The sequence below is a fragment of the Drosophila persimilis genome, unplaced genomic scaffold (assembly GCF_003286085.1).
Source record: "Drosophila persimilis strain 14011-0111.01,24,50 unplaced genomic scaffold, DperRS2 tig00002035-arrow-arrow-pilon, whole genome shotgun sequence".
In the NCBI taxonomy this organism is placed as follows: domain Eukaryota; kingdom Metazoa; phylum Arthropoda; class Insecta; order Diptera; family Drosophilidae; genus Drosophila; species Drosophila persimilis.
Window position 1 is genome coordinate 1 of NW_020825618.1, and position 51,994 is coordinate 51,994.

At 43.5% G+C, this 51,994-nt stretch overlaps 1 protein-coding gene, 2 non-coding genes and 3 pseudogenes across 3 annotated transcripts; all 6 read left to right on the plus strand.

The window, feature by feature from the left end:
- The first annotated feature begins 9,546 nt into the window (after positions 1-9,546).
- Positions 9,547-11,178, plus strand: LOC113567163 (NADH dehydrogenase [ubiquinone] 1 alpha subcomplex subunit 9, mitochondrial-like). The gene is made up of 4 exons (XM_026994338.1): positions 9,547-9,663; positions 9,762-10,203; positions 10,260-10,625; positions 10,679-11,178. The coding sequence occupies exons 1-4, from the start codon at positions 9,624-9,626 to the stop codon at positions 11,070-11,072; spliced, it is 1,242 nt and encodes a 413-aa protein (XP_026850139.1). The 5' UTR covers positions 9,547-9,623; the 3' UTR covers positions 11,073-11,178.
- A 2,934-nt stretch (positions 11,179-14,112) lies between these two features.
- On the plus strand, positions 14,113-15,520 carry LOC6601811 (annotated as a pseudogene).
- LOC6604505 lies at positions 15,419-17,000 on the plus strand (annotated as a pseudogene).
- A 9,148-nt stretch (positions 17,001-26,148) lies between these two features.
- On the plus strand, positions 26,149-28,143 carry LOC6603699. The gene has a single exon (XR_048216.2). It is a non-coding gene; the product is annotated as a small subunit ribosomal RNA (ribosomal RNA).
- A 596-nt stretch (positions 28,144-28,739) lies between these two features.
- On the plus strand, positions 28,740-28,918 carry LOC113567164. The gene has a single exon (XR_003409363.1). It is a non-coding gene; the product is annotated as a 5.8S ribosomal RNA (ribosomal RNA).
- A 417-nt stretch (positions 28,919-29,335) lies between these two features.
- Positions 29,336-34,222, plus strand: LOC113567165 (annotated as a pseudogene).
- The last annotated feature ends 17,772 nt before the right edge of the window (positions 34,223-51,994 follow it).

Consider the following 51,994-nt stretch of genomic DNA (forward strand, 5'->3'; position numbering starts at 1 on the left):
AAGCCTAGGGATACCTGGTCTGCTCTAATAAGAGCAAAAACCGGAGGAGACCAGCAAGGAGCTTGTGGAGAGAGTTAAGAAGACCGTGGTGCCGACTCTTGGAGTCCGCGTCCACGAGGTTCGCGAGCTGAAGAGCGGAGGAGCGATTATTCGCACCCCTTCAGTGAGCGAACTGAGGAAGGTAGTGGCCAGCAGCAAATTCACCGAAGCAGGATTGGAGGTCAAGAAGAGGCCGGAGACCAAGCCTCAGGTCGTGGTGTACGACGTGGACACGTCCATAACACCGGAAGAGTTCATGGAGGAGCTCTTCACAAAGAACCTGGAGGAGACCATGACTGCCGCGGAGTTCAAAAGTCGGTTCACCTGGGCAGTAAACCCTGGTCGGTCACCGACGGCGCCACGATCAACGTGACGCTAGAGGTCGACGCAAAGGCACAGGAGGCGTTGCGCGAATGCGCATACATCAAGTGGTTTAGATGCCGCTGCCGCTCCTTGGTCAGAACATACGCCTGCCACAGATGTGGCAGGCTTCGACCACAAGGTGTCGCAATGTCGCCTAAAGGAGAACGTGGTGCCACCGGTGTGGACAGAACGGCCACAACGTTGCACGGTTGTCCCAACCCCCGTGGACTGCCGCAACTGCCGCTTCAAGGGGTACCCTGCAGCACATTCCATGCTGTCAGCGGCGTGCCCGATCTACGGAGCGGTACTGGCGAGGGTGCAAGCTAGACATTAATGTTTAGCTTCATCCAAGCTAATTGTGGCCGTGGCCGAGCGGCTGTGATGGAACTCGGAGCCATCATGCGCAGCTCTGGCCGTCAGTTCGCACTGGTCCAGGAGCCGTACGTCGATGGAGCAGGGCGGATTACCGGCCTTCCTTCTGGAATGCGAGGTTTTCCAGGACCGCCGAGGAAAAGCTGCTATCATCGTCGACGAACCGGACGCCATCTGCATGCCAATGGAGACCCTTACCACGGATTTTGGAGTATGCGTCAGAGTTACGGGAAGATTCGGCTCAATCTTCCTATGCTCCGTGTACTGCCAATTCGACACCGACTTGGCGCCGTACCTCAGGTACTTAGATGCGGTGCTGCTGCTGGGCAGCCGCACTCCTGTCATCTTTGGGCTCGACGCGAACGCAGTATCCCCAGCGTGGTTTAGCAAGCTCTCCGAACACAATCGGGGGCAAGCTAACTATGCACGGGGTGAGCTGCTGTCTGAGTGGATAACCGAGATGAGAGCCGGCGTGCTCAATGAAGCCAGTCGGGTGTTTACATTCGATAACCGTAGAGGCCAAAGCGATATCGATGTGACAATCGTCAACCAAGCTGCGACTATGTGGGCCACATACGATTGGGAAGTGAAGGAATGGGACACCAGCGATCACAACATGATCCATGTTGTGGTGACGACTGACCCGAACGACACAGTTGAGCCCATTGCTCCTGTGCCGTCATGGAAGCTTTCCAATGCGCGCTGGCGATTGTTCGAGGAGGAAGTGGTAAGGGAGATTGCCGAATTACCGGAAGACATCGCCGAATCGCCGTTGGACAACCAAGTGTCTGCACTGCGCTCTGTAGTGCACAGTGTGTGCGACAGAGTGCTGGGACGCAGCACACCGAGAGCCGCGAGAAAAGTAGTTTGGTGGACTGCCGAACTACACTCCAAACGCCGAGAGGTCAGGAGACTGAGGCGAAGGCTCCAGGACGCTCGTCGGCATGAAACCGACGCAGCAGAGGAACTTGTGCTCGCGTTGAGGATCTCCTCAGCGCAGTACAAGAAGCTCATCCTGAGATCGAAGGAAGACAACTGGCGACGCTTCGTGGGAGAGAACAGAGATGATCCATGGGGGCACGTCTACAGGATTTGCCGAGGCCGCAAAAAGAGCACGGAGATTGGATGCCTTCGAACGGATGGTAGGCTGGTCGCAACATGGCGCGACTGTGCGGGTGTGCTCCTTCGCAACTTCTTTCCTGTTGCGGAGACGAATGCACACATTGCCATCCCGATCGAGGCTCCACCGGCCCTCGAAGCTTTCGAGGTTGATGCATGCGTCGCCAGGTTGAAGAGCAGACGCTCTCCCGGCATGGACGGCATCACAGGTGCCATTTGCAAGGCATTGTGGCGTGCCATCCCTCAGCACATGACAGCGATGTATTCCCGCTGCCTGGAGACAGGGTATTTCCCAACGGAATGGAAGCATACCAGGGTGGTTCCACTCCTGAAGGGACCCAATAAGGACCGGACCGATCCTACCTCATATCGGGGTATCTGTCTGTTGCCAGTGCTGGCAAAGTGCTTGAGGGCATCATGGTGAATCGTCTGAAGGACACCATTCCGGATGGCTGCAGATGGCAATTTGGATTTCGCCAATTACGTTGTGTGGAGGATGCTTGGAAACACGTCGTGAGTACTGTTTCGGCCAGCCGGTCGAAATACGTGCTCGGAGTCTTCGTGGATTTCAAGGGAGCCTTCGACAACGTTGAGTGGAATGCTGCACTACGCCGCCTCCTTGAGCTGGGATGCCGAGAAGCAAGCTTGTGGCGAAGTTTCTTCTCCGGCCGGAGTGCGAGCATCGTCAGTAGGCATGGAGTAGCCACTGTTCCGGTGACAAGAGGTTGCCCGCAGGGGTCCATAAGTGGTCCATTTATATGGAACATCTTAATGGACGTGTTGCTCCAGCGCTTAGAGCCCCTTGGTGCGCTCAGCGCGTATGCTGACGACTTGCTCCTCCTCATCGAAGGGAATGCCCGATCAGAGCTCGAACAAAAAGGAGGTGAGTTAATGTCCATCGTAGGCGCTTGGGGAGTTGAAGTCGGCGTTGCCGTTTCAACTAGCAAGACGGCGATCATGCTGCTCAAAGGCATACTTAGACGGCCGCCAGTGGTACGGTTTGCTGGAGCAAACCTGCCATATAAGTGCAAGTATCGGTACCTAGGCATCACGGTCGGCGAGCGGTTGAGTTTTCTCCCGCACATCACGGGCTTGCGTGATAAGCTGACCGGAGTCTTAGGGGCATTGTCGCGCGTACTGCGGGTCGACTGGGGACTCAGTCCCCGCGCAAAGCGGACAATATATGCCGGACTCATGGTGCCCTGTGCACTATTTGGTGCCTCGGTTTGGTCTGTCGTGACGACGACGCAAGTGGTTGCCAGGAGGCATCTGCTTGCGTGCCAAAGGATCGTCCTGATTGGATGCCTACCGGTATGCCGAACAGTGTCCACCATGGCGCTGCAAGTACTAGCTGGAGCCCCCCCGTTTGATCTGGTTGCCAGACGCCTGGCAATCAGCTTCAAACTAAAGCGTGACTACCCGCTGGAGGAGAGCGATTGGCTGTACGGCGAAGATTTGGCAAATCTTAGCTGGAAGCAGAAGATGGCGCGACTAGACGAAGACCTGTTGTGCGAGTGGCAACGCAGATGGGATGATGGTGACTCCCCAGGACGGGTGACGCACCGCTTCATCCCGAACGCAGGCTTCGTCTACAGCGAACAAAGGTTTGGCTTCACGCTGCGCGCTGGGTTCCTGCTGACGGGCCACGGATCGCTCAATGCATTTCTGCATGGAAGAAGCCTTAGCGACACGCCAGCATGTCTATGCGGCGCAGAACGCGAGGATTGGCAGCACTTCCTATGTGCTTGTCCCCTCTATACAGACTTGCGAGACCTCGATGGACTTGGAGTGCAGTACACGGATGGCGACTGGACCTTCTCCGATGTGACGGCTTCTCAGGAGAGAATGCGGACTCTCGACAGGTTCGCCGGACTGGCGTTCTCCAGGCGACAACAGCTGCTGAATGCGCAAGCGGCGCACGGGCTGGGTGGATTCCCTATCCAGGCCGGTCGGGGCTAAAAGGGAGGATCGAGCTGAGTCCTTAAGATCGGTACCACGGGTTGTGCAGTTCCAAGGCTGCACATTGAGGTCGGCCCCCTAGTGGGAGTATCGTGGTGGCTGTGGTTGATACCCAAACGTTACGCGGGGAGAGCCGCTAGGCTCCTCGTGGAGTTGCGCTCTCAACCGGGTGCCGAGACCCATAGATCGGAAGACGTGTTAGATACACCTCGCCCCTCACCAAGGGGGATTGTATGCCCGACCAGGATACTTTCAATTGGTACCAGAAGAGTCGCTATGTACATAGCTATAGCTTCTTTTAGGGGCGCTAACTGGCGCATTGTACCAGGTTCCTGCGTATGTAGCGGTGGTGCGTGATGGCGTGATATATGTAAATATATCGCACTAATCGAGGCTAAGCTGCAAATAAACATTAGACGCCGTGGTTGAAATCCCTCCCTGAGGAACCGCCACGTAAAATAAAGCTGAGAGATCAGATTCATTCTGTCCCTATCTACTATCTAGCGAAACTACAGCCAAGGGAACGGGCTTGGAATAATTAGCGGGGAAAGAAGACCCTTTTGAGCTTGACTCTAATCTGGCAGTGTAAGGAGACATAAGAGGTGTAGCATAAGTGGGAGATATTAGATTTCGGTTTGGTATCGACAATGAAATACCACTACTCTTATTGTTTCCTTACTTACTTGATTAAATGGAACGTGTATCATTTCCTAGCCATTATACGGATATATTTATTATATCTTATGGTATTGGGTTTTGATGCAAGCTTCTTGATCAAAGTATCACGAGTTTGTTATATAATCGCAAACAAATTCTTTAATGAGAAAATGCATTTATGTATTTTCAATTTGAAAATTTGGTATAACTCCAATAACTCCAACTCCAAATAACTCAGGTATGATCCAATTCAAGGACATTGCCAGGTAGGGAGTTTGACTGGGGCGGTACATCTCTCAAATAATAACGGAGGTGTCCCAAGGCCAGCTCAGTGCGGACAGAAACCACACATAGAGCAAAAGGGCAAATGCTGACTTGATCTCGGTGTTCAGTACACACAGGGACAGCAAAAGCTCGGCCTATCGATCCTTTTGGTTTAAAGAGTTTTTAACAAGAGGTGTCAGAAAAGTTACCAAGTTACCGGCCAAGCGTTCATAGCGACGTCGCTTTTTGATCCTTCGATGTCGGCTCTTCCTATCATTGTGAAGCAAAATTCACCAAGCGTTGGATTGTTCACCCATGCAAGGGAACGTGAGCTGGGTTTAGACCGTCGTGAGACAGGTTAGTTTTACCCTACTAATGACAAAACGTTGTTGCGACAGCATTCCTGCGTAGTACGAGAGGAACCGCAGGTACGGACCAATGGCACAATACTTGTTCGAGCGAACAGTGGTATGACGCTACGTCCGTTGGATTATGCCTGAACGCCTCTAAGGTCGTATCCGTGCTGGACTGCAATGATAAATAAGGGGCAATTTGCATTGTATGGCTTCTAAACCATTAAAAGTTTATAATTTATTTTATAAACGACAATGGATGTGATGCCAATGTAATTTGTAACATAGTAAATTGGGAGGATCATCGATCACCTGATGCCGCGCTAGTTGCATATAAAAACATTATTTAATACAATGACAAAGCCTAGAATCAATTGTAAACGACTTTTGTAACAGGCAAGGTGTTGTAAGTGGTTGAGCAGCTGCCATACTGCGATCCACTGAAGCTTATCCTTTGCTTGATGATTCGATATATATAAATTTATTCTTTATATATGAAAATTATTTTTATATATTTATATGAATATATACCTATAAATGGTAATATATATATATATATATATTAAAAGAATATATTTTATATAAATATGGATAAATTATTTATCCTATATAAATTACGTTGGCTTGAATATGAATATAATGTTATATTATAAGTTTGTTATACTTAATTACATATGAAAATTGTATTATGTGAACACACGAAACATAGTGTATATGCATATGTGCAAATGTGAATGTATATATGAAATAATATGAATGCAAAAAGCATGGAGTGATCGTATGTGGAACTTGGAAGTATTTCTAATATTGGAATTTAATGATATGTGATATGAATGCAAGAATTAAATACTTTGGTATATAAAATGTGATAATATTATATGTTATATTATAACATGAGCATGATTTGATTATGAATACAGAAAATATAAAGATATATTTTATATACATATGTACAAATATATGTATATTTGGAGTGATCGTATGTGGAACTTGGAAGTATTTCTAATATTGGAATTCAATGATATGTGATATAAATGCAAGAATTAAATAGTTTTGTATATAAAATGACAATATTATGGATATGGGGAAACATTCACCATATCCTAAAAATTATAACATGAGCATGATTTGATTTTGAATAGAGAAAATATAATGATATATTTTATATACATATTTACAAAAATATATGTATATTTTTGAAATTGTGTTATAATGAATAAAAATAACAAATAACGCCGAGGTGTGCTATAAAATATCAATATTAGGTTTTATATGGATATGGATATGGATATGGATATGGGAATGTTTCTCATATATAATATAACATTATAGCATAATCATAATGCGATTATAAATATAGAAAATATAAAAATGTATTTAATATAAATAGATATATTACGTGTATATGTGAAATTAAAGCAAAGATACCAGCTGATATGATATCTTTCATGTAAATGAATGATGAATGTAATGAAAAATAATTAATTTAATTTCTAATCTTAATATGATATGGGGAACATACTAAGTCGGCAATGTCTGTTTATTTTATATGCGTATATATATTTTTCTTAATATATATGAATAATTTTGAAGTGATAGTATAATATTTTGTATTAAAATACGAAAAGAAACTATTTTTAAAAGGTACTCTCAAGTAAAAATACCTGATTTGCGGAAAGCGTGTCAGAAAACCTATTTAGGGAGTGGTAGTCTCGTGCATGGTATATTTCATATGAAAATTTTATAATGAAAAATTATTAATTTATTTCATATGATATGGGGAATATACTTAGCCGGCAATGTCTGTGTATTTTATATGAATATATATATATTTCTTAATATATATGAATAATTTTGAAGTGATAGTATTGTATTTTTTATTAAAATACGAAAAGAAACTATTGTTAAGAGGCACTCTCAAGTAAAAATAACCGATTTGCGGAAAGCGTGGCAGAAAACCTATATAGGGAGTGGTAGTCTCGTGCATGGTATATTTCATATGAAAATTTTATAATGAAAAATTATTAATTTATTTCATATGATATGGGGAATATACTTAGCCGGCAATGTCTGTGTATTTTATATGAATATATATATATTTCTTAGTATATATGAATAATTTTGAAGTGATAGTATTGTATTTTTTATTAAAATACGAAAAGAAACTATTGTTAAGAGGCACTCTCAAGTAAAAATACCCGATTTGCGGAAAGCGTGGCAGAAAAACGTATATAGGGAGTGGTAGTCTCGTGCATGGTATATTTCATATGAAAATTTTATAATGAAAAATTATTAATTTATTTCATATGATATGGGGAATATACTTAGCCGGCAATGTCTGTGTATTTTATATGAATATATATATATTTCTTAGTATATATGAATAATTTTGAAGTGATAGTATTGTATTTTTTATTAAAATACGAAAAGAAACTATTGTTAAGAGGCACTCTCAAGTAAAAATACCCGATTTGCGGAAAGCGTGGCAGAAAACCTATATAGGGAGTGGTAGTCTCGTGCATGGTATATTTCATATGAAAATTTTATAATGAAAAATTATTAATTTATTTCATATGATATGGGGAATATACTTAGCCGGCAATGTCTGTGTATTTTATATGAATATATATATATTTCTTAATATATATGAATAATTTTGAAGTGATAGTATTGTATTTTTTATTAAAATACGAAAAGAAACTATTGTTAAGAGGCACTCTAAAGCAAAAATACCCGATTTGCGGAAAGCGTGGCAGAAAACCTATACATGATGGACAGTTGATGTCCATCGGTATTGTATACAATATTTGGTACAGTATTGTATATAATATTATTATATGTTGTCATTATACTCAAAGTAGTGTTTAATAGGAGATATTTGTTTTCAAATTGATCTTAATAAAGATAATATAGTGAAACTAACCAAGATATATACTATTTAGTATATATCATTTCTGTTTCGAATTATTATCGTGAATTTTTGGAAATGGTCTTATATGATTAAATATTGTATGAGTGCCATTTCAACAATGTACCAGCATATATAATCAAAGCGATTTATATGCAAATTCAAATATTGCCAAAATATATAAATTCCATTCCACATGAACTCATGTGTTTAAGATTAAAATATTTTCAACCAGAATCCGTTTGATGTTTGCAGAAATATAGTTCAAAGGCAACTGCCAGCTGCTCTGCAGGAGAAGTTGGCAAAAGGGCATATACTATTCATTGGTCTTAGAATTCTCTCCGAGACGAACCAATGTTGGCATGGTAATTGCAATTTCAGCACGTACTGGAGATAAAAGTCAACGGGGTTGACTTTTGGCTTTAGTTGGAAAAGTGGGACACGCCTGGCACCACCGGTGATGCAAGAAATATTCATAAATTAAGACGTAAGCTGCAGAGTAATTTACGAATTGTTGACACTAAGCTGTACAAGAGTAATGTAATTAAAGTTGTGTTGATAAACACATAAACCATGCCAAGGCCATTGGTGGAATTTGATGAGATTTTAATTTGAAAATGTGCGCCAAATTTGTGACATTCACAGCGAACGGTCATACAATTAACTTATCGATAAGTTAGTTCATGTTACCATCAACAGACGGCGCTCTTCGTAGAGCTGCGCGCCAAAGCGAAATGGCGTTGACTATAATTATTTCTTCAGATTAAATCCCCGAGGCGATCCTTTTGCTCCTTATACTCACTCGCTTCCCACACACTTTGGGTGTGGCACCAATTGGTGTGAGCGTGGAATGCGCTTAATTGAGAATCGGGGAATCAAGCATCGAGAGAGAGAGATAGAGAGCAATACTCAAATGGTTAGGACCATCCTTCCAATGGTTCCTCTGGACTCGTGTCACCTCCGACACCATCACGTGTGACTGTCCTTTTACCATTAAGCTGTTTTCAAGGAATATTCGAATTTTTTTAATTTTCGCTATCTCAAATCGTGCTTCCGTGCATCATTTATTCCAATGGATTGCATTTAATCCTTTTTGCTCAGTCACTTTCAAACAATTTCTATTTGGCGCTCAAGTTTGGTGGGTCTTTTTTTGGGATTTTCTCTGCTTAGTATATTTCTGAGGGTCAAGCCAGCATTTTTCAGCGGAATATCAAAATTGATCAATTTTTTAGACAAAATCCAATAAAAGCAAGTATTTAAATCAAAGCAGTCAAGTAGGAAATTAATTCATTAATAGGATACAATTGTGTGGGCAAGACTGAGAGGTCTATCTAGCTAGTAATATTCGACGGAATATCAAAAACGAGGACTGTGTACAAAAGAACTAGAGTTCGTCAGTATATTTACGGTATATCTTTTAAATGAGACGGTATATTTCGGTACATTTCTGGGGGGTCGGACCGTATATTTATAAATCCGCGGTCACACTGCAGGCCGTACTTGTCAAGAAAAAATTTAACAATAAAAATCTGCCTTAAAACTAGGAAATTGGGAATTACTTGCTCTAGTTTGGTAAAGTGCGGTGCAATATGGCCGCCATAGTACTAACCCGGAACATGCAGGTGGCCAGTAAGTGAAACGGCTAGCCAGTAGAAAAGTGTCTGGCGAAAATTATGTAATGGTGGAGTGCAGTTCCTTTTGCTAACGTTGTTTATTCCCGATTGTAGAACACCATGGCAGTGGTGTCGTGGGCGTGCTCTGCCTGCGGGGCTATGCCGCCGCCGCTGAGGATGCTCCACGCCCCCTGAAGACCATCAATCCGGCTGCCATGAAGCGCGGCACGGGCGGACGCAGCAGCTTCAACGGAATCGTGGCCACCGTCTTTGGAGCCACCGGTTTTGTGGGTCGCTATGTGTGCAACAAGCTGGGAAAGTCCGGCACGCAAATGATCCTGCCCTATCGCGGTGAGGACTCTGAGGTTATCCGGCTGAAAGTCACCGGCGATCTGGGCCAGGTGCTGTTCCACTTTTACAATCTGGAGGATGCCGCTTCCATTCGCAATGCTGTCAAGCACTCGAACGTGGTCATCAACTTGGTTGGCCGCGACTTCGAGACCAAGAACTTCAAGTTCAAGGATGTCAATGTTACTGGTGCTGAGCGGATCGCCAGGTGGGTGTCGCAAGGAGAATTGAAACCCTTCAATGATGAATTTTTCCCTCTTAAAGGATCTGCCGCGAGGTTGGCGTGGAGAGATTCATTCACCTCTCGTCTCTAAACGTGGAGGCCAATCCCAAGCCCCTGTACGTTAAGGGCGGCAGTGAGTGGCTGAGGAGCAAATACGAGGGAGAGCTCCGCGTGCGTGATGCCTTCCCCAATGCCACAATCATTCGGCCAGCCGACATCTACGGCTCGGAGGACCGCTTTTTGCGCTACTATGCACACATCTGGCGACGCCAGTTCCGCTCGATGCCGCTCTGGCACAAGGGAGAGCGCACCGTGAAGCAGCCCGTGTACGTGACGGATGTGGCTCAGGCCATCATTAACGCTGCCAAGGAGCCGGATTCCGCTGGACGCATCTACCAGGCTGTGGGGTAGGTATCCGAAGTACTTCAATGCGAACCGCTGTAATCTGTGTGTTCTTCAGGCCCAAGAGGTATCAACTGAGCGAGCTGGTTGATTGGTTCCATCGCCTGATGCGCAAGGATCAGAAACGCTGGGGCTATCAGCGTTACGACATGCGCTGGGACCCCACCTTCCTGATGAAGGCCAAGCTCACCAGCTTCATCTGCCCCGGTGCGCCCATTGGTGGTCTTCACCCGGAACGCATTGAGCGCGAAGGGATCACCGACAAGGTCCTGCCCGATGTGCCCACTCTGGAGGATCTGGGCGTTCAGCTGACCACCATGGAGCAGCAGGTGCCCTGGGAGCTGCGTCCATATCGCGCTGCCCTCTACTATGATGCCGAGTTGGGCGAATTCGAAACACCAGAGCCACCAAAGACCATTGAGGCGCGTGAGGAGCTGCGCTTGTTTGCCTAATTGATGTTGGTCTGTGTGTTGGTTGGAAATTCTTAGTTAAAACTTGTTTAAGGCGATGCGTCAATAAAGGAAGTCTACATTTAAAGCGAATCGGAATCGAAAAGTACTCCTATTCTGAATAGTTTTAGTTTTTGAACAACATTTCTGCGCGCTTTCAGGTTAAAACGGAGGGCGGATTTGAATTTTCGCTCTCAAATCGTACTTAAGTGTATCGTGTATATTGAATTTAAATACTTTTCACTCACTCACTTTCAAACAATTTCTACTTGGCGCTCAAGTTAGGTGGGACTTTTTTGGGATTTTCCTTGATGTTTTTTTCCTCGCCACAATGTCCCTTTTCAGCTCAACAATGTCCCAACATTCCCAACTTACTTACGCTTTCTTACGTCTTATGTTGCTGGCAACATTCAATTTGCATACCCTGGGTAAAAGGATGTTGTAGAATTGAGAAAATGTTTGTCATTTCAGGCTCCAATTAATGCAAAAAACAATGTAGTCTCTGTTTTAAACCTATTTCAACGATATTTTGCAGCTCATTGTCTTTCTACAGAGACCAAGAATGAGTGTCGGGATCGAGATATATTTAAAAGACCCTAATCATATTCATCAATATGTCTAAAACGTATCAATTTGAGAAAAAATGTTTTTTAATTACGTTTAAAAAACAGTTTGGAAAACAGAATCTTCATATGAAATTAACGAAATAGGGTACACAAAAGCCTATACTCGCATCATGTCTTCAAATACCGGCAACACTGCGACTGTTTTTTTTTTGCTAACCTATTTTGTTTAAGTTTTGTTTTAGCCAAAATACAATAAAAGCAAAGATTAAAAACTAACCAATCTTGAAGAAAATTTATTCATAAACGGCCTAAAATTATGTGGGCAGAACTAAGGGTTTTAGGTAGCCAGAATTATTCAACGGAATCTCTAAATTGAGCAATATGAGCGGCTATCCTCTTCGTTTTTTTTGTTGCCCATTTTCGCTATAACCGTTTTTACGCAACATCCAATAAAGGCAAGTATTAACATTAAGCCAGTAAAGTAGAAAATAGTTTCATTAATTGGATAAAATTATGTGGGCATGGCTAAGTGTTCTATCTAGCTAATAATATTCGATGGAATATCAAAAACGACTAATTTGTACAAAAGAACTTGAGTTCGTCAGTATATTTACGGTATATTTTTTAAATTTGGTATATTTCTGGCGGTCAGACCGTATATTTTATCGACAAGTCCGCGATAGCAGATATATGGCAGGAGAGCTATTGGTATAATATAATTTATATTATTAATTTATTCGAGTGGTCGGTCCAATTGTGTGCAAACATAGTTGCAAGGAAATTTTTCAGTGCTAAGTTAACCGTGCGGCTTGATTTTTGTTTGTGTTTGTCAGTGAGAGAGTGCAGCGTTTGCCAGTGTGCGGCGTGTGTGTGTGCGGGGCACTAAAATGGCAAGTGCATAAATAATTATGCTAACGGACTATGCGCTGAATGTGTATGTGAAAAGCCAGGAACCGAAAAAAAGTGCAGCAGCATTAGCTGAGAAACAGCAGAAGTCCCACCGATCGCCGCTGGCGCATCTAGGAGTCGAAAAGAGCTGCATCCATTTCATAACCGACAAATCGATCTGGGCGAAGGGCTGGTCCTACTCCCACCCATCGGGCATTACAGCGAAAATCGTTTGCTCTGGCAAGGGTGAGGGTGAGGGTGAGAAGCCCGAAACAGCAGGCAGCGTCAGCATCATCAGCTGTGACGCCTGCACCGCCGCCCACATCAGGGGCAGTGGCAGAGACGGGAACAGCGACAAAAAGCTCTGCGCAGGAAAACGCAGAAATCAGAAGCAAAGGTCAAGTCAACAGCAGCGGCAGCATCATCCCCATCGGCAGCATACCAATACTAATACATGCACCACCAATAAATTACGGTACAGCGTACGGAGCAAGAGCCTTGCCTTATTTTTAGACTATCTGCGCGAGTGTCCCTCTATTCAAATTGTCGCTGCCGGCAGTGACGTCAGCGACCACGCCTACGATCATCCTCTCGGCAGCGGTACAGCAGCAGCAGGAAGAGCACCACTTGGCCAGACACGTCTTTCCGTGCCGGCGCCACTGTTGCGTAAATACGCCGCCAACTACGTCAACGGTTGCAATTTCGAGCATAAAACCAAAATTTATGCTTTATATCGTCACCTCGAGATCGGTGCCCCGTTCGAACAAGTGCAACAGCAACAGCAGCTGAGAGTCGGTAAGATTCAATTGCGTATCAAGATGCTCTTTGCCGAGGCGGCGCCACCCAGCACTGCCCCCAGCGTCATTTCTGCTGTTGCTGTTGCTGTTGCTGCTGCTGCTGCTGCTGCTGAGCCGCCGCCAGCGCCCCCGCCGACCGCTCTGCTGCAGGATCAGCCGGGAGAGCTCATTGCAGGTGAGTAATGCACGCAGAATGTGCCCCCTCTCTGGGTGTATTTTTAACGAGTGCAATATAACGGAAGTTGAAGGCACAGTGTTGGACACTGCACAGCCGAAATGACGGAAATTGAGCCACTACAGCCGTCTCTTTTTCTCCTATAGTGCTCTAGCGTCTCAGGAAGTGAGCAAACGAGTCAGCATTTCACCCGTTGTATGGGTGCTATGATTCAGCTCAAAGATGAAAAATTTTGCACTGCAAGCATTTTAGGCCGTCAAATATTTGTTTTCTATCCCCAAGTTGATCGAGTGTGGCATCAGAATTCGATCTGCAGCAGCAGAGTCAGCATTCTGTCCTGTCCCAATAATATCCGGTCCGTATAGAAGAGGGCTATTGTATGTACATATATTTGTTTACTCTCTGGTGTGTGATTCAGGCATTTCCTTCTTTGCAAAGGTTATAATTTCATTTCACCTTTTATGAATAACTATAATGGGTGGAATTCGAAAGATTTCTCAGCCACGAACTTGCTTAAAACCGCACTCTCTCTCTCTCTCTCAGACGGAAATATGCCCCAAACCCGTATTTATTAGCCCGTCTAAATCGCCAGCACTGCCATATTTATGGGTTAACACACAAGCAAATGTGGGCGTGAAAATTGCATTTACGACTAGATCTGTAAAGTTTTCCCTACGCCATTTTTCTCGCTACTCGTTGGCAATGTTTCGATCCAATTGGAAGAAACGCCTGATCGGTGCGATACCGCAATCGGGTATTGGGAAGCCGCGTCTGAGCCATGCCCTGATCGTGACATTCGTTCATTACTTCTCCTGGGGTCTGTTGACCGTGCCCTCGATGGTGAAGCTGAACGAGAGGTTTGCGGATCGAGCCTTCCTCATCGACGGCGTGATCTATGGGACCAGGGGAACGTTTGCCTTCATCGCGGTCCCGCTGATGGGCGCCCTCTCGGACATTTGGGGACGCAAGCCGCTGATGCTGATAGCCGTGGTGACCACCTACTCGCCCATTCCGATGATGATCATCAAGGATTGGTGGTTCTTTGCCATGATAATGTTCAGCGGTCTCTTTGGCACAGTTTATTCGACGGTCCTGGCCTATGTGGCCGATGTTACCTCGCAGGAGGAGCGTTCGAAGGCCTATGGGCTGACCTCGGCCACATATGCTGCATCCATGGTGCTCTCACCGGCACTGGGCAGCCTCCTAATGGACAAGTATGGACTCCCTGTGGCCGTGTCTGTGGCTGCAGCTACTGGCCTGATGAACATCCTGTTTATATGGGTCGCATTGCCGGAAAGTCTGCCCAAGCTGAAGGAGCAGGAGCATGCCATGGACATTGCATGGGTTGGAGAAAGTCCATTTTATGCTCTGCGAATGTTGGGCAAAAACAAGACTCTGCTCCGCATCTGCCTGATTGTTGTGCTCTCCTCCTGGCCCGAGGCGGGCGAGGAGTCCTGTGTCCCACTCTACCTTACGCTCAATATGGGCTTTGGAAATGTGGAAGTGTCCGTGCTGGTTGGCCTTGTGGCGGTGCTCGGCATTGCGGCGAATGTCACGCTGGGACTCCTAATAAACGTCCTGGGAGCGAAGGGTACCATCATCTCGGGCCTGGTCCTGGAAATGTGCCAGCTACTACTCTACGGGCTCGGTAGCCAAAAATGGATGATGTGGATGGCCGGAATAATGGCGGCCACCGGCACCATCAGGGCCTCCGCCTGCACCGTCTTCTCATCCATGTACTCCCATCCCCAGAATCATGGCGCTGTTCAGGGCATCATGGCTGGCATGATGGAGCTCTCCGAGGGCCTGGGACCAGCCGTCTTTGGGATCCTCTTCTATGCGTTCAACAGGGATCTGAATGGGAAGCACAGCAGCCAAAATGGGTTACCCTTTGTTGCTGGGGCCATAAGCGTCCTACTGGCCATTATTTTAGCCAAATTACTAGTGGAGGATGTGGACAAGCAAAAGGTATACAAGTCCTCTGGAATAGTTGACGAGATGAAACCATTAACGGGAACGGAGTAAAGAGGAAACTCCAGAATCTGTTAAGCAAATAAAATGTAATCTTGGCCGGAAAAAGTTGTAATCTGTGTATTTGCCACACCCTGCAAACCATATAAGCCACGGTTTCAAATGTACAGAGCATGCAAATTGATCTTGGATGGACCCCGGACGCCATTTAGTCGAGACCATGCCGCCCCAGAGATGCCATTTCGGGTTGAAAAAGGGTCCAACCGTTGGCCACGGGATCGGAAAGGCAAGTGTTACTCACACTCTGATTGTGATATTACTGGAATACTCGGCCTGGGGCCTCCTGACGATGCCTATGATAGCCACGCTGAAGGAAACCTTTCCGGACGAGCCGTTCCTCATGAACGGTCTGGTCATGGGGATCAAGGGTACACTCTCGTTCCTCTCGGCCCCGCTGATCGGAGCCCTCTCGGAGATCTGGGGACGCAAGCTGCTGCTGCTGGTGACGGTGACATTCAGCTGCCTGCCCATTCCGTTGATGTTCGTCCACAACTGGTGGTTTTTCGTGATAGCCTCGCTCAGCGGCGTCTTTGGGGTGACCTTCTCGGTGGTGTTTGCCTATATAACGGATGTGACAACGCCAGAGGAGCGTTCGCGGTCGCACGGGATGTTGTCCGCCACCTTTGCCGCCAGCCTGGTCGTATCTCCGGCCTTGGGTAACATACTAATGAGTATGTACGGAATCAATACGGTGGTATTCTTCGCCACGACCATCGCAGTGGTGGATGTGCTGTTTGTTTGGCTGGCCGTCCCCGAGAGTCTGCCCAGGAAGCTGCGCACCAGGATCAGTTGGAGGCAACTGGATCCCTTCGGGAGCCTGCGGATGATGGGGTCCGACAAGAACATCCAGCTGCTGTGCCTCATCCTATTTCTGTTATTGCTGCCCGCGGCCGGCGAGTACTCCTGTATGCTCGCCTACCTCAAGCTCAGGATTGGCTTTGACTTTGAGGAGCTCTCGGTTCTGATCGCCTTCATTGCCATCCTTAGCATCGCGATGAACCTGGCTCTGGGCTCCCTGATTCGAGCCCTCGGAGCCAAGCGAGTGATCCTCGTGGGCTTGGGCATGAATATGCTGCAGCTGCTTCTGTACTCTTTCGGCACTGAGAAATGGATTATGTGGACGGCGGGCCTTGTGGCCGCCCTGGGGTCCATGAGCTTTCCCGCGTTGAGTGCCTATGCATGTATCTACTACGACTCCGAGAGCCAAGGGGTGGTCCAGGACATGATCAATGCGATGTCCAGCCTGTGCAATAGCCTTGGACCGGGAGTGTTCGGCATTATATTTTATCTCGCCGACATGGATCAGGAGCATCCTGTAGCAGCTCCCTTTCTGTTCGGGGCCATCTGTCTGCTCATAGCCATCCTGGTGGCCATCTTCATGCCCCTCAGCCAAGAGCCGATGGGGAAAAAAGCCGATTTCTCCGAGATGCCGTATGTGATTGAAATGGTTATTGAAGTCCCTACATCCGTATAGAAATAAACGATGATTCGGCTTAGTTTTAGAAGTTGATCCTTTCGTCATCGACAGATGGGCTTCAGTGGGCTAAGATTTAGTCGGTGTCGTCACCAAATCAGCCAGTCGCGGGTCTCCTGCCTCTCAGTCGACGACCGCTTCTGTTTGTTTTGCTTTTTATTTGTGTTTTTGTTTTTCCCTTTCCGACATTTTCATTTTATTTATTTATAAATTGTGCCTCTGCTCTTTTTCGCTATTTCAAAACAGAAAATTCACGACAGTTTGTTGACTCTTACGTAAGAGCGGCGGGGTCGCGGGTTCGTCTCGGTTCGTGTCTCCGCTGAGACGTTGGTTCGAGTCTCCACTAAGTGCCGATTAGTTGAGTCACGCCAATAGAGGTAGCCACAACCCGCCGGGCTATGGAAATAGAGACGGAGGCCGACGCCAGCGACACTAGCGTGGCTAGTGTAGGGGCGAGCTCGTCATCGAGCGTTCCCGCCCGCAGGCGGGGTCGGCCGAAGTCCTCAGCCGCCAAACAGGGAGCCAAAAAGATCGGGCTTGGGATTGGGCTAGCTGGAGAGCGGCCGATCCCAGCCGAGAGATCGCCGCCAACGTCGCTCCCCTTTGAGCAGGCTCCATCCACCTCTGCCGCTGCCGCTGCCACCACCGCTGCCAGTACTTCTGCCGCCGCTGCCACCACCGCTGCCGCCACCGCTGCCGCCACCGCTGCCGCCACCGCTGCCGCCACCGCTGCCACCACCGCTGCCACATGCCCGGCAACTGACATTGTCGCGGCAGGCTACTCCGCCATCATCGCAGAAATGTCTGCGATAAGGATGGCGGTGAGCAAGGCTGTCCTTAAGGGGCTGATGCCGCCCGAGGCCTCAATGGAAATCCTCGTCGCGACCAACCGGTATGACGAGTTGGTCATGGCCCTGGCTGGGGAAAAAGTGCGCCTGGAGGAGAGGGCAAGGATGCCGCCTCCACCGAGACCCGCTGCTGCTGCCCACACGGGCACCACTGCCGTCACAACCGCTGCGTATGCGACAGCCTTCCCAGGCCTGCCCGCACCGAGCGCCGTCGCTGCACCGATCCCTAAGCCTAGGGATACCTGGTCTGCTCTAATAAAGAGCAAAAACCCGGAGGAGACCAGCAAGGAGCTTGTGGAGAGAGTTAAGAAGACCGTGGTGCCGACTCTTGGAGTCCGCGTCCACGAGGTTCGCGAGCTGAAGAGCGGAGGAGCGATTATTCGCACCCCTTCAGTGAGAGAACTGAGGAAGGTAGTGGCCAGCAGCAAATTCACCGAATCAGGATTGGAGGTCAAGAAGAGGCCGGAGACCAAGCCTCAGGTCGTGGTGTACGACGTGGACACGTCCATAACACCGGAAGAGTTCATGGAGGAGCTCTTCACAAAGAACCTGGAGGAGACCATGACTGCCGCGGAGTTCAAAAAGTCGGTTCACCTGGGCAGTAAACCCTGGTCGGTCACCGACGGCGCCACGATCAACGTGACGCTAGAGGTCGACGCAAAGGCACAGGAGGCGTTGCGCGAATGTGTATACATCAAGTGGTTTAGATGCCGCTGCCGCTCCTTGGTCAGAACATACGCCTGCCACAGATGTGCAGTCTTCGACCACAAGGTGTCGCAATGTCGCCTAAAGGAGAACGTGTGCCACCGGTGTGGACAGAACGGCCACAACGTTGCACGGTGTCCCAACCCCGTGGACTGCCGCAACTGCCGCTTCAAGGGGTACCCTGCAGCACATTCCATGCTGTCAGCGGCGTGCCCGATCTACGGAGCGGTACTGGCGAGGGTGCAAGCTAGACATTAATGTTTAGCTTCATCCAAGCTAATTGTGGCCGTGGCCGAGCGGCTGTGATGGAACTCGGAGCCATCATGCGCAGCTCTGGCCGTCAGTTCGCACTGGTCCAGGAGCCGTACGTCGATGGAGCAGGGCGGATTACCGGCCTTCCTTCTGGAATGCGAGTTTTCCAGGACCGCCGAGGAAAAGCTGCTATCATCGTCGACGAACCGGACGCCATCTGCATGCCAATGGAGACCCTTACCACGGATTTTGGAGTATGCGTCAGAGTTACGGGAAGATTCGGCTCAATCTTCCTATGCTCCGTGTACTGCCAATTCGACACCGACTTGGCGCCGTACCTCAGGTACTTAGATGCGGTGCTGCTGCTGGGCAGCCGCACTCCTGTCATCTTTGGGCTCGACGCGAACGCAGTATCCCCAGCGTGGTTTAGCAAGCTCTCCGAACACAATCGGGGGCAAGCTAACTATGCACGGGGTGAGCTGCTGTCTGAGTGGATAACCGAGATGAGAGCCGGCGTGCTCAATGAAGCCAGTCGGGTGTTTACATTCGATAACCGTAGAGGTCAAAGCGATATCGATGTAACAATCGTCAACCAAGCTGCGACTATGTGGGCCACATACGATTGGGAAGTGAAGGAATGGGACACCAGCGATCACAACATGATCCATGTTGTGGTGACGACTGACCCGAACGACACAGTTGAGCCCATTGCTCCTGTGCCGTCATGGAAGCTTTCCAATGCGCGCTGGCGATTGTTCGAGGAGGAAGTGGTAAGGGAGATTGCCGAATTACCGGAAGACATCACCGAATCGCCGTTGGACAACCAAGTGTCTGCACTGCGCTCTGTAGTGCACAGTGTGTGCGACAGAGTGCTGGGACGCAGCACACCGAGAGCCGCGAGAAAAGTAGTTTGGTGGACTGCCGAACTACACTCCAAACGCCGAGAGGTCAGGAGACTGAGGCGAAGGCTCCAGGACGCTCGTCGGCATGAGACCGACGCAGCAGAGGAACTTGTGCTCGCGTTGAGGATCTCCTCAGCGCAGTACAAGAAGCTCATCCTGAGATCGAAGGAAGACAACTGGCGACGCTTCGTGGGAGAGAACAGAGATGATCCATGGGGGCACGTCTACAGGATTTGCCGAGGCCGCAAAAAGAGCACGGAGATTGGATGCCTTCGAACGGATGGTAGGCTGGTCGCAACATGGCGCGACTGTGCGGGTGTGCTCCTTCGCAACTTCTTTCCTGTTGCGGAGACGAATGCACACATTGCTATCCCGATCGAGGCTCCACCGGCCCTCGAAGCTTTCGAGGTTGATGCATGCGTCGCCAGGTTGAAGAGCAGACGCTCTCCCGGCATGGACGGCATCACAGGTGCCATTTGCAAGGCATTGTGGCGTGCCATCCCTCAGCACATGACAGCGATGTATTCCCGCTGCCTGGAGACAGGGTATTTCCCAACGGAATGGAAGCATCCCAGGGTGGTTCCACTCCTGAAGGGACCCAATAAGGACCGGACCGATCCTACCTCATATCGGGGTATCTGTCTGTTGCCAGTGCTGGGCAAAGTGCTTGAGGGCATCATGGTGAATCGTCTGAAGGACACCATTCCGGATGGCTGCAGATGGCAATTTGGCTTTCGCCAAGGACGTTGTGTGGAGGATGCTTGGAAACACGTCGTGAGTACTGTTTCGGCCAGCCGGTCGAAATACGTGCTCGGAGTCTTCGTGGATTTCAAGGGAGCCTTCGACAACGTTGAGTGGAATGCTGCACTACGCCGCCTCCTTGAGCTGGGATGCCGAGAAGCAAGCTTGTGGCGAAGTTTCTTCTCCGGCCGGAGTGCGAGCATCGTCAGTAGGCATGGAGTAGCCACTGTTCCGGTGACAAGAGGTTGCCCGCAGGGGTCCATAAGTGGTCCATTTATATGGAACATCTTAATGGACGTGTTGCTCCAGCGCTTAGAGCCCCTTGGTGCGCTCAGCGCGTATGCTGACGACTTGCTCCTCCTCATCGAAGGGAATGCCCGATCAGAGCTCGAACAAAAAGGAGGTGAGTTAATGTCCATCGTAGGCGCTTGGGGAGTTGAAGTCGGCGTTGCCGTTTCAACTAGCAAGACGGCGATCATGCTGCTCAAAGGCATACTTAGACGGCCGCCAGTGGTACGGTTTGCTGGAGCAAACCTGCCATATAAGTGCAAGTATCGGTACCTAGGCATCACGGTCGGCGAGCGGTTGAGTTTTCTCCCGCACACCACGGGCTTGCGTGATAAGCTGACCGGAGTCGTAGGGGCATTGTCGCGCGTACTGCGGGTCGACTGGGGACTCAGTCCCCGCGCAAAGCGGACAATATATGCCGGACTCATGGTGCCCTGTGCACTATTTGGTGCCTCGGTTTGGTCTGTCGTGACGACGACGCAAGTGGTTGCCAGGAGGCATCTGCTTGCGTGCCAAAGGATCGTCCTGATTGGATGCCTACCGGTATGCCGAACAGTGTCCACCATGGCGCTGCAAGTACTAGCTGGAGCCCCCCCGTTTGATCTGGTTGCCAGACGCCTGGCAATCAGCTTCAAACTAAAGCGTGACTACCCGCTGGAGGAGAGCGATTGGCTGTACGGCGAAGATTTGGCAAATCTTAGCTGGAAGCAGAAGATGGCGCGACTAGACGAAGACCTGTTGTGCGAGTGGCAACGCAGATGGGATGATGGTGACTCCCCAGGACGGGTGACGCACCGCTTCATCCCGAACGCAGGCTTCGTCTTCAGCGAACGAAGGTTTGGCTTCACGCTGCGCGCTGGGTTCCTGCTGACGGGCCACGGATCGCTCAATGCATTTCTGCATGGAAGAAGCCTTAGCGACACGCCAGCATGTCTATGCGGCGCAGAACGCGAGGATTGGCAGCACTTCCTATGTGCTTGTCCCCTCTATACAGACTTGCGAGACCTCGATGGACTTGGAGTGCAGTACACGGAGGGCGACTGGACCTTCTCCGATGTGACGGCTTCTCAGGAGAGAATGCGGACTCTCGACAGGTTCGCCGGACTGGCGTTCTCCAGGCGACAACAGCTGCTGAATGCGCAAGCGGCGCACGGGCTGGGTGGATTCCCTATCCAGGCCGGTCGGGGCTAAAAGGGAGGATCGAGCTGAGTCCTTAAGATCGGTACCACGGGTTGTGCAGTTCCAAGGCTGCACATTGAGGTCGGCCCCCTAGTGGGAGTATCGTGGTGGCTGTGGTTGATACCCAAACGTTACGCGGGGAGAGCCGCTAGGCTCCTCGTGGAGTTGCGCTCTCAACCGGGTGCCGAGACCCATAGATCGGAAGACGTGTTAGATACACCTCGCCCCTCACCAAGGGGGATTGTATGCCCGACCAGGATACTTTCAATTGGTACCAGAAGAGTCGCTATGTACATAGCTATAGCTACTTTTTAGGGGCGCTAACTGGCGCATTGTACCAGGTACCTGCGTATGTAGCGGTGGTGCGTGATGGCGTGATATATGTAAATATATCGCACTAATCGAGGCTAAGCTGCAAATAAACATTAGACGCCGTGGTTGAAATCCCTCCCTGAGGAACCGCCACGTAAAATAAAGCTGAGAGATCAGATTCATTCTGTCCCTATCTACTATCTAGCGAAACCACAGCCAAGGGAACGGGCTTGGAATAATTAGCGGGGAAAGAAGACCCTTTTGAGCTTGACTCTAATCTGGCAGTGTAAGGAGACATAAGAGGTGTAGCATAAGTGGGAGATATTAGATTTCGGTTTGGTATCGACAATGAAATACCACTACTCTTATTGTTTCCTTACTTACTTGATTAAATGGAACGTGTATCATTTCCTAGCCATTATACGGATATATTTATTATATCTTATGGTATTGGGTTTTGATGCAAGCTTCTTGATCAAAGTATCACGAGTTTGTTATATAATCGCAAACAAATTCTTTAATGAGAAAATGCATTTATGTATTTTCAATTTGAAAATTTGGTATAACTCCAATTACTCAGGTATGATCCAATTCAAGGACATTGCCAGGTAGGGAGTTTGACTGGGGCGGTACATCTCTCAAATAATAACGGAGGTGTCCCAAGGCCAGCTCAGTGCGGACAGAAACCACACATAGAGCAAAAGGGCAAATGCTGACTTGATCTCGGTGTTCAGTACACACAGGGACAGCAAAAGCTCGGCCTATCGATCCTTTTGGTTTAAAGAGTTTTTAACAAGAGGTGTCAGAAAAGTTACCATAGGGATAACTGGCTTGTGGCGGCCAAGCGTTCATAGCGACGTCGCTTTTTGATCCTTCGATGTCGGCTCTTCCTATCATTGTGAAGCAAAATTCACCAAGCGTTGGATTGTTCACCCATGCAAGGGAACGTGAGCTGGGTTTAGACCGTCGTGAGACAGGTTAGTTTTACCCTACTAATGACAAAACGTTGTTGCGCAAGCATTCCTGCGTAGTACGAGAGGAACCGCAGGTACGGACCAATGGCACAATACTTGTTCGAGCGAACAGTGGTATGACGCTACGTCCGTTGGATTATGCCTGAACGCCTCTAAGGTCGTATCCGTGCTGGACTGCAATGATAAATAAGGGGCAATTTGCATTGTATGGCTTCTAAACCATTAAAAGTTTATAATTTATTTTATAAACGACAATGGATGTGATGCCAATGTAATTTGTAACATAGTAAATTGGGAGGATCATCGATCACCTGATGCCGCGCTAGTTGCATATAAAAACATTATTTAATACAATGACAAAGCCTAGAATCAATTGTAAACGACTTTTGTAACAGGCAAGGTGTTGTAAGTGGTTGAGCAGCTGCCATACTGCGATCCACTGAAGCTTATCCTTTGCTTGATGATTCGATATATATAAATTTATTCTTTATATATGAAAACTATTTTTATATATTTATATGAATATATACCTATAAATGGTAATATATATATATATATATATATTAAAAAGAATATATTTTATATAAATATGGATAAATTATTTATCCTATATAAATTACGTTGGCTTGAATATGAATATAATGTTATATTATAAGTTTGTTATACTTAATTACATATGAAATGATACTTATAAAAATTGTATTATGTGAACACACGAAACATAGTGTATATGCATATGTGCAAATGTGAATGTATATATGAAATAATATGAATGCAAAAAGCATGGAGTGATCGTATGTGGAACTTGGAAGTATTTCTAATATTGGAATTTAATGATATGTGATATGAATGCAAGAATTAAATAGTTTGGTATATAAAATGTGATAATATTATATGTTATATTATAACATGAGCATGATTTGATTATGAATACAGAAAATATAAAGATATATTTTATATACATATGTACAAATATATGTATATTTGGAGTGATCGTATGTGGAACTTGGAAGTATTTCTAATATTGGAATTCAATGATATGTGATATAAATGCAAGAATTAAATAGTTTTGTATATAAAATGACAATATTATGGATATGGGGAAACATTCACCATATCCTAAAAATTATAACATGAGCATGATTTGATTTTGAATAGAGAAAATATAATGATATATTTTATATACATATTTACAAAAATATATGTATATTTTTGAAATTGTGTTATAATGAATAAAAATAACAAATAACGCCGAGGTGTGCTATAAAATATCAATATTAGGTTTTATATGGATATGGATATGGATATGGGAATGTTTCTCATATATAATATAACATTATAGCATAATCATAATGCGATTATAAATATAGAAAATATAAAAATGTATTTAATATAAATAGATATATTACGTGTATATGTGAAATTAAAGCAAAGATACCAGCTGATATGATATCTTTCATGTAAATGAATGATGAATGTAATGAAAAATTATTAATTTATTTCATATGATATGGGGAATATACTTAGCCGGCAATGTCTGTGTATTTTATATGAATATATATATATTTCTTAGTATATATGAATAATTTTGAAGTGATAGTATTGTATTTTTTATTAAAATACGAAAAGAAACTATTGTTAAGAGGCACTCTCAAGTAAAAATACCCGATTTGCGGAAAGCGTGCCAGAAAACCTATATAGGGAGTGGTAGTCTCGTGCATGGTATATTTCATATGAAAATTTTATAATGAAAAATTATTAATTTATTTCATATGATATGGGGAATATACTTAGCCGGTAATGTCTGTGTATTTTATATGAATATATATATATTTCTTAATATATATGAATAATTTTGAAGTGATAGTATTGTATTTTTTATTAAAATACGAAAAGAAACTATTGTTAAGAGGCACTCTAAAGTAAAAATACCCGATTTGCGGAAAGCGTGGCAGAAAACCTATATAGGGAGTGGTAGTCTCGTGCATGGTATATTTCATATGAAAATTTTATAATGAAAAATTATTAATTTATTTCATATGATATGGGGAATATACTTAGCCGGCAATGTCTGTGTATTTTATATGAATATATATATATTTCTTAATATATATGAATAATTTTGAAGTGATAGTATTGTATTTTTTATTAAAATACGAAAAGAAACTATTGTTAAGAGGCACTCTAAAGCAAAAATACCCGATTTGCGGAAAGCGTGGCAGAAAACCTATACATGATGGACAGTTGATGTCCATCGGTATTGTATACAATATTTGGTACAGTATTGTATATAATATTATTATATGTTGTCATTATACTCAAAGTAGTGTTTAATAGGAGATATTTGTTTTCAAATTGATCTTAATAAAGATAATATAGTGAAACTAACCAAGATATATACTATTTAGTATATATCATTTCTGTTTCGAATTATTATCGTGAATTTTTGGAAATGGTCTTATATGATTAAATATTGTATGAGTGCCATTTCAACAATGTACCAGCATATATAATCAAAGCGATTTATATGCAAATTCAAATATTGCCAAAATATATAAATTCCATTCCACATGAACTCATGTGTTTGGTTTTATTTAATGTATATCACAAAAAACGCATACGAAATTGGATAAATTTTAAATTTGTTGTCAAAATACATAGTTTAAACACAATTAATATTGGTTTAAGCCTATATACGTGTGATAATATATTAAGTGCAAATAAAAAGATATTTTTGAACGAAAAAAAAATGTATATAATAAAATATATATATTTATATAGAGAAAAATGGCGAATGTGAATGCTATATAAAAATGGCCACAATCGTTTAACAAATTCTCATAAACTGTTGATAAAAAATATTTATTTATTTTTTTTTTTTTCAAAAGTATTATTGAGTTGTCAAATATTTACATATGTGAGCGTATGCGCACGAAACGAAAACATTATTCTGGTTGATCCTGCCAGTAGTTATATGCTTGTCTCAAAGATTAAGCCATGCATGTCTAAGTACACACGAATTAAAAGTGAAACCGCAAAAGGCTCATTATATCAGTTATGGTTCCTTAGATCGTTAACAGTTACTTGGATAACTGTGGTAATTCTAGAGCTAATACATGCAATTAAAACACGGACCTTATGGGACGTGTGCTTTTATTAGGCTAAAACCAAGCGATCGTAAGATCGTTACATTGGTTGAACTCTAGATAACATGCAGATCGTATGGTCTTGTACCGACGACAGATCTTTCAAATGTCTGCCCTATCAACTTTTGATGGTAGTATCTAGGACTACCATGGTTGCAACGGGTAACGGGGAATCAGGGTTCGATTCCGGAGAGGGAGCCTGAGAAACGGCTACCACATCTAAGGAAGGCAGCAGGCGCGTAAATTACCCACTCCCAGCTCGGGGAGGTAGTGACGAAAAATAACAATACAGGACTCATATCCGAGGCCCTGTAATTGGAATGAGTACACTTTAAATCCTTTAACAAGGACCAATTGGAGGGCAAGTCTGGTGCCAGCAGCCGCGGTAATTCCAGCTCCAATAGCGTATATTAAAGTTGTTGCGGTTAAAACGTTCGTAGTTGAACTTGTGCTTCATACGGGTAGTACAACTTACAATTGTGGTTAGTACTATACCTTTATGTATGTAAGCGTATTACCGGTGGAGTTCTTATATATAATTAAGTACTTGTATTTTTTTATATATTCCTCCTATTTAAAAACCTGCATTAGTGCTCTTCATCGAGTGTTATTGTGGGCCGGTACAATTACTTTGAACAAATTAGAGTGCTTAAAGCAGGCTTCAAATGCCTGAATATTCTGTGCATGGGATAATGAAATAAGACCTCTGTTCTGCTTTCATTGGTTTTCAGATCAAGAGGTAATGATTAATAGAAGCAGTTTGGGGGCATTAGTATTACGACGCGAGAGGTGAAATTCTTGGACCGTCGTAAGACTAACTTAAGCGAAAGCATTTGCCAAAGATATTTTCATTAATCAAGAACGAAAGTTAGAGGTTCGAAGGCGATCAGATACCGCCCTAGTTCTAACCATAAACGATGCCAGCTAGCAATTGGGTGTAGCTACTTTTATGGCTCTCTCAGTCGCTTCCCGGGAAACCAAAGCTTTTGGGCTCCGGGGGAAGTATGGTTGCAAAGCTGAAACTTAAAGGAATTGACGGAAGGGCACCACCAGGAGTGGAGCCTGCGGCTTAATTTGACTCAACACGGGAAAACTTACCAGGTCCGAACATAAGTGTGTAAGACAGATTGATAGCTCTTTCTCGAATCTATGGGTGGTGGTGCATGGCCGTTCTTAGTTCGTGGAGTGATTTGTCTGGTTAATTCCGATAACGAACGAGACTCAAATATATTAAATAGATATCTTCAGGATTATGGTGTTGAAGCTTATATAGCCTTCATTCATGGTGGCAGTAAAATGTTTATTGTGTTTGAATGTGTTTATATAAGTGGAGCCGTACCTGTTGGTTTGTCCCATTATAAGGACACTAGCTTCTTAAATGGACAAATTGCGTCTAGCAATAATGAGATTGAGCAATAACAGGTCTGTGATGCCCTTAGATGTCCTGGGCTGCACGCGCGCTACAATGAAAGTATCAACGTGTATTTCCTAGACCGAGAGGTCCGGGTAAACCGCTGAACCACTTTCATGCTTGGGATTGTGAACTGAAACTGTTCACATGAACTTGGAATTCCCAGTAAGTGTGAGTCATTAACTCGCATTGATTACGTCCCTGCCCTTTGTACACACCGCCCGTCGCTACTACCGATTGAATTATTTAGTGAGGTCTCCGGACGTGATCACTGTGACGCCTTGCGTGTTACGGTTGTTTCGCAAAAGTTGACCGAACTTGATTATTTAGAGGAAGTAAAAGTCGTAACAAGGTTTCCGTAGGTGAACCTGCGGAAGGATCATTATTGTATGTTTCTACCGTTAACAAAAATATATATATATTGCCAATTTACCAAACAAAATATGTTTTTATAAAATCATAATTGTAAAATAAAATATATTCAGTTGTATATATTATATGTTTATATTAATTATATTGCCAATATACTCATTTAGTAGTAGCTATACATATAACATTGTGTTCTATGTGTGTAGCAATTAATATATAAATACATATTGATGATATTATTACAATAATATTGATTTATAAAATCTGTGTGCATATGTACCATAGTATGCACGCGTTGCGAATATGTATTGTCCATCATAGCTATGGGCATACATTGGTTAATGCAACAGCCTAAAAAGTACAATGTTGTACCTGATTTCAGGTTAATACTTTTATATAAATTGATAATTATCAAACAAGCCAAAATACATATTATATTATTTAACAATATGGTAATATATCGCTTATATAAAACTAAGACATTTCGCAACATTCTTTTAGGATAAAACTAAAATTTATTGAAGGAATTGATATATGCCAGTAAAATGGTGTATTTTTAATTTCTTTCAATAAAGACATATCTGACAAATAAATGAATAAACAAATTTTAATCACTCTAAGCGGTGGATCACTCGGCTCATGGGTCGATGAAGAACGCAGCAAACTGTGCGTCATCGTGTGAACTGCAGGACACATGAACATCGACATTTTGAACGCATATCGCAGTCCATGCTGTTTGGTACTTTAATTAATTTTATAGTGCTGCTTGGACTACATATGGTTGAGGGTTGTAAGACTATGCTAAATAAGTTGTTTAAAAATTTTACGAAATTTTTAAGCATATTGTATATTATTGGATATATATATATATATATTCATAATATTGATATTAAATGGAAACGCATTATCTCTCATTGTTGTATATATTTGTGTGAGAAGAACGAAGAAAAAAAAAAATATATTTTTTTGTCCTTTTTGAATCAAATAATACTGAGGAATGTCTAGCATAAAAAAATAATTAAAGTTTTTTCATCTAGAATTGCCTCTTATTAATGTTTCGAAAGGAAATTTTGTTGTAAATATAAATATTTAATATTCTTCGTGATATTCGTTATAAAATACGAATATTATAATGATTTCATTATGAGAACGCTCTATATATAATAATATAGTGTAATTATCATTATAAATTTTAATATACGTATATACAACCTCAACTCATATGGGACTACCCCCTGAATTTAAGCATATTAATTAGGGGAGGAAAAGAAACTAACCAGGATTTTCTTAGTAGCGGCGAGCGAAAAGAAATCAGTTCAGCACTAAGTCACTTTGTCTATATGGCAAACGTGAGATGCAGTGTATGGAGCGTCAATATTCTAGTATGAGAAATTAACGATTTAAGTCCTTCTTAAATGAGGCCATTTACCCATAGAGGGTGCCAGGCCCGTATAACGTTAATGATTACTAGATGATGTTTCCAAAGAGTCGTGTTGCTTGATAGTGCAGCACTAAGTGGGTGGTAAACTCCATCTAAAACTAAATATAACCATGAGACCGATAGTAAACAAGTACCGTGAGGGAAAGTTGAAAAGAACTCTGAATAGAGAGTTAAACAGTACGTGAAACTGCTTAGAGGTTAAGCCCGATGAACCTGAATATCCGTTATGGAAAATTCATCATTAAAGTTGTAATATTTTAACAATATTATAATAATAGTGTGCATTTTTTCCATATAAGGACATTGTAATCTATTAGCATATAACAAATTTATCATAATATATGAATATAGTTTATTCAAATTATTATGCTTGCATTTTAACATAGAATAAATGTCATTAATTTGATAAAGTGTTGATAAATTAAAATTAATACAGTGCGTTAATTTTTCGAAATTATATAATGGCATATTTATCATTGATTTTTGTGTTTATTATATGCATTTGTATGATTAACAATGCGAAAGATTCAGGATACCTTCGGGACCCGTCTTGAAACACGGACCAAGGAGTCTAACATATGTGCAAGTTATTGGGAGATAAACCTAATAGCGTAATTAACTTGACTAATAATGGGATTAGTTTTTTAACTATTTATAGATAATTAACACAATCCCGGGGCGTTCTATATAGTTATGTATAATAATATTTATATTATTTATGCCTCTAACTGGAACGTACCTTGAGCATATATGCTGTGACCCGAAAGATGGTGAACTATACTTGATCAGGTTGAAGTCAGGGGAAACCCTGATGGAAGACCGAAACAGTTCTGACGTGCAAATCGATTGTCAGAATTGAGTATAGGGGCGAAAGACCAATCGAACCATCTAGTAGCTGGTTCCTTCCGAAGTTTCCCTCAGGATAGCTGGTGCATTTTCATGTTATATAAAATAATCTTATCTGGTAAAGCGAATGATTAGAGGCCTTAGGGTCGAAATGATCTTAACCTATTCTCAAACTTTAAATGGGTAAGAACCTTAACTTTCTTGATATGAAGTTTAAGGTTATGATATAATGTGCCCAGTGGGCCACTTTTGGTAAGCAGAACTGGCGCTGTGGGATGAACCAAACGTAATGTTACGGTGCCCAAATTAACAACTCATGCAGAAACCATGAAAGGCGTTGGTTGCTTAAAACAGCAGGACGGTGATCATGGAAGTCGAAATCCGCTAAGGAGTGTGTAACAACTCACCTGCCGAAGCAACTAGCCCTTAAAATGGATGGCGCTTAAGTTGTATAACTATACATTACCGCTAAAGTAGATGATTTATATTACTTGTGATATAAATTTTGAAACTTTAGTGAGTAGGAAGGTACAATGGTATGCGTAGAAGTGTTTGGCGTAAGCCTTCATGGAGCTGCCATTGGCACAGATCTTGGTGGTAGTAGCAAATAATCGAATGAGACCTTGGAGGACTGAAGTGGAGAAGGGTTTCGTGTGAACAGTGGTTGATCACGAGTTAGTCGCTCCTAAGTTCAAGGCGAAAGCCGAAAATTTTCAAGTAAAAAATCAGTGAGTAATATTGTCAAATCTTTTATGATTTTTAAATACTTGAATAATTTTGAACGAAAGGGAATACGGTTCCAATTCCGTAACCTGTTGAGTATCCGTTTGTTATTAAATATGGGCCTCGTGCTCATCCTGGCAACAGGAACGACCATAAAGAAGCCGTCGAGAGATATCGGAAGAGTTTTCTTTTCTGTTTTATAGCCGTACTACCATGGAAGTCTTTCGCAGAGAGATATGGTAGATGGGCTAGAAGAGCATGACATATACTGTTGTGTCGATATTTTCTCCTCGGACCTTGAAAATTTATGGTGGGGACACGCAAACTTCTCAACAGGCCGTACCAATATCCGCAGCTGGTCTCCAAGGTGAAGAGTCTCTATTCGATAGAATAATGTAGGTAAGGGAAGTCGGCAAATTAGATCCGTAACTTCGGGATAAAGATTGGCTCTGAAGATTGAGATAGTCGGGCTTGATTGGGAAACAATAACATGGTTTATGTGCTCGTTCTGGGTAAATAGAGTTTCTATCATTTATGGTAGTTACTTGTTCCCCGGATAGTTTAGTTACGTAGCCAATTGTGGAACTTTCTTGCTAAAATTTTTAAGAATACTAATTGGGTTAAACCAGTTAGTTCTTATTAATTATAACGATTATCAATTAACAATCAATTCAGAACTGGCACGGACTTGGGGAATCCGACTGTCTAATTAAAACAAAGCATTGTGATGGCCCTAGCGGGTGTTGACACAATGTGATTTCTGCCCAGTGCTCTGAATGTCAAAGTGAAGAAATTCAAGTAAGCGCGGGTCAACGGCGGGAGTAACTATGACTCTCTTTCGTCCAATTACGGTACAATCTGTTATGGTAAGGATTTTAAATGCCATTTTGGCTTACCGGTTGACCTCATCAGTCGACTGGGATCCGCGTCAGCGAGGTTTCCTTCCAACCGACGGATGTGCCGATAATACGACGATAGTCGACTTAATCTTAAGGGATCACCATAAACGTTGTAAATCAGTTTATATCGCAACTTTAGATATAAGCAAAGCATTTGACTCGGTGTCTCATGCAGCAGTTAGCGCCACTCTAACTGCATATGGTGCCCCTAAAGAATTCGTTGACTACGTACAAAATTCGTACGAGGTCTGTGGCACAACGCTCAATGGGGACGGATGGAGATCAGAGGAATTCATACCTGCTCGAGGTGTCAGACAGGGTGACCCGCTATCTCCCATAATATTCAACTTGATCATCGATCAGTTGCTTAGTTCCTACCCCAATGAGATTGGTGCCACAATCGGAGATCACACAACAAACGCGGCCGCGTTCGCAGATGATATTGTCTTATTTGCGGAAACTCGTTTAGGCCTTCAAACAATGCTAGACACGACTGTCGATTTTCTATCTTCAGTCGGGCTTACCCTTAACTCAGATAAATGTTTTACAGTTGGAATAAAGGGGCAACCGAAACAGAAGTGTACTGTGGTCATCCCAGAGACCTTCCGTATCGGTTCGCGCTCGTGTCCTGCATTGAAGCGCACAGACGAGTGGAAGTATTTAGGCATAACATTCACTGCACAAGGGAGGACCAGGTACAGTCCAGCCGACGACCTAGGTCCGAAGCTGTGGAGGCTGACAAGGTCCCCCCTAAAACCACAACAGAAATTGTTCGCACTCAGAACAGTTCTTATCCCACAACTTTACCATAAGCTGACCCTAGGTAGTGTGATGATAGGTGTTCTGAGAAAGTGTGACATACTGGTACGTTCGACCGTAAGGAAGTGGTTAGGACTTCCTCTGGACGTGTCAACTACATTCTTCCATGCTCCTCATATTTATGGGGGCCTCGGAATCCCTTCAGTTCGTTGGGTAGCACCAATGCTACGTATGAAAAGATTGAGCAATATTAAGTGGGCCTACCTCGCGCAATCCGAGGCGGCCAGCTCATTTCTTACTGACGAATTGAATAAGGCCCGGGGTAGAACTCTGGCTGGACTGAATGAGTTGACATCGCGTACAGAGATCGAAACGTACTGGGCGAACAGGTTGTATATGTCTGTTGATGGTCGCGGCTTACGTGAAGCGGGACTTTTTCGTCCCCAACACGGCTGGGTGTGTCAGCCCACGCGTTTGCTAACAGGTCAAGATTACCGAAACGGTATCAAGCTGCGAATAAATGCCCTACCATCGAGGTCTCGTACCACGAGGGGCAGAAATGAATTGGAACGGCAATGTCGTGCAGGTTGTGATGCTCCCGAAACAACAAACCACATCCTGCAGAATTGTTACCGTACGCATGGGAGGCGGGTAGCAAGACATAACTGTGTAGTCAATAACCTTAAGAGGATTCTTGAGGAGAAGGGCCACACAGTGCACGTCGAACCAAGTTTGCAGCTGGAAACCTCGGTAAGTAAACCAGACCTGGTGTGTATCCGTGACAATCACGCTAGCGTGATTGATGCGCAGATTATAACGGATGGACTGTTTCTCGACGATGTGCACCATCGCAAAGTTGAGAAATATAAAAGACCGGAAGTTATATCTGCACTGCGGAGAGAATTCGGAGTGTCGGGCAACGTCGAAGTCCTATCCGCGACGTTAAACTGGCGTGGGATCTGGAGCAATCAATCCGTTAGAAGATTGATAGCAAAGGGTCTCATCTCATCCGGTGACAGCAATGTCATTAGCGCCAGAGTGGTAACAGGCGGACTATATTGCTTCAGACAGTTCATGTATCTCGCAGGTTACACTCGAGATTGGACTTAGCCTATACACTATGTTGGAGAGAAGACGCTTGCTACCTAGGCATAATGTGAAATTAGGTATAAACATCGTGGTTGTAAAACTTGAGGTGGGTTTTTAGTACGTATGCGTGATTACTTCGTAATCATGAATCGTGCATGCTAGTGGGGTTTGGCCTCCACTAGTATCTTTGAAGATTTTCCTTCCTCAGCGATCAAAAAAAAAAAAAAAAATAGCCAAATGCCTCGTCATCTAATTAGTGACGCGCATGAATGGATTAACGAGATTCCTACTGTCCCTATCTAATCAGTTGCTTTTTGACTGCCACTCGAAGCAGACGTGTTTTTCAAGCGGTCCGCTATTCCGTCGTTCGAATAAAGTAAAAAGTGATTTTTCCAAGTGGAAAATACATCAAAATTGCCGCGAGATCACGCGCTGTTCGTGAGTGAAATCGGGTGTTAATTTGGTGAAAGAACAAAGCAGATATTTGCAAATTAATATTTGCAAAATAAACGCTAAAAACAACCACGTGCGGAACCCTAGTTCGTAAACAAGTGCGAATAGTTCGACAACAAGTCGGAATAGTTCGACAGCACGTTCGAGTTCGAAGCTTTGGTTCGAAGCTTTGGCTCGAGTTCGAAGCGTTCGGTTCGTGTCTCCGCTGAGACGTTGGTTCGAGTCTCCACTAAGTGCCGATTAGTTGAGTCACGCCAATAGAGGTAGCCACAACCCGCCGGGCTATGGAAATAGAGACGGAGGACGACGCCAGCGACACTAGCGTGGCTAGTGTAGGGGCGAGCTCGTCATCGAGCGTTCCCGCCCGCAGGCGGGGTCGGCCGAAGTCCTCAGCCGCCAAACAGGGAGCCAAAAAGATCGGGCTTGGGATTGGGCTAGCTGGAGAGCGGCCGATCCCAGCCGAGAGATCGCCGCCAACGTCGCTCCCCTTTGAGCAGGCTCCATCCACCTCTGCCGCTGCCGCTGCCACCACCGCTGCCAGTACTTCTGCCGCCGCTGCCACCACCGCTGCCGCCACCGCTGCCGCCACCGCTGCCACCACCGCTGCCACCACCGCTGCCACATGCCCGGCAACTGACATTGTCGCGGCAGGCTACTCGGCCATCATCGCAGAAATGTCTGCGATAAGGATGGCGGTGAGCAAGGCTGTCCTTAAGGGGCTGATGCCGCCCGAGGCCTCAATGGAAATCCTCGTCGCGACCAACCGGTACGACGAGTTGGTCATGGCCCTGGCTGGGGAAAAAGTGCGCCTGGAGGAGAGGGAAAGGATGCCGCATCCACCGAGACCCGCTGCTGCTGCCCACACGGGCACCACTGCCGTCACAACCGCTGCGTATGCGACAGCCTTCCCAGGCCTGCCCGCACCGAGCGCCGTCGCTGCACCGATCCCTAAGCCTAGGGATACCTGGTCTGCTCTAATAAAGAGCAAAAACCCGGAGGAGACCAGCAAGGAGCTTGTGGAGAGAGTTAAGAAGACCGTGGTGCCGACTCTTGGAGTCCGCGTCCACGAGGTTCGCGAGCTGAAGAGCGGAGGAGCGATTATTCGCACCCCTTCAGTGAGCGAACTGAGGAAGGTGGTGGCCAGCAGCAAATTCACCGAAGCAGGATTGGAGGTCAAGAAGAGGCCGGAGACCAAGCCTCAGGTCGTGGTGTACGACGTGGACACGTCCATAACACCGGAAGAGTTCATGGAGGAGCTCTTCACAAAGAACCTGGAGGAGACCATGACTGCCGCGGAGTTCAAAAAGTCGGTTCACCTGGGCAGTAAACCCTGGTCGGTCACCGACGGCGCCACGATCAACGTGACGCTAGAGGTCGACGCAAAGGCACAGGAGGCGTTGCGCGAATGCGTATACATCAAGTGGTTTAGATGCCGCTGCCGCTCCTTGGTCAGAACATACGCCTGCCACAGATGTGCAGGCTTCGACCACAAGGTGTCGCAATGTCGCCTAAAGGAGAACGTGTGCCACCGGTGTGGACAGAACGGCCACAACATTGCACGGTGTCCCAACCCCGTGGACTGCCGCAACTGCCGCTTCAAGGGGTACCCTGCAGCACATTCCATGCTGTCAGCGGCGTGCCCGATCTACGGAGCGGTACTGGCGAGGGTGCAAGCTAGACATTAATGTTTAGCTTCATCCAAGCTAATTGTGGCCGTGGCCGAGCGGCTGTGATGGAACTCGGAGCCATCATGCGCAGCTCTGGCCGTCAGTTCGCACTGGTCCAGGAGCCGTACGTCGATGGAGCAGGGCGGATTACCGGCCTTCCTTCTGGAATGCGAGTTTTCCAGGACCGCCGAGGAAAAGCTGCTATCATCGTCGACGAACCGGACGCCATCTGCATGCCAATGGAGACCCTTACCACGGATTTTGGAGTATGCGTCAGAGTTACGGGAAGATTCGGCTCAATCTTCCTATGCTCCGTGTACTGCCAATTCGACACCGACTTGGCGCCGTACCTCAGGTACTTAGATGCGGTGCTGCTGCTGGGCAGCCGCACTCCTGTCATCTTTGAGCTCGACGCGAACGCAGTATCCCCAGCGTGGTTTAGCAAGCTCTCCGAACACAATCGGGGGCAAGCTAACTATGCACGGGGTGAGCTGCTGTCTGAGTGGATAACCGAGATGAGAGCCGGCGTGCTCAATGAAGCCAGTCGGGTGTTTACATTCGATAACCGTAGAGGCCAAAGCGATATCGATGTAACAATCGTCAACCAAGCTGCGACTATGTGGGCCACATACGATTGGGAAGTGAAGGAATGGGACACCAGCGATCACAACATGATCCATGTTGTGGTGACGACTGACCCGAACGACACAGTTGAGCCCATTGCTCCTGTGCCGTCATGGAAGCTTTCCAATGCGCGCTGGCGATTGTTCGAGGAGGAAGTGGTAAGGGAGATTGCCGAATTACCGGAAGACATCGCCGAATCGCCGTTGGACAACCAAGTGTCTGCACTGCGCTCTGTAGTGCACAGTGTGTGCGACAGAGTGCTGGGACGCAGCACACCGAGAGCCGCGAGAAAAGTAGTTTGGTGGACTGCCGAACTACACTCCAAACGCCGAGAGGTCAGGAGACTGAGGCGAAGGCTCCAGGACGCTCGTCGGCATGAGACCGACGCAGCAGAGGAACTTGTGCTCGCGTTGAGGATCTCCTCAGCGCAGTACAAGAAGCTCATCCTGAGATCGAAGGAAGACAACTGGCGACGCTTCGTGGGAGAGAACAGAGATGATCCATGGGGGCACGTCTACAGGATTTGCCGAGGCCTCAAAAAGAGCACGGAGATTGGATGCCTTCGAACGGATGGTAGGCTGGTCGCAACATGGCGCGACTGTGCGGGTGTGCTCCTTCGCAACTTCTTTCCTGTTGCGGAGACGAATGCACACATTGCTATCCCGATCGAGGCTCCACCGGCCCTCGAAGCTTTCGAGGTTGATGCATGCGTCGCCAGGTTGAAGAGCAGACGCTCTCCCGGCATGGACGGCATCACAGGTGCCATTTGCAAGGCATTGTGGCGTGCCATCCCTCAGCACATGACAGCGATGTATTCCCGCTGCCTGGAGACAGGGTATTTCCCAACGGAATGGAAGCATCCCAGGGTGGTTCCACTCCTGAAGGGACCCAATAAGGACCGGACCGATCCTACCTCATATCGGGGTATCTGTCTGTTGCCAGTGCTGGGCAAAGTGCTTGAGGGCATCATGGTGAATCGTCTGAAGGACACCATTCCGGATGGCTGCAGATGGCAATTTGGCTTTCGCCAAGGACGTTGTGTGGAGGATGCTTGGAAACACGTCGTGAGTACTGTTTCGGCCAGCCGGTCGAAATACGTGCTCGGAGTCTTCGTGGATTTCAAGGGAGCCTTCGACAACGTTGAGTGGAATGCTGCACTACGCCGCCTCCTTGAGCTGGGATGCCGAGAAGCAAGCTTGTGGCGAAGTTTCTTCTCCGGCCGGAGTGCGAGCATCGTCAGTAGGCATGGAGTAGCCACTGTTCCGGTGACAAGAGGTTGCCCGCAGGGGTCCATAAGTGGTCCATTTATATGGAACATCTTAATGGACGTGTTGCTCCAGCGCTTAGAGCCCCTTGGTGCGCTCAGCGCGTATGCTGACGACTTGCTCCTCCTCATCGAAGGGAATGCCCGATCAGAGCTCGAACAAAAAGGAGGTGAGTTAATGTCCATCGTGGGCGCTTGGGGAGTTGAAGTCAGCGTTGCCGTTTCAACTAGCAAGACGGCGATCATGCTGCTCAAAGGCATACTTAGACGGCCGCCAGTGGTACGGTTTGCTGGAGCAAACCTGCCATATAAGTGCAAGTATCGGTACCTAGGCATCACGGTCGGCGAGCGGTTGAGTTTTCTCCCGCACATCACGGGCTTGCGTGATAAGCTGACCGGAGTCGTAGGGGCATTGTCGCGCGTACTGCGGGTCGACTGGGGACTCAGTCCCCGCGCAAAGCGGACAATATATGCCGGACTCATGGTGCCCTGTGCACTATTTGGTGCCTCGGTTTGGTCTGTCGTGACGACGACGCAAGTGGTTGCCAGGAGGCATCTGCTTGCGTGCCAAAGGATCGTCCTGATTGGATGCCTACCGGTATGCCGAACAGTGTCCACCATGGCGCTGCAAGTACTAGCTGGAGCCCCCCCGTTTGATCTGGTTGCCAGACGCCTGGCAATCAGCTTCAAACTAAAGCGTGACTACCCGCTGGAGGAGAGCGATTGGCTGTACGGCGAAGATTTGGCAAATCTTAGCTGGAAGCAGAAGATGGCGCGACTAGACGAAGACCTGTTGTGCGAGTGGCAACGCAGATGGGATGATGGTGACTCCCCAGGACGGGTGACGCACCGCTTCATCCCGAACGCAGGCTTCGTCTACAGCGAACGAAGGTTTGGCTTCACGCTGCGCGCTGGGTTCCTGCTGACGGGCCACGGATCGCTCAATGCATTTCTGCATGGAAGAAGCCTTAGCGACACGCCAGCATGTCTATGCGGCGCAGAACGCGAGGATTGGCAGCACTTCCTATGTGCTTGTCCCCTCTATACAGACTTGCGAGACCTCGATGGACTTGGAGTGCAGTACACGGATGGCGACTGGACCTTCTCCGATGTGACGGCTTCTCAGGAGAGAATGCGGACTCTCGACAGGTTCGCCGGACTGGCGTTCTCCAGGCGACAACAGCTGCTGAATGCGCAAGCGGCGCACGGGCTGGGTGGATTCCCTATCCAGGCCGGTCGGGGCTAAAAGGGAGGATCGAGCTGAGTCCTTAAGATCGGTACCACGGGTTGTGCAGTTCCAAGGCTGCACATTGAGGTCGGCCCCCTAGTGGGAGTATCGTGGTGGCTGTGGTTGATACCCAAACGTTACGCGGGGAGAGCCGCTAGGCTCCTCGTGGAGTTGCGCTCTCAACCGGGTGCCGAGACCCATAGATCGGAAGACGTGTTAGATACACCTCGCCCCTCACCAAGGGGGATTGTATGCCCGACCAGGATACTTTCAATTGGTACCAGAAGAGTCGCTATGTACATAGCTATAGCTTCTTTTTAGGGGCGCTAACTGGCGCATTGTACCAGGTTCCTGCGTATGTAGCGATGGTGCGTGATGGCGTGATATATGTAAATATATCGCACTAATCGAGGGTAAGCTGCAAATAAACATTAGACGCCGTGGTTGAAATCCCTCCCTGAGGAACCGCCACGTAAAATAAAGCTGAGAGATCAGATTCATTCTGTCCCTATCTACTCTCCAGGCGACAACAGCTGCTGAATGCGCAAGCGGCGCACGGGCTGGGTGGATTCCCTATCCAGGCCGGTCGGGGCTCAAAGGGAGGATCGAGCTGAGTCCTTAAGATCGGTACCACGGGTTGTGCAGTTCCAAGGCTGCACATTGAGGTCGGCCCCCTAGTGGGAGTATCGTGGTGGCTGTGGTTGATACCCAAACGTTACGCGGGGAGAGCCGCTAGGCTCCTCGTGGAGTTGCGCTCTCAACCGGGTGCCGAGACCCATAGATCGGAAGACGTGTTAGATACACCTCGCCCCTCACCAAGGGGGATTGTATGCCCGACCAGGATACTTTCAATTGGTACCAGAAGAGTCGCTATGTACATAGCTATAGCTTCTTTTTAGGGGCGCTAACTGGCGCATTGTACCAGTTTCCTGCGTATGTAGCGGTGGTGCGTGATGGCGTGATATATGTAAATATATCGCACTAATCGAGGCTAAGCTGCAAATAAACATTAGACGCCGTGGTTGAAATCCCTCCCTGAGGAACCGCCACGTAAAATAAAGCTGAGAGATCAGATTCATTCTGTCCCTATCTACTATCTAGCGAAACCACAGCCAAGGGAACGGGCTTGGAATAATTAGCGGGGAAAGAAGACCCTTTTGAGCTTGACTCTAATCTGGCAGTGTAAGGAGACATAAGAGGTGTAGCATAAGTGGGAGATATTAGATTTCGGTTTGGTATCGACAATGAAATACCACTACTCTTATTGTTTCCTTACTTACTTGATTAAATGGAACGTGTATCATTTCCTAGCCATTATACGGATATATTTATTATATCTTATGGTATTGGGTTTTGATGCAAGCTTCTTGATCAAAGTATCACGAGTTTGTTATATAATCGCAAACAAATTCTTTAATGAGAAAATGCATTTATGTATTTTCAATTTGAAAATTTGGTAGAACTCCAATTACTCAGGTATGATCCAATTCAAGGACATTGCCAGGTAGGGAGTTTGACTGGGGCGGTACATCTCTCAAATAATAACGGAGGTGTCCCAAGGCCAGCTCAGTGCGGACAGAAACCACACATAGAGCAAAAGGGCAAATGCTGACTTGATCTCGGTGTTCAGTACACACAGGGACAGCAAAAGCTCGGCCTATCGATCCTTTTGGTTTAAAGAGTTTTTAACAAGAGGTGTCAGAAAAGTTACCATAGGGATGTGGCGGCCAAGCGTTCATAGCGACGTCGCTTTTTGATCCTTCGATGTCGGCTCTTCCTATCATTGTGAAGCAAAATTCACCAAGCGTTGGATTGTTCACCCATGCAAGGGAACGTGAGCTGGGTTTAGACCGTCGTGAGACAGGTTAGTTTTACCCTACTAATGACAAAACGTTGTTGCGACAGCATTCCTGCGTAGTACGAGAGGAACCGCAGGTACGGACCAATGGCACAATACTTGTTCGAGCGAACAGTGGTATGACGCTACGTCCGTTGGATTATGCCTGAACGCCTCTAAGGTCGTATCCGTGCTGGACTGCAATGATAAATAAGGGGCAATTTGCATTGTATGGCTTCTAAACCATTAAAAGTTTATAATTTATTTTATAAACGACAATGGATGTGATGCCAATGTAATTTGTAACATAGTAAATTGGGAGGATCATCGATCACCTGATGCCGCGCTAGTTGCATATAAAAACATTATTTAATACAATGACAAAGCCTAGAATCAATTGTAAACGACTTTTGTAACAGGCAAGGTGTTGTAAGTGGTTGAGCAGCTGCCATACTGCGATCCACTGAAGCTTATCCTTTGCTTGATGATTCGATATATATAAATTTATTCTTTATATATGAAAATTATTTTTATATATTTATATGAATATATACCTATAAATGGTAATATATATATATATAGTTAAATATCCGCAACTCGATTTTAAGTTTTTTAACAAAGACTTTTATTTTACAACTTAAATATCTTTATGTCACAAGATTTAAATGAATTCCCCGACTTGACTTTCGGTCTGCTTGTCTCAAACGGAACTGATCTCTCTGCTGCTGGCTAGTTTCCATGAGCCCTTCTCTTGGAACTCCCGACTCTGGCTTCGGGCGTTGCTTTCCTCGGCTGCATCTTCGTGTCGGTGGCGTACGTGCCTGGATCGATATTTGGGGATGCGTCGGCTTTGATGAAAGGCATCCACTGCTGGCGATCGGTGTTGCATTACATGACGGAGCTAGGAATGTGATACTCCTTGGTTTTATGTCTAGCTTTGATTGGTCCTCATGAGTGGCGTGATTCTAAAGAATCGATTTCTCGAGAGTGGCGTGATTCTAATGTTGCTGAAACAATGTGGTCCATTGTTTATATTATGGGGGGCCCTAGCTTGGAGTATGGGAAGAAACAGTTATTGATTCTTGAGTGGGGTCCTGTTACTTGTGTGGATGGGGTGGATGAATTGTACATAAACATAATGTGTATGGGATGTGGGGAATTATGGATATGTCACTCCCCCAACGTTTGTTATTAGCCTGTCCCTAGGCGATTACCCTCGGGTATAGTGACGGGGTGTCAAGTGCGGTGGCTGAGGTTGGTTCCTCTTCTGCTTCTATTATAGGGTTTATACATTTAACCGTGACTCTTTTAGAAGTTTTCGTAAATTTAACAGCTACATAACTTAGTAGTACTAATATAATTATGACAAATGAAATTAGTAGACTTATTTGTAATAGGTTACTATATGTGGTGTATTGCATAATTATTTCATTAGTTTGGACATACGACAGTGGTTTTATTTTAGTTATGTTGTTGTTGACATAAACATTCTGGGCAAAATCTAACATTGTGTTTGATATTGTAAATTCATTTAATTGGATTGAACAGTTGTAGATTTTTATAATGGTATTTCCTTCCGCTATGATTTCTTGGTTTACACAATTCTGATTTAGCGTTGTTTTTGGAAGATTCCACGTGATTAGTATATTGGGTTCAATAAAGTTTATTTGAAAGTTTTGAAAAGTTTTGGAATATGGACATTTAGTGGGAGTTTGCATTAAAATTCCTTTTATACAATTGTCATTGGTTTTCAATCTAGTTTCTTTAACAAATACTTCTTCATTTTTTATGTAGTACTTGTCGTATGTCATATCTGTTAACATGTTATTTAATTCGTCTGGATACGGAACGATTTTATAGATTGGTACTTTTGTAATGTCTTTGGGAATGTTGGAAATTATTAGAATTTCGTTGGTATCGGATTTTAGCCATGTGGAGGTTTTTATATTTAGTATTTTCTCAGAATTTATTTGTTCCAGGTAGTCTTGTTTTAATAATTTTGGATTAAATATACCGAGCCTAGTTAATTGCATACCTAGTTCTATATCTTCGATATATTCTGTGAAATGTTGTAGATTGAATATCAAAATTTCTATTTGTTGATTCCTGTCTTTTTCTTCATTTAGTTTGTTTATAACGTTTATTCCGCTATTAACTGCATCTATTACCAAATTTAGTTCATTCATTTGAATGCTATGGCTGGCTAAATTTTCTATTTTTTGTTCCAAATCGACTTTATCTTCCTGATCTAGTGTTCCAAAGAGATATTTGTAGGCTGTTCCTACTATATTGATTAGGCCTCTTTTATTTCTTTTGGTTATTTTTAGCCCGTTCATTTCTCTTTGCAATTTGTCTACTAGATATTTTATTTGGATTATGTCCTGGAATTTAGTGGCTTGCCTTAACAAATTTTGGTATAGTTCTTCGGTTTTAGTTACATTAACAGTTAGATAATGGTATTCGTAATTGATAGGTATGTTGATCGATCCAGTTTTGAATATCATATATCCGTTTTGGGATTTTATAGAATTTATTTCTATGTTTTGGCCCTGTGCCATTACGATGGTAATTATGAGGAAGATGAGGATTTTAATTGTGTTGAAGTTCGCCGATTCCATTAACTTCCTCGGTTTCTCTGGAATTATTATATTTGCTTCTATTAGATTTCTTCTTTTTCTTGAATTTTGATTTATAATGAGTTATTTTCCTACCCCTATTCTTTTCTTCATAATGTTTTTCGTCTACCTGTCTAATTTCACCCGTCCTTTTGAAAGGATTTGTTACCTTAGACTTAACTAGAGGTGATAGTTTATAGCGGGTATCTACTTCATACTCTATGCGGTTTTTATTTAATTGAGTGATTTTATTCACTTTATTTAGTTGTGTGTCATAATCAGGTGAGCCTGCATAAATGAATATATCAGCTGGTGTCCTATTTGTGGTATTATGTTTGGTTTTATGATTATAAGTATAAAGAATTAATTCAAACTTCGTGAATCTATCTTCTGTGTTATCCTCGCTAGATATTATTCTTAATTTTTCATTTACTGTTTTATGAAATCTTTCTACGTCAGATATTCCATTTTTGCTGGAAGTGATCTCTATTTTGACGTTTTCCGCATTCAGCCATGCTTGCAATGCTGTGCACATATTAGCTGAATCTTTATCGGCTTTGATTTCAATTGGTTTGCCCATCTCGTTAAAAACTTTCATGATGGCTCTTTTTGCTTCTAACCAGTCACGACTTTTTACTTCTACAAGAGTGGCAAACTTCGAGTATACGTCAATACATGATAGGAACTGTTGGTTACCAACCATATAGAAATCCATGACGTATTTCTCTCTGATGTTCAGTATTTCCGGTGTAGTTTCGAATGCCAACTTCGTATTTCTATGCTCTGTTTTGGCAATATTACAAGTAGGACATTCGTTTATGATGTTTTGGATTAGTTTTTGATAATCCGGGTAATAGTATTTTCCCCTAAACCAATTGACGGTTTTCTCTATCCCTGGATGGAGTAAGCCTTTATGATTCTTTAATATGGTTTCTTTAAATTCAGCGTAATTCTGAATATCTAGGAGTTTCGTGCTTGATTTAATAGCTTTGGTTATATTGTTAGAATTAATGATTTCTAAATAGGCTTTTTGGAATGGAGGAAAATCTGTTTCGTTATGGAAATATAATGCGCTCTTTTTGGTGCATAGATATTCCTTTATTATATCCTTCGCTAAGGTGTTAGTCATTTCCTTATACGTGATCTTGATGATTAGCTTGTGAAAATAACGAATTGTTTCTACCTTATCTTCATTGCCTTTTATTAGCTCAATTTGCCGATTGTAATAGTTAATTGGTCTTTCCGTGATAGCAATGTGATTTAGATTGTCTTCCTGTGCGCTATGTACAGTTGCACCAACGCTATTGGAAGCTTCTCCCAGGAGATTTTCATTAATCTTTACCCTTGATAAGGCATCAGCTACATGATTTTCTTTGCCTGGTAGATATTTCATTTTAAAATCAAACTCATTCAGTTTTATTTTCCACCTTTGTAATTTCATATTTGGCTCCTTGAGGTTGTTCAACCAAATCAAGGGTTTATGATCGCTTTGTATCTCGAATGTTCTACCGAACAGGTATGAACGGAAATACTTGGTTGCCCATACGATCGCTAATAATTCCTTTTCGATGGCTGAATAGTTTATTTCATGTTCATTTAGGGTTCTGCTAGCGTAGCAGATCGGTTTGTGTTCTTGTGACAAAACCGCTCCCAATGCTATGTTACTAGCGTCGGTTGTTACCGTGAACATTTTGTCAAAGTCTGGGAACGCAAGGATAGGGTCTGAGGTGATGAGTACTTTTAGTCTCTCAAATGCCTCGACGTACCTTTCTTCCTTGGGGTCTATGACAGCTCCTTTCTTTAGTTTGAGTGTCATGGGTTTTGCTATGTTTGCAAAATTAGGAATGAATTTCCTGTAGAACCCGCACAGACCTAAGAATGACTTTATTTGTTTAGTCGTTTCTGGTATTGGAAATTTGACAATGGCAGAGATTTTGCCTGGATTTGGTACTATTCCTTCAGTAGTGACTACATGACCTAGGAATTCAGTTTCCTTTTTCATGAATTCACATTTATCCATTTGTAGCTTCAAGTTGGCGTCTCTCAACTTTCCAAATACTCTCCTTAGTGACAACAAGTGTTCTTCCAATGAAGTGGAAAATATAATGATGTCATCTAAGTATACAAAGCAATCTTTGAAGATTAACTCTTCTAGCAGATTGTTCATACATCTTTGGAAGGTAGCTGGGGCAGTGGTTAGCCCAAAGGGCATACGAGTGAACTCGTAATGTCCATGCTTAGTGGAGAACGCAGTTTTGGGGATTGAGCTAGGTTCCATGGGTATTTGATGGAAACCTTTTGCTAAATCGATTGTCGTAAAATACTGACATTTACCTAGTTTGTCTAGGATTTCATCCATTCTTGGAGTTGGGAATTTGTCCTTAACTGTTATTTCATTTAGACTTCTATAGTCTACTACCATTCGATATTTTGCTTTCCTGAAGCATCTATCTTCTTCGGAATCATAGATATGGGCGAGCAGTAAGGAGAATTCGACTTTCGAATTATTCCCTGCCTGATCATATCTTTGATTTGCTGGTTTACCTCCTGATCATGTATCTGGGCATATTTGTATGGTCGTCTGTAGACCGGGTCTTCATGTTGAGTTTTGATCTCGTGCTTGATTGTACTTGTGAAAGTCAAATTGTCACCTTCTCTGTACTGCACATCCTTAAACTCATATAAGACCTTCTTTAACTCTTCCCTCTCTTCGTCGTTTAAGTGTTCCAATCTTAATTGATTACATTCCCTTAATTCACTGTCTAGAGCGGAAGCGAAGTATTGATCTCCCTCTGGAGATGGGTCAAGGCACTTAGGTGCGATCTTCTCTTCTTTTGTAGAGGGATCAGTGCACTTCTGTGCGGTCTTGCCGGCTTCAATAGCTTCTCCACTCTGAATGATTGGGTACGACCTAGCTGCTAGTGTTACAGTGTCATTTCTGTAATCGATGACGGCTTTACTTGCCATCAAGTATTCTCTTCCTAATAAAATATCATAATTTTCGGAAAAGTTATGTATGTAGAACTTTTGTTCGGACGGACATGTTTTGTTCGCATTCCTCATTATACTCTTAGTTAAACGGACAGGTCCATTGATGGTATGGACCGTAAGGTTATCGTCTTTTATCTCGGAATCTGTGTAATTTTCTTTCATGATGTTGATCGATGATCCCGAGTCAGCGATACACCTTAATATTCTTTTATTAATGGTAATGTTTATATAGGGTCCTCCTCGGTTTCTTCCGAGGCGGCTTGATGAAAATTTACGTCCATCTTCGTTTGGCCACTCTGGCTCTCCCTCCCTCTTTTAGTAGGTTGGTTGGGTCCACTCCCACTAGCTTGGTTTTGAGATATTTGCTGATTGAATGGATTCTGAGCCCTACCTTGATTCAAGGAATTTTTGAACTCATTGTATAATCCAGGATTTTGGGAATTTTGATTTTGATTTGTTCGATTAGTCTGACCTGTTCCAGATGAACTCTGAGTTTGATTGTGATAGTTAGTAGTATTATAATTTGGATAATAGTTTCCAACATTCTTTCGATTTGATTGAGACGATTTCGATTGATCTTTATTTGTACCTGAATCTGTTGTACTAGCTTCGTACAATCCTTCTTCTTGTGCTGCCTTCTTAAGATTAGACAATGTGGTAATATCTTTTCTTGCTAAGGTCATGAACATTCTGTCAGGAAGTTTTCGAGTAATGACATCTTTAATTGTGTTGTTCAAAGCGTTTTTATAAATGACATTATTTTCTGGTATGTTTTCTAAGTTTAGCTTATTGTTTATTAATAATGCTTTTATCTCTAATTCTTCTATAAACTTACGAAGACTGCCGTTGAATCTGGTGGTGTATAGTTGTCGTAAGAGTTCTTCATATGGTGTGTGATTTTTGAACTCGTTGATCAGCGCCGTCTTCAGTTCGAGCCACGTGTTGGGTTGTATCATTTGCGATATGCGTTGTGCCTCTCCTGACAGTTGGATCTCGGTCGCTCCAAATAGGATCCTTTGTTGGCGAAGATCTTCAGTTGGATATAATCCGCATACATATTCGATTCGTTTGATAAATGAGCTTAGCTGTCCAGATGAACCGTCATAGGCAGGTATTTGTCGGATCGACAGCAGTGCCTGGTTCAAGTGGATTTCGCTCAATGATAGTGGTGGTAACGCCATGTTGTTGGTGTTGATTGGGTTTTGTTTTGTTGTAGTTTTTAACTTTATTTTGGTTCACTTGTAAGTTTTTTTGATTTTGTATTAAGTGTTTCACTGTCCTTGGTGATTCACTATCTCCGCTTACTTCAGTTCACTTAAATTAGTTTTGCAAATCGTATGTGCTTGCAGCACATAGGTTCTTTGGCGGATTTCACAATTTTATTAACAATTCCGGGATTACGTGATCACAGTAATTATAAATTACACAAGCTGACCATTACCGAAATATAGGTGTTAATTTTAAACGAAATCCTACCGACTGCGCCAGTTAAATATCCGCAACTCGATTTTAAGTTTTTTAACAAAGACTTTTATTTTACAACTTAAATATCTTTATGTCACAAGATTTAAATGAATTCCCCGACTTGACTTTCGGTCTGCTTGTCTCAAACGGAACTGATCTCTCTGCTGCTGGCTAGTTTCCATGAGCCCTTCTCTTGGAACTCCCGACTCTGGCTTCGGGCGTTGCTTTCCTCGGCTGCATCTTCGTGTCGGTGGCGTACGTGCCTGGATCGATATTTGGGGATGCGTCGGCTTTGATGAAAGGCATCCACTGCTGGCGATCGGTGTTGCATTACATGACGGAGCTAGGAATGTGATACTCCTTGGTTTTATGTCTAGCTTTGATTGGTCCTCATGAGTGGCGTGATTCTAAAGAATCGATTTCTCGAGAGTGGCGTGATTCTAATGTTGCTGAAACAATGTGGTCCATTGTTTATATTATGGGGGGCCCTAGCTTGGAGTATGGGAAGAAACAGTTATTGATTCTTGAGTGGGGTCCTGTTACTTGTGTGGATGGGGTGGATGAATTGTACATAAACATAATGTGTATGGGATGTGGGGAATTATGGATATGTCACTATATATATATTAAAAAGAATATATTTTATATAAATATGGATAAATTATTTATCCTATATAAATTACGTTGGCTTGAATATGAATATAATGTTATATTATAAGTTTGTTATACTTAATTACATATGAAATGATACTTATAAAAATTGTATTATGTGAACACACGAAACATAGTGTATATGCATATGTGCAAATGTGAATGTATATATGAAATAATATGAATGCAAAAAGCATGGAGTGATCGTATGTGGAACTTGGAAGTATTTCTAATATTGGAATTTAATGATATGTGATATGAATGCAAGAATTAAATAGTTTGGTATATAAAATGTGATAATATTATATGTTATATTATAACATGAGCATGATTTGATTATGAATACAGAAAATATAAAGATATATTTTATATACATATGTACAAATATATGTATATTTGGAGTGATCGTATGTGGAACTTGGAAGTATTTCTAATATTGGAATTCAATGATATGTGATATAAATGCAAGAATTAAATAGTTTTGTATATAAAATGACAATATTATGGATATGGGGAAATATTCACCATATCCTAAAAATTATAACATGAGCATGATTTGATTTTGAATAGAGAAAATATAATGATATATTTTATATACATATTTACAAAAATATATGTATATTTTTGAAATTGTGTTATAATGAATAAAAATAACAAATAACGCCGAGGTGTGCTAAAAAATATCAATATTAGGTTTTATATGGATATGGATATGGATATGGGAATGTTTCTCATATATAATATAACATTATAGCATAATCATAATGCGATTATAAATATAGAAAATATAAAAATGTATTTAATATAAATAGATATATTACGTGTATATGTGAAATTAAAGCAAAGATACCAGCTGATATGATATCTTTCATGTAAATGAATGATGAATGTAATGAAAAATAATTAATTTAATTTCATATGATATGGGGAACATACTAAGTCGGCAATGTCTGTTTATTTTATATGCGTATATATATTTTTCTTAATATATATGAATAATTTTGAAGTGATAGTATAATATTTTGTATTAAAATACGAAAAGAAACTATTTTTAAAAGGTACTCTCAAGTAAAAATACCTGATTTGCGGAAAGCGTGTCAGAAAACCTACTTAGGGAGTGGTAGTCTCGTGCATGGTATATTTCATATGAAAATTTTATAATGAAAAATTATTAATTTATTTCATATGATATGGGGAATATACTTAGCCTGCAATGTCTGTGTATTTTATATGAATATATATATATTTCTTAATATATATGAATAATTTTGAAGTGATAGTATTGTATTTTTTATTAAAATACGAAAAGAAACTGTTGTTAAGAGGCACTCTCAAGTAAAAATACCCGATTTGCGGAAAGCGTGGCAGAAAACCTATATAGGGAGTGGTAGTCTCGTGCATGGTATATTTCATATGAAAATTTTATAATGAAAAATTATTAATTTATTTCATATGATATGGGGAATATACTTAGCCGGCAATGTCTGTGTATTTTATATGAATATATATATATTTCTTAGTATATATGAATAATTTTGAAGTGATAGTATTGTATTTTTTATTAAAATACGAAAAGAAACTATTGTTAAGAGGCACTCTCAAGTAAAATACCCGATTTGCGGAAAGCGTGGCAGAAAACCTATATAGGGAGTGGTAGTCTCGTGCATGGTATATTTCATATGAAAATTTTATAATGAAAAATTATTAATTTATTTCATATGATATGGGGAATATACTTAGCCGGCAATGTCTGTGTATTTTATATGAATATATATATATTTCTTAGTATATATGAATAATTTTGAAGTGATAGTATTGTATTTTTTATTAAAATACGAAAAGAAACTATTGTTAAGAGGCACTCTCAAGTAAAAATACCCGATTTGCGGAAAGCGTGGCAGAAAACCTATATAGGGAGTGGTAGTCTCGTGCATGGTATATTTCATATGAAAATTTTATAATGAAAAATTATTAATTTATTTCATATGATATGGGGAATATACTTAGCCGGTAATGTCTGTGTATTTTATATGAATATATATATATTTCTTAATATATATGAATAATTTTGAAGTGATAGTATTGTATTTTTTATTAAAATACGAAAAGAAACTATTGTTAAGAGGCACTCTCAAGTAAAAATACCCGATTTGCGGAAAGCGTGGCAGAAAACCTATATAGGGAGTGGTAGTCTCGTGCATGGTATATTTCATATGAAAATTTTATAATGAAAAATTATTAATTTATTTCATATGATATGGGGAATATACTTAGCCGGCAATGTCTGTGTATTTTATATGAATATATATATATTTCTTAATATATATGAATAATTTTGAAGTGATAGTATTGTATTTTTTATTAAAATACGAAAAGAAACTATTGTTAAGAGGCACTCTAAAGCAAAAATACCCGATTTGCGGAAAGCGTGGCAGAAAACCTATACATGATGGACAGTTGATGTCCATCGGTATTGTATACAATATTTGGTACAGTATTGTATATAATATTATTATATGTTGTCATTATACTCAAAGTAGTGTTTAATAGGAGATATTTGTTTTCAAATTGATCTTAATAAAGATAATATAGTGAAACTAACCAAGATATATACTATTTAGTATATATCATTTCTGTTTCGAATTATTATCGTGAATTTTTGGAAATGGTCTTATATGATTAAATATTGTATGAGTGCCATTTCAACAATGTACCAGCATATATAATCTAAGCGATTTATATGCAAATTCAAATATTGCCAAAATATATAAATTCCATTCCACATGAACTCATGTGTTTGGTTTTATTTAATGTATATCACAAAAAACGCATACGAAATTGGATAAATTTTAAATTTGTTGTCAAAATACATAGTTTAAACACAATTAATATTGGTTTAAGCCTATATACGTGTGATAATATATTAAGTGCAAATAAAAAGATATTTTTGAACGAAAAAAAAATGTATATAATAAAATATATATATAGTTAAATATCCGCAACTCGATTTTAAGTTTTTTAACAAAGACTTTTATTTTACAACTTAAATATCTTTATGTCACAAGATTTAAATGAATTCCCCGACTTGACTTTCGGTCTGCTTGTCTCAAACGGAACTGATCTCTCTGCTGCTGGCTAGTTTCCATGAGCCCTTCTCTTGGAACTCCCGACTCTGGCTTCGGGCGTTGCTTTCCTCGGCTGCATCTTCGTGTCGGTGGCGTACGTGCCTGGATCGATATTTGGGGATGCGTCGGCTTTGATGAAAGGCATCCACTGCTGGCGATCGGTGTTGCATTACATGACGGAGCTAGGAATG

Bases quoted from the DNA above. Each gene is read 5' to 3' on its own strand.
- LOC113567163 (XM_026994338.1), top strand. From the start codon at position 9,624: ATGGCCGCCATAGTACTAACCCGGAACATGCAGGTGGCCA. The intron at 9,664-9,761 runs GTAAGTGAAACG...TCCCGATTGTAG, and splicing joins CCGGAACATGCAGGTGGCCA to AACACCATGGCAGTGGTGTC. The intron at 10,204-10,259 runs GTGGGTGTCGCA...TCCCTCTTAAAG, and splicing joins GGTGCTGAGCGGATCGCCAG to GATCTGCCGCGAGGTTGGCG.